General features: G+C 60.2%; 1 protein-coding gene across 1 annotated transcript; it reads left to right on the top strand.

The window, feature by feature from the left end:
- The first annotated feature begins 29,746 nt into the window (after positions 1-29,746).
- RAI1 (retinoic acid induced 1) lies at positions 29,747-68,425 on the top strand. The gene is given in 6 exon segments (XM_035563312.2): positions 29,747-29,794; positions 60,429-62,808; positions 62,810-66,004; positions 67,559-67,652; positions 67,919-67,986; positions 68,411-68,425. Coding segments are annotated over 5 exon segments (5,736 nt in total). The 5' UTR covers positions 29,747-29,794; positions 60,429-60,444.
- The last annotated feature ends 809 nt before the right edge of the window (positions 68,426-69,234 follow it).

Genomic DNA, 69,234 nt, shown 5'->3' with positions numbered 1-69,234 from the left:
TCTCTAGCTGGGGAACACAGAGCCTGGTGAGAGAGGGAGTGTGAGACTTTTATAAAAAGAACGAGTCGGGTTTTATTATCCCTTTGAGACGAGCAGGGAAAATCTATACTGAAGGCATGAAATAGCAATAAAAATGGACTTTTTGCCAAAGCAAAATTAATTGAGTGAATCTCAGTCCTCGAGCCTGAGCTCTGAGAGGCTTATGAGCTGGCTATGAACCACGCTGCCCCCTTCGAGGCTCTCCTCCCGCGAGGAAGGGAGGCAAAACCTCCCTCTGGTCCTCGGCACCGAACAGCCACGTGCGATGGGACCGACGCGCGGGAGCGAGGGACTTGTGCTTGGGACACGGCATCCCCACCCTGTCACGACGGCTGGCAAGGCTCGGGTCGCCTCCAGCCCTGATGGACCAAGGGCTTCCCCGGGTCTGTTGGCTTGGGGACCTGCTCTGAAGACGTGGCTCCGATGCTGGCGATCATTTTGGGGTCACTGCTCCGGCGTTTCTGCTCTCCGCGGTCACCGTGAGTCACGTCATCCCACCTGGATTGCAGATTTTGGGGAGTCCAACAAGGGACGGGATAAAGGATGGGAGCGGGCTCCTTGCAGCCAGCTCTGGAGTCAGGAGGGGAATCGTACCCCGGCCTGGGCTTGCTTTTGTTAACCATTTTCCTCCCTCGTCTCTGCATACCGCTCCTGCCCCACACAGGGGTCTGCTCTTTCAAGACTGCCATAGAAAAGGAAGCCCCCTCCTGGGTTTTGTTCCTCTGGACACTCACAAGCAGCAGCAGCAGCTCCGCTCTCCCTTTTTCTGGGGGAGGATGGCAGGAGGAGCCGCCGGACAGAGCGGCAGAAGGACAGACGGATTCTTTTCAGCAGATGGTGCAAAGAGGACGAAGCTGTGTAAACCTCCCGAGTCCACCAGAGACACGGAGATTAAATAGCGAGAGGGCCGAGAGGCAGCTCCGGGCAGGAGAAGGAGGGAGAAAAAAAGGAAAATGGGGGTGGAAATAGGATTGGAGAGTGGAAAGGGGGAGAGGAGTGCTGGTTTGAACAGGAATCTCCTCCCACTTGATGTCTCCCCTCCAATTCGGAGGGCCTAGATTCAGTGCCATAAAAATATAGCCCTTTTCAATCCCTTATCTTGCAGGAGCAGAAACAATTGGCCTGCAAAGAAGGAGAAAACAATCTGTTTGACTGACAAACAAAAACACATTTCTGCACAAAAGGAGGAGGAGGAAGAGGCAGCTGTCTGGCTGCTGCTTCGGCTTTTTTTCCTTTCCCCTCCCTCTCCTGTCCCCTCGCTGATGGTGTCGGCGCGGAGCTGCTCCCCTTGCCAGCAAAACGCCCGCCGTTCTGACTGGCTGGGTTCAATGTCAGGCTCCCGCAGCAAATGTCATTGTCCGCCCTGCTGCCACCACCACGGCGGAGCTGCGTGATCCTGGGGGCTGCGGGGGGGATGCTGGTTCCCCCAGCCTTGGTGGTGCTGAGCCCGGGGGCCGGAGACAGAAACTGGTGCTTGAGAGGAGGGCCAAAGGATGGAGGCTCGGGGAGGCCGAGCTGGGGATGCAAAGGGATCAGGAGGTGTCTCGGGGGGGGGTTTGGGGATGGTCAGTGGGTTGTGGGTGATGTGCTGGTGTCGCCTGGGGGGTGGCGTTGGAGCACCCAGCCTCGCGGATCTCCAGAGCCAGCTCTGTGCCTCGATTTCCCTGTCTGCAAAGTCAGCACGATAGCAGGCAAGTGCTGTAAGAGAGCCGGGCACAGAAGTGCCCTGGGCACCGTAAGTCGTCATCCCAACGAGCCGTCCCCAAAAGTAATTAAGGCAACCATCGTACCAGCCAAATCGGTGCTGGGGGGAGACCATCAGACAGGCAGGAGCAGAACCTGGGGGATCTCGGATGTTTCCCATCCTCCTCAAACTCCTCCATCCTCCAAACGCCTCACTCAGAGGCTTTTTTAGGAGAAGCTGGTTGTCCCTGCCTGGTTCCCTGACCAGCAGCAGCACTGTCCTGCTGGCACGGCTTTCCAAGGGCACCCTGCTCTCCCTGGACACACGAAGCAAACGCCCATGCTCTGAAAACTGCCCCGTAACACCCAGCAGCTGGACCTGGAAAAGCAGGAGTGGAGCCAGATGGGCTCTGCGGGGCTGGTTTGTGTTGTTCAACAGGGAATCCATGGTAAATCGAGGGGCACAAGATGAAAACCCCGAAGCCACCACGATGCTCTTAATTGCCGGTGATGCAGGATGCTGGTGACCCAGTAGAGCCCTCTGGAAAGACGATCCTGCATTGGGGGACAACTCTCTTCTTCCCATTTTTATTTTTAAGGAGCTGTTTCCCTCTGCAGGACAATAATGTGAGAAATCAGGGATTCCAGGTGAGCTAACAGCAGATAATGGCTCGGTTTATGAGCGGCTCTCCTGATGCCTCAGTCCGGGCGGCGAGCAGCAAGGCTTCCCTGCGGGGCTCGTCGCGAAGTTGGTGCGAGTTGGTACAAACATCCTGAATCCGAGCGAATTCAAGAGATCCAGCCTCCGCTTGCAGAGCCTTTGGGGAATATTTGGCCCAAAACATTTAAAAACTTCTTTTTTTTTTTTTTTTCTCTGATTCTTGCCCCCAAAATGCAGAGGTTTTTGGCATTTCCCTTCCCCTTCCATTTCAAAGGGAAACAAGAGGAACCGTCTCTCCCCGCAAGCCGAGCTGCGAGAAGGCGACGGCGCAAGAGGCAGCCGGACTCCTTTTACAACTTTTGCACTTGACTTTCCTCCCCAGAAGAGGAAGATGCCTCGTCAGCGTGTCTTGTGATCAGGCTGTAACCTCTCGTTACCCTGACCGACGTCAGCTGAGCGGGCTGGGATGTGCGCGGCTCCATCTCCAGCAGACCGTTGCTGCGCTGTGCTGCACACGATTTTCGGGCAGGAAGAGGCCCAGTGCCTCCCACGTGAGCGGCGTTTGCAGACTTTGCCCGGCTCAGGGGCAGCTGCAGGCTCTGCAGGCAGCGACTGCAAGGTTTCACCCCTCGCAGCAATCCCCTTGGGGTTTGCACCCGCCGTTCCCAGCACGGCGCCAGCTCCGCCGTGCCCTGCTGTGGTCCCCAGGGTCCTCCAGCACCTGTCCTCCAGGCTCTGCATGCCTTCTGCCATCAGCAGCTCTCCTCCCAGCTGAAAAGTGAGCCTGGTGCAGGTTTGGTCCCCGGGCTCAGTGTTGGAGATGCAATGCAAAGCTGCTTGTTGTAAATCTAACAAAGACGTGAAGTTTGGTGCCTGGGCACGGAGGACTTTTCAGGTTTAAGCAGAAATCACTTCTCCACTCTCCAGGTGTCCAAGGTGGCCGTGGGAGCTGCTCTCAGGGTGAAGCAAGAGTTTGGCTCAGCCCTGGTACGAGAAGGGATGGCCAAGACAGGGTGGGAGCTGCCGAAATCCAGACCCTGCACATACCTGGGTGCTCGTGGTCCCTGTGCTGCAGGACGGCATTTCCCAGCACAGAGCCAGGACCCGGTGAGCCAGGAGGAGCCGGCACTCCTGGAGGAGCCGGCATCTCCCACCCCTCGTGCCGGTCGCAGTCACACAGTCCAGAAGCTCACCCATAACAGTGCCCCATGCCTCTCGGGGTCTGGCACGTCAGGGTTACACGCCTGGCAGCTGCTCCCTGCTCGGCTCCATCACCCAGAGCATTTTTCCCTCCTGCTTCGCACGTCCCGCTGCCCGGGTTGTCTCAACCCCGATTTACAGCCGGTGCTGGGCGCGGGGTCCCTCACCTGCCTGCGGTAGCACAGCCTCTCCCATTAGGTGCATTTCCAGGCGTGACTTCCATCTATCTGTCAGCGGAGAGCTGGTTTCCGCAGCATTTACAGCCGTGCCGGGGCACCGCTCGTATGTCATAATCGCTGGTGGGGGAAGGACTCTGAGAAATGATTTATTCCGCGCTTTTCACCTCTTTTCTACTCGCAAATCGTTCGTGATTTTTTTTTTTGTAGTTGCATTAGGCATTCAAAGTGACTGCGATTTCCCCCGTCATATTCATTATTCAAAATTGTCCTCCAGATAATTTCTGCAAATAATTCGCGGTCTTTGCTCTTTTGTGAATACTCAGCCTCAAGAATTGGAGCCGTTTTAATTGGGATCTCACATCACATGATGGGTTTTGGCTTCCTGATTGGGCGGGCAAAATTTTTAGACTCGAGGTTTGGGGAGGGAACTGTTGCGATTAAGAATTTTAAATTCACTTTCTTCCAGTATCTTCAATCGCTGCTTAAAATTAACAGTCTGTCTTTTCCTTTTTTCTCTTCCTGGCCAAAAATCCTTGCTGGTAACTTGTTGGCAAGAAACGCTTGGAGAACATAAACAAAAAGGTGGCACAAAAACAGCTAAATTTAACGTTTTTAAGAAGTTGAGTGATGATTCATGGTGATTTCTTTTGTATTATTCTCCTAGCTCGGGTAGAAATAACGATCGAAATAATTTTAAATCGTAAAAAGTCACATTGCTGGGGGACTTTTATAGTGCTCGGTTTATAAAATCTTCTGTCTACGGCTCTCGGTGTGCCCGAGAGCATCCTGTGGGCTGGCCCAGGTGCGGCAGGGAGCTGGTACCCATGCCCTGCTGGGTACCTGAGGCTGCTCTCGCCTGGTCCCGAGGGGAGGAGAGCGCAAAGCGCCTGGCTCCCAATATTTCCTTGCTCTGCACCCGCAGCAGACGAGTCTCCGGCAGTGTCGCGCTGAGCTCGGCTCGAGGCAGAGTGACCGTAAGTGACTTGCCCAAGGTCGTCCTCCAGCTCCGTGGTTCGGCTGGAAATAGCTCCAAGGACTCCCGATGCCCCGAGAGCAGCCCCGTGCCGCTGGGAGACCAGTCCAGGAAGGTGCGGGGTCTGGGCGTTTTCTCTAACCCCCAAACTGGCTCCTACAACCCCTCATAAACCCTCCAGGCCCTATTTTCTGCCTTCCTCTGCCAGGCTGAGTCAAAACGGCCCCACTGATCCCCCCCTTCGCAGCGGGGGCCCCCGCAGTGTATTTATGCCTGCAAAGCGGAGCGCTGGGCTGGCGCTGCTGGTGGTGCAGCACCCGCGCGCCCCGGCTGCTCGCTTCCACCAGCTGCTGCTGCCGATTTCCCTTAAAAATAAAACCCCTCTAAAGGTACAGCAGGGACACCTTAAATGCAGAGCTGTGGCGTGCAGTTAATCATATCCTCTTAACGGGTTTATTCGCTCATTAAATATTTAAGACTCGTTTCTCTTTATCAATAGTGTGGAGGCGTGCAGGCCCGGTGCAAAGATTTATGCACACAATAGGATCGGTGCATTTAGATTTGTCTGAAGGGATCCGAGAGCCATTTAAAACTCAACCGAGGGGGACGGTGTCTGCTGGTGCCGTGTTCCTCCGGTGAGCTTTCTGCCTCCTGACTGCAGATTGAAGGTGGCGGGAGGGGAGGTCGGGTGGCACGGGCTCACGACTACCCCTGGTGCCCCCCCCTTGGTGCTTTGGAAATAACCGTGCCCCTACCGTGAGCACCCCGTGGCCGAGGATGGCCAGTGGGAAATGCCATGCTCAGAGGCAGGAGCTGGTGCTGGGAGCAGGTTGGTGGAAGCGGCGCTTTCATCCCCGCTCCCCGCTGCTGTCTGCGTGAGGAGCGTTGTCGTAGCGGCTCAGATGCCAATTCCAGCTCGTCTCGCGCTGCTCAGGAGCCGTCACGCAGGTGCAACGTCTGTTGGTCTGCTCTTACCTGGCCTCTGCTCTCCACGCAAGTGTAGGAGCGGTGCTGGCCTTTTTTAGGATGGGGCCCCCCAGCCCATGCCATCATCCCGCTCCTGCCTCCCCATCCACCCCCTGCCCTCCCCAGCTCACCAGCCTGGACCCCCACCCTGGGCACCCAGTTTTGAGCCAGTACCCCTATTTCCCTGTCCTTTACCAGCTCTCCAGCCCCTGTGCAGGGCTCCACAGCTGCCAGAGGTGTTGGTCCCAATGCAGGGAGGCAATTTTTGGTGCTCCCACCGGTGCAGCATCCCACTAGCACGCCCGTTCCCCAGTCTCTGATGGCCATGAGTTTGCAACCTGGTGCTGCAGTGATGGGGAGCCTGGGGTGGGCTGGGTTTCACAGCCTGACTGGGCGTCCAGTGCAGCTGCACAATGTCACCCGTACCCGTCCTTCCACCGGGCCGGAGCTTGCAGGGACAGCAGGTCCCAGCACGCAGGACTCTATCACCAGCTCAGCAGCCCCTGCTTACGTGGGGAGGGAGCATCTCGTGCCAAGACCTGTCCTCCCTGGGCTGCAGCTTGGAGTTGGTGATGGCAGCAGCTGACACACATTTTTTGGCTACCCGTGGCATCCCAGCGGGTTCCTCCAGCCCCTTCCCAAACCCCTCTCCAGGAGGTGCTGGGGAGGACAGGGAGGGCAAGCAGGTGCAGGGCAATGGGCAGGCGAAGGACCAGAGCTGATATTTTCCCCCCAGGGGGTCTGAGGAATACCCTGGCTGGATTATTGACAGTCCAGAGCCTGGGAAAAGGGTCCAGGCGTCAGATATTTCCCCAAACCTCTCCTGCTTTGCAACGTGCCCACCAAAAAAAAAAAAAAAAAAAAGGATCTGACAGCAGTAAAACTGTCGGGCGGCTGCTGCTGCGTTTTTTTAAAGTTCTATGATAGCTTCTCCCCCCTCTTTTTTTAATAGCTAATGCATCTGTCACTACTTTCCTAATGAGCTTTCCGAAAGGGCCTTGGGGACCTCTACCTATCCATGTGGGTTTGGATAGGAGCTTACTCAGGGGAGGCAGGGAGAATTCAGCTCCCGGTTTCACCCCCGTCTCCTCCCCGCCGCCCTCCCAAACTCCTCTCTCCGAGGGCAGGTTGTCCAGAGGGAGGGGAAGACAGCAATATCTCAGCACTCGGAGAGCTGGCGTGCACCCCCTGCAATCACAGCCAATAATGACAAAAAGACGGGGCTGCTGCCAGAGATAGAGAGCTGAGCTCCAAGCGTTACAGCAATGTCACAGCCTTGGGACTGCTGCTGGCTGCTACTGGAAAGAAATTTCCTCACAACAGGCAGAGTTATAGGAAGGAGCCATTGATTGCATTAAAAAAACACGCTCCCCACCTCTTTTTTTTGGCATGGATTTTCAAGGCTATTTTTTTTTTTTTCCTCCCCCCCCCCCCCCCTCCATTTGCCATTGAAGTTGCGTTCAATAAAACCCATCGCCCGAGAGCGTCTGTTCGCATGTTCTCAGCAGCACAATGGGCAGAGGACTGCAGTGTGCAGACGCTCAGCCAGCCTCATGCAGACAATGAGGGGGTGGGAGCGGGGCGGGGGGGGGGGGGGACCTTTTCGTTATGTTTTTTTTTCCACCTGCCGGCCCCCACTGCTAATTGTAATCACAAAAGGCAAATGGAAAGGGACCAGGGGAGCAGGGCTGTGGTTCACTGGGGTCATGGTCTCCATCAGTCATTCTCCCAGCCTGTTGCTGGGTAAAAGCCTGGCTCCCTCAGTTTATCAAAACGACGGCACAGTAAAAGCCTCTTAACCGCTACTCCCCCCTACTTCCAAAAAAAAAAAAAAAAAAAAAAGCTGTTTTAACTGACTCAAAAAGCGTGAACTTCCCACTGCAGTCCACGGGAGACTTTCCGTTGACTTCTTTGCGCACAGACGGGAAAACAGAGGGTTTGGTGACTCAGATGCAAACCTGGGATCTCTTCCTCTCTCTGACGCTGCTGGCAAATTGTTTAGGGCCCAATTCAGCGAAGATTCAGCAAGGGGACGAATGCCCCTGTCCGTGTGCCATTTAACAGGGCATGAGAAGATGTGCTGCTTGTCGGGACAGACTGCGCCGTGCCCGAGTTCCCCCCAGCTGTAAAACGTGACAGCGCTAACCCTGCGTTGCGTGGTGGTGGAGGAGCTAATGACTATTAATGCCAGGGAGATGCTTTCAGATCTCTAGATAAAAGGTGCTCAAGGAGGGAAAATTATTATCAACATGGGCCAAATGGCTACAGGGGATTCGAAATCTGTTTGTATTTGTAGGATGTAACCACTAAGGAGGGAGAGACTGGGACAATGGAGCATGCACAGCACTAATGGAATGAGCGTAGGAAAGAGGATATCTCTGGAGACCCTTAGAAACCATTTCCCAGTGGTAAGATCTGCTTGGGTTGTTTGTTCTTCTTCCCAGATGAGAGCTGCAGTTGTGGACGCTTTTATCACTTACGGACTGGACTAGACAGAGGGACAGAGCGCGTGCTGTAGGGACGAGCCTGCAGGGCTCTCTGGTGGGTGGGCTTACGCATCTAACTGGTCTCAGCTTCCATTTCTATCACTCAGAGCTGCGCTCTATAACAGAAGGATCTGGACTGGAAATTGTAGACCTGTTTTTCAAGCCTGGGATGCAGATTTGGCCTCTGGCAGAGGCACAAGGGCATGACTTTGGCATCTTGACTCTGCAGCTGCAGCAGAAAGGTTTTTTCGGAGCGTGCACATCCTCATCCCGTCTCGGGATGGAGCAAGGGGCTGAGGGTACGGTTTGGGTTGGGGTGTGGATTGAGAACAGCCCCGCGGCAGCGTGTGAGCGTGGCGGTTCCCCGAAGCCATTTCACTGGGAGATGCGCTTTTTCCAGCTGATTCATGCTCCCGGTGCAAGCCCGTTTCTTGTCGTGGCAGCAGCAAAGCCTGCCGAGGCTGCGCATACCAACGCGCAGTGGTCCAGCCTGGAGTCTCCCAACAGGCTCTGAGCCTGGTGGTGCCAGGTGCTGTACAAACACACGTTTTCCCTTTGAGATTAAAACCGAGTCAGACAAGCTGTTTATTATCTGAGGTCTGATAGTGCCTAGAGACCTGCGCGGTGCTGTGCAAAGCGCCGGGAAAGCGTGGAGGAGACGGGCAGCCTGGCTCCCAGGAGCGTGCATCCCTGCTTACCCACGCAGCCTTGCTGACGGTGGCACGCATGGCTCCGAAACCGCGACGTCGCCTTCCCTTTGCACCGTGCCCGTTGGCTGAGACAGCCCCATTTTGTGCTCCAGGGAGCTGCAGCCTTTCTCACTGAAGACCTGCAGCGCACCATGCTCTTTTTTTTTTTTTCTCTCCTGGACACTTTACTTAGGTTCTTTCTTCCCTCTCATTTTCTCTACCATCAAATGAAAGCCATTCAGACCAAAACGCTTCAGTCTGCTCTTTGTGTCTGGAAAACAGAACACCAAAGACAGCTGGACCTACCCGAGATGGCCACGGCCGTGGCAACAGTGGCTCTTTGTTAGCGCTGTTGTCTCTGCCCCTATCTCCAGCGTCTGGGGCCCTGTCTCTTTAAAGCTTTAGTGTGCTGTGTCAAAGCCAACAGAGAGTTCAGCTTATTAATGGATTCGCTAGGTTAATATCCCAACAGTTTTGTGGTGTGTTTTTTTTTTTCCTCTTTTTTTTTTTTCCACCGGCATAATTTAGAAAGGGGGGAGGGGGAGAGAAAGATAACCCAGTCCCATTTCTGGGGAGGAGGGCACGGCATGGCTCATTGCTTTGGAGAAATGGAGCTGGAATGGATGGTCGGGGCCACGAGGAGGTGGTGGCCCAGCCCTTCGCCTTCCTGTCTGTATGTACATCTCTCTCTATCTCCTTCTCCTGCGGGGTTCCCTGCATCAAAGCTTCTTCCAGTTCTTATGCTAATGAGGTGCATTAATGCTTAATGACTGTGAACAGGCTTGTTTAATTGCACCTATCTGAGCAGGAGGCACGTTGCTGTATAAGAGGGAACGACCATGTAAGCAGCTGCATGCCCTCCTGGACAGTCTTAATTACATGTAAAACTGATGTGATCTAAACCACCAGGCTGGTGATTAGTTTAGTGAGGCAGGTGGTACTTTGCAATTCAGTGCCTCAGAAACTCTAGAGCAAGTGAGATCAGATTCTTTCGTAGGCTATGGAGGATAAGGCAAGCCCTGATCATCCTTGAATTTGATGTTGGGTGGGGACAAGCACGGCATAGTAGATTAATTTAATTAATTTATTGCAGTTAGTTTGCAAAGACATTATCCGCAAGCGTCTGTGCAGAATACTGAGCAGTCCCATTAATGCAATGCTATTTTGCCTGTAAATCCTCTCCCCCCACCCCTTACAGGAGGAATGAGCTGCGATGGTCTCAGCTTTCTGCAGCGTTATCTTGCGCTGTTTGAATACAACTGATTGTCTGAACTACAAAGGGGCCCGGCGCTAATGCAAAGCCATCCCTATTGGCACTAGACCTAGATTAATGACTCTGCATGCATTGCCTTGGCTCTGAACTGGATTTCCCTAAAGCAGCTCACGGGCGCTGCTGTCTGCACTCCCGTATCCGTGCCTCTTGCCGGGCTGCAATTGTTCGGCTGGCGCAGGCGGCGGATCTGGGAGCACCTCCAAGTGCGAAGGCTGTTAAGTAGGGGTGCACAGGTACGAAGATACCTGTCATCGCAAGCCATCTGCTGCTAATTACCCATCCTCGCTTCTTGTGATTATTTGTTTTGCTTTTATTCACTGGAGGGGGACTTAAGAATTAAAAAAAAAATGATAACAAAAAATAAACACCTTTTTTTTTTAGGGATCAGTTTGGGCGGAGGAATAAACCGAGTGCAGCAGCACTTTGGAGCGGTCGGGCTCTCCTGGCCCGCCATGGCCCTGAGGCATGTCCCCCCTCCTCGTCCCCATACAGGACCCTTCCTCTTGGCCTCCTCTGCCCCGTCGCTTCCTCCCATCCCTGTCCCCGTCCCGTGAACTCTCTGATCTCTCCCTCTCCCTGCCCTCCGGGGCCCCTCAGGAGGCTCTTCCTGACGTTACTCCCACAACAACCACTTCCTTCCCCTCCCGGCAGCCCCTGGCTCTGCAACCGTCCCTGCCGGCCCCGGCTCGCCCAGCCCCTCGCTATCTCCCCCAGACCCCTCTCCCACTTCTCTCCTTCCAGCCGACGCTGTTTATTTTGTGAAAGGGCTTATCTCAGATGCAGAGGCTTTTTCCGCACAGGGTGAACCCGTGGCTGCAGGGCCACCGGGTAGGAGGGGAATCCTGGTCCTTCATGTCCCCGCTCCCGCTACTAAAGCCCTATCCTGATGTCCGCAAAGCCTGCAGGGTTTAGGGGTTAGAGAACCAACTCACCATGTTGGGTGCATTTCTCCCCAAATGCAGCCTCTCTCAAACCCAGTCTCCCCAAACTGTGTTGGTTTCTCCCCAAAATAAAGCATCCCCTTAACCCCACCACTCTTCAGGCTTGCTGGTGGGGATGGCGTCTGCCTGCTTGTGGTGGGATGTTGAGGTGGGAGCTGGGAAAGAAGTGGGTCAGGAGAGTGGTGGGGGAACAAGAGTGGCACATCTTCCTCAGCATCTTCATTGGTGTCTTCCTCAGTGTCTTCCTCCCAGCCAGTGCATTTCATGACAGGAGAAGACACCATGTCAGGGGCGGCAGCGGGAGGATCGCAGCTGAGGAGAGGGGCTGGCAGGGGGAGGCACAAGATGGCGGCCGCTCTGAGGGGAGAAGGGGGCCATGTTGGGTTTGGGATGGGAGCTCTCCTTCCAGAAGGGCGAGCCCTGCTCCGAGGGGCTGTGGCAGCCTGGCTCTCCATAGGAGAAGATGGAGGCCCTGCTGCGTGACTTCTCCTCACCCATCCCTCAGCTCTGTTCCCCAGCTTGTCCCACTGAGTCACGTTTTGTGTCACCTTTGGCCTTGCTGATGGCAGACTTCAGGTGGAAAGCGAGACTTTTCCTCTCCAAAAAGCCACCCTACACACAGCCCTGTGGTGGCCCCACTGAGGTGGCCCTGAGCATTGTGGCATCGCCTCTCACAAGCGCTCTGCCCCAGCCTAACACCAGCCTGAGAAGCCTTGCAGCTGTGGCGGACATGGCTGCTGCGGTGCCATCCCCTCACCTGGGCTGAGCGCCCAGTGAGGCACCATGGTGTTTTGCAGCAAGATGCCACAAAACCAGCCCTGCTGCCATGACATCGGGGCCGGGGGGGCTCAGCCCAGCGTTGTCTGGGGGCGAAACACCCTCGCGCCCAGCCCCAGCCCAAGCGAAACCTTTTTTTAGCGCTCCCCTGTTTGCCAGGCGCACTTCCTTTCTTTTGATTCTTACCACCTACATACAGTCTGACTGCAACGGCAAAAAAAAAAAGAGAGAATTGCAACATTCAGTAGAAGGCTTTTCTGTCTAATGATGTTAAATTTATTAACCAAAACTCCAGCTGCACCAGGCTGGGATCTAATAATATTCAGGCTATGGAGACATCAAGTAGAAAGAAGCTTAAAGCCCTTTTTATTTCACAGTAAAACTGTCAGTAAATAACTGGATTGTCTTGAGACTGAGAAAATGGGGATTTATCTTCCTGAACATGAAAAGTGTGCTTATTTTTTTTTATCAGCTTCAAAAAGCCCCAGCAACCTTGATTTTCCTTCCACACCGTTCTCAGCAGCTCTGCCAAGCCCCAAAACCACACAAATCAAGAGACAGGCTCTAAAGATATTTTTAATTAAATTAATTCCTTTTCCTTCCTTCCCCATTTCTCCCTTGTCCCCTCCTCCATCCTCTCTTTCTCTCTCCCTGTGTCCCCAGCTAATGACTTCTAAGCACTGTGACATTTCAGCGCTGGCTGTCACTAACACCACACCTCCGTGCTGGTTATAAATTGGGCACAGAGACATAAAATTCCCTGCAGAAGGTCCCCGTTTGATGATATTCTCCGAGGTAAATCTCCAATAGCTCCCTGTTTTCTTTAATAACGCTAATAGGCATAGATTAATTAAACTGTTATATTACTTCCTTCTTTCTACCAGCACCAGTTAGAAATCTTATTACCTGCTCCTCTCCGCTTGCCTTTTCCCCAAGGTGGTTCTATTCCAACCAGTTACCAAGGTTTCTCAGAGGCTGTAGCACAAGGTGAAGCTGCAGATGCTGGCTCCGCGAGGTCGGATCCTGCCTCCAGCCCTTCGTGCCGAAACCCCGCCAACCCCAACGGAGCGGCGCGGGCGGACGCGGGGTCGGGATTGAGCCCGGTCTGTCTGAAGAGGTTCTGTCTTGAAAGCAACAGCGGGGCTATTGTTGAGTCTGGATGCCCCCTCTAAAAGGGACCACAGCTGTAGGAAAGGGAATTGTATATATCCATCAACTCCTCCAGGGCCCCAGGATGTATTAGTTAAGATTGCGGGATAGCATGTCTCGGCTCTGCTGAAGGGCTCCTTTGAATGACACGTTGGATATACTGTTGCACATCTGGCCGCTGTATTATTGAATTGCTCTACAGTTGCATTTTCCAGACCGCGGGAATGTGTCAGTCCTTGGGGGGCGCAGGGGACAACATGTGGGAAAATGAGAGGGACGCATCCTGCAGGGTGGGGTGGCTTTGGAAGGAGCCCGGTGGCAGCGGTGGGGAGGCTGGGGGGGGGGAGCCATGCAATGCTTTCACACAAAATGCCGTGTTGCCATTTGAAATCCGCTCCAGAGCTTCCTGCTCTAATTAAATTTGTCACCATCGTTACTATAATGCCTGCCATTCCTCCAGTGCTTTTTTGTTCTCAGGGATCCCAAAACACGACAGAGGCGAGGGCAGAATCGCCAGGTCCTCCCTCCATGCTTCCTCTGCAGGAGCTTTTTCGCAGGAAACCCAGGAAAATGCTGGTGCAGGAGCCGCTCTGAGGCAGAAGAGCAGCAGCTTGGTTTGGGGACACAGGTTTCTGAGCAGGGGATGTAGAGGCTGGACGGTCTGCACAGCTCTTGCCCTTACACATAAGGTCTCTCCTGGGACCGCTAATTTGCGGTGGCACTGGAGATCAACCCGGTTGCAGGCCTGCTGTCACTTGGCTCGTCCTGCCCTCAGCCCCCTCTGCACTGGAGCCCCGAGCCCCCTCTGTGTTGGCCCCGATGTGGCCAGCCAGCCCTGCCAGCCTGCGGCTGCTCTGCGCCACGCTGGGGCGGGAGGATCCGCTAATTACTGGCGGCTCTTAATATGGCCCCTGCACGCTGCCAGAGCGGCGTGAAGGGCTCAGAGCAGGAGACACAACCTGCTCCATCGTGTCTTCTGTGTCAGCCTGCGACGAACTGAATGCAAAAAGGCTGTCTGAGCTGCAAACAGCGGAGTCCTTGGAATTTTAAAGGTGCAGGGCTCAGAAAACAAAGGCGCGGCGATTGCGCTGCTGAATATTCATCCCAGCGCCTGATCCCACCAGGAGCAAAAGCCCCCACAGCGCCCGTGGAAGCGTATGGGAGGGACCTGGGTCTGAACCCTGTCTTGGGCTCCAGCCCAAATCTGAGGGGGGAGGGCAAATTAGTCCTTAATGCACATGTATCTTAGGCTAAAACCTGATAAGGGAACTCTCCTATGTTAATTTACCTGAGTTATTTACTATACTGATTGCTGAAGGTACTCTGATTAGCGCATGAAGTATTTCTATACCTTTGGTCTGATTAACCCATATCTGCAAAATAAATATTTGTCTCATTATAGTTATGCGATCGTGCAATCAAAGACCCCGTCGTAATGGAAAAGGGAGAGAGTATCCATGTGGGAAAGGTGGGGAATGGTGACACGGAGTGGGCTCGAGAGCAGGACGCTGAGAAACGCTGGTGGAGCTTAGGGGGGAGGCTTCATGGTCACAGCCCCAGTTGGAGGGTTTGAGATGCCGGGGAGGGCATGGTCCTCCTCCCCTTTCACTGTGCTAACTGGGACTCGTTCCATTTGACTCAGCAGCCTCGCGCCAGTCCCAGCAAGAGGAGGGTCAGGCCTCGGGAATCACAGGGGTGAGCCCCAGCAGGATCCCAGCCTCCAGCTTTCAGAAACAGAAGCAGGGAGTTCCCGGCAGCGCGGTGCGTGTGCCAGGCTCCCAGACGATCTCCTAAAATAGCCCAGCGCACCAGGCGGTGGCACCGGGGGAGAGCGCGGAGGATGAAGTGTTCAGTCTTCCTGGCCCAGATCCGGGCAAGGGGGGGTTGGCAGCTCCCTGCCCGAGGCAGAGATGGCTGCAAGCGTGGTCTGGGCAGGAGGGCAGCCAGCACCGGGCAGCAGGGAGCAAATTTGGGGCAGCCGCCGGTGCCGGCATCGCCGTGCGTGCTGGACATCCCCCCCTGTGCAAGGGGAGCTGTAAGTCATCTGTAGGAGAGGCTCCCCCGCTCTCCCTTTACAGCACTCTTTTGCATATGCTCGGTTAGGAAAGGAGAGGAGTTTTATGGTGGCTGTGCAGAAGAGCTAAGTCAAGAGGTTGCTTTATGGCTGGCGGGTCCCGGCGTGGAGAGGAAGGCGTCCCAGATGCAGCATATAGCAAGGCTGGCAGCGCCATGCAGCACTGCTGTATCGCAGAGCGGCTGCGAGCACCGCTCTGCAAAAGAGCTGAAGTCATTTTTCTTCTAAGGGCAGGGGGTACTGGGGAGGAAATATGAAGGCAGCCCTGTTGCTAAGGAAATCTGCTCTTTGTATGGTCGTACATTTAGGTAATGCTAATGAAAGGCCATATAGTAGCGAGGTGCAGATGTCAGCACTGTGCACTCCTGGATATTTGATTAGCATTTCTTTGACTTTGCCTCCTCTAACAGAAATACCTGGGTATGCTGGATATTGGGAAAATAAAACCCCCCTTCTCCTCTGCCAGCCCAACAGCACACGTACGCAGGGAGAGGAAAAGCCTCACCAAAATAAGACGCCCCATAATGAATGTGTTTTTCCCCACACACACACCCTGGAGAGGATGAGAGCAAACATGTGATGAGAACAGAAATAGTCCCATCACTTAATGCATTGCTGGACGGTGCCCAGCCGGCACAGCGATGAACCTGGCGTAAAGACCCGATAGCAGCAAACCAGCATAGCATCCTATTTAATGGCTGGTGGCCCACAAATGTTTTAAACCTCGGGACTGCAGCTCTCAGAGGTTTCCCTCCCGCCTCTAGCATCAGCGGGCTGCTTTTGGAAGCAAAAGCTGCGGATGCTCTATCCAGGGACCCGGCGCATCCGCGGATTAGCTGTTGCGTGCGTACGTGTGTGGTGTCTGAGCCCGGATCCGGGGATCTGGCTTGCAAAGCGCGGGGAGGACCCGTGCTGCTGCTCCAGAGCGCCGTGTCCTGCTCTCGAGCATCGCTGGAAGAATGAGTCAGCCGTTTTCCTTTGCGCGGGGGGTCGAGTGGATGCCCCTGCCTGAGTGTCACTAATAAAAGCACCCAGAAATGGAACCGCTCTGCGCTCGCATGTCGTGCTTGCGACTGTCTTAGAGACCAGCTGCTCTGCGTGAGACTTCCAGAGAGTGAGAGCGCTTGAATGAAGCCCTTATCTCTGCCTCTCGCTGTCTGTGCCGCACAGCGCACCGTGGGCTCTGCTCCTCTGTTCCTCTCCTTTTGCTCTTGCTCCCTGGGGCAGCCAGGAGGGAGTCCCCCGGGAGCGCTCCAGCTCCTGCGAGGAACGGCCCCTCCGGGGCTAAATCCAGGTGCTGGAGACGTCCCTGTGCCGCGTGGAGCCGCTCTCCTGGGGGGCAGCAGGGGGGCTCGCCTGCCTTTGGGTGCTGCAGGCTGGGGCCGGCTCCCTCCCTGCCTGCCCCGCCGGCACCTGCCCCTCCCTCCCTCCCTCCCTCCGGTTGTGCAACATCCCAAGGGCAATTACAGCAGTGCTTACGTGGAGCCGTGATATTGGGAAAGTATTTAGTCATTTTAAACTGTTCTGCTGGTGGCTCCCCTCCCTTAAGGTGGTTCCTGTTTCTTCTTCGCCCTCTCGCAGCGCATTGTGTCGCAGCAGCCACCGGCCCAGCATCTTTGGGTACCAAGGGCGAGGGGGAGCTCACCCTCCCACGGAGGAGCCACATTGCCATCAGAGGGCTCTTCCTTTCCTTTCCCCAGCCCTCTCTGCTTACTACAGTGATTTTAAAGCTTCCTTGCCTTTGCTCTCAGTGACAGCGATGTTGGGGGCGGGTGGGTTTTGAAAGCAAAAGTAAGGGGAAGGAGGATGCGGCGCTTTGATTGCTCTCAGCAGCTTCTGGGTGCTTCTCCATGCCCGTCCCCGGTGTGGTTCTCCCTGGACGCGGTGTGAGCAGGGCGATCCATTAGAGCACTTTGAGCGTGCTCCACAAGCCCCCTGTGGGCTCTCCACTCTCCCTCTCCTCCTGCCATGGGACTGCATGGAGAGCATCAGCATCGTGCGGGGTTATCAGGTGCTCGCCTGCAGGCAGGAGCCACCACCGAGGCACAAGTAGCGTGGTGCTCAGCAGGAAACCTCGACCAAGAGCCGCGCTCAGGCCTGCAGCTGCCCTGCCACCACACTGCATGGCTTGCCCCAGCTCCAGAGGCTCAGTTTCAAAACTGAGGAGCGTTCAGGGAAGTCTGGGGACAGATGCATGCCCGAGGACAGACATTGAAAAGTCTGGGTGTTGTATACTCCAGAAAGATGGTGAAAGGATGAGGCTGCGGTAGAAGAAGATACGCTCACGTGTGCACAAGAACAACACTAAAAAATACATGGTTAGGGTCACAAAGTCAGGTGCTGAGCACGTAAGAAACCCCAGTATTAAAGACACCTGAGTGGCTTACGGCAGGCGAAGCAGTGTGCATTCATTAGGGCACTGACTTAATTTTGTGGCCACAGGGAGCGTGCAGGACGGGTGGGGCTCAGTTAAACACAGCTCAGTGTCCCCTGTTGGCTGTCCCCCACTGTTCTGTGCCCAACCCCAGCGCGTGTGTGCTGTGCATCGTGCGGATCCTGCTTGGAGGATGAAAATTGTTCCTCCTGGACCCTCCTCAGGTGCCAAACACCAGGCTCGCTCTCTCCTCTTGCTTTCCCTTTTCTCCCTGTGTCCCTTCCACCTCCAGGCTCCTTGGCAGGGCAGGGGGGGTAGAGGGACCCTCTGGGACCCCGCAGCAGGAGGGATACACCGCAGCTCCAGGAGAGCTGCTGCAAGTGCAACCCATATGCTTCACCCTGCCAGCATTTCGTTCTCCATCTGTTTTTTGTTTTGGCTCAGCTAAACGCAGAGGGAAGAGGTGGGTTTCGGTGGGAACCTTCTGTCTGTCTGCCTGCAGCGTGCGGGACAAAGGAGGCATGGAGCAGAAAGCCCCAGAAGCACCCAGCAGCCGGCTGGGGGACTTGAGCAGGCTGCCTTCCTCCTGAAGCCCTGTGAGAAGCGTTCACGGAGGAGAAGCAGCCTTGCAGCCTGCTGCGTGCATGCACCGAGGGCTGAGCCAGCCAGGGCCTGAAGGGGACAGATGGAGGAATTAAGGACACCTCAGCTGGTCAGGGGGACCAAGGGAGGCGTGCAGGGGAGCTGGCTCCCGTACCTGGACCGCCTTGGAGACGGGGCTGGGAGTTATCACGGCTTTTCTTAGCAAGAGAGCCCTCCACCGGAGTAACGTGCCGTGGACATAAAAGGAGATCTGGAGTGGGAATGCTTTCGCCCTGGCTGCTGCTGAGGAGCTTGCAGTTAGCTGCTAGCAGTCTGCTCGAAGCTGGTTTTCTGTCCCAGGAAAGAGAAATTCTCAGGGTAGATTCTTCGCTGGCTTTGCTGGGGAAAACCAACGTGCTCCCAGCGAGAACCTCCCAGAAACGCAGGGCACGGGCACAGCGCGTGTCAGCCCCTCACCGCTTCGGAGGGAGCAGCTGAGGAGACCCCTCGGGTACCCCCAGGGCTGTTTGCCATCGATGGGACCCCCCTGAACGTCTGGGGAAGGATGGAGACCTGGCTGTCCTCCCGGGCCGGGCAGGGGCCGGTTACACCCGTGTACAGCCACCAAAAAGGGGCTGATGAAGAGACGGGGTGGGGGTACGTGCGTGGCAGAGCACCACACGCAAAAGCCATGCTGAAACTTGGCGTTCAGGTGTCTGTACCAGCAGCCGGGGAGCTTTCCGGGAGGACCGACAGATTTCCTGCCTCACAGCGTTTGCTTAGAAAGTGTTCATAAATATCCCAGCCACTGCTAACCATCATTTTCTGCTGGGAATTGCCATTAGCAGCTAAATTCGGCATTTTACATATAAAAAAGCGCCGAGGCTTAATTCTGCACGATGCTTCCTTCAAAGTCCTCGTGAAGAGACGACTCCGGGCTGGATTCCAGCGGGAGGTGTTGGGAAGGGGACACCGTGCCGCTGCTCAGCACCTGCCCTCAGCACCTGCTGGGTGCGTGCAACGCGCTGGAGACGAGCTGCGGCGGTGGGAGCACGCTCCCCGAATACAGACCCGTCAGCCCCGCGAGCTGCTGCAAATTGAAGTCATCTCCATCGAGCACGCGCCAGCGATGCTCCGTCAGAGCCCCAAAACAGCCAGGTTTTTGCATCCCTGACGCTAATCGCCCCCCATCACGCTTCAGGTCCCTGCCGCAGAGCACAGGGCGTGCGAGCAGCTCAGCCGTTTCCTGGACGTGCAGGGAGATTTCTGCCTCCTCGGCAGCTTTCTCAGAAGCGCCCGGACTTCCCCAGCTCGCAGCCGTGCAGAAGCGAGCTTGCAGCGAAGGGTCCGTCCACGCGGAGCTGCTGGTTTGGAAAAGAGATGGTGTCTGGTGCGCCGGTCTGCGGAGGAGTTTCCAAACGGGGAGTTGGGATGGGGATTGGGATTATCCTGGTTCTCCCTTCTCCGAGCACATTCCTTCTTCTGGAGCCGCACAGCACAAGCTCTGACCGAGCCCGGAGGGCCGAGGTGGCTGAGGAGGCTCCTTCTGAGCCCATTTTGGGAGGGATCCCGCATTCCTGGTGGGCTCAGGGCGCAGGGCAGCGGGCAGGGAGCTGCAGCACAGAGCGGGGAGACAGCAGGGGACAGCGGCTGCAAACGGAGGTGGGAAGGGCTGGAGGAGAGGACACGGCACAGGAGGTCCCCGCAGCTCTGGTCTCGAAAGCAGAGAGGTGTTGGCACAGAGCAGGAGGGTGTGACTCAGGGAAGTGTTGGTGTTTCCATGAAGATGCAGTTACCTGAGGACAGGAAGGAGGAGGGGACTGCAAAAGGGGCGGGGGGGGCGAGAGCTGGAAGAAAAAGTCCCACTTGTGTAGGAATTGCCAGCCCGCTCAGGAGCACAAGGCTGTTTGCTTTGGAGCCGGTGGGTCGGTTGTTTGCTGTGAGCTGCTGGCTGTGTGCAGAGCAGGAGGTGGTTTGTGTGCTTGTTGCTTCAGGGCACAAAAAAAAAAAAAAAAAAGGAAAGGAAAGGAAAGGGAAAGCTGCTTTTCGTGGAGGCCTGTGCTGCGGAGACGTCTTTAGAAGAGAAAAGGGAAATTTCCTCCCTGCTGCTGGGCAAAGGGGCAAATCCCAACCCGTGCAGCTGGGGAGGAGTCAAGCACAGCCCGGGACCTTCCCGCGGGGCACCGGCCACGGCGGGGCTGAGGTTTGTAACGGGGAGGAAAGGGAGAAAATGGGCTGTACTCACACAGCCACGCCAGGGGATGGTGGATGTGGCTTATGCCTGCCCTGCACCGGGGAGAGCGAGCGCGTCTTCCCTCAAACTTCCCCTCCGTCAGCCCCTGGGTGATTGCAGCTCGCAGAAGCCTTAGACGCAGCCGTAGGACCAGCTCTAATTTTTATCCCGCAGGCAAAAATCACTGGAAATAATGCTTCATCACTCTGAAGGTCCTGACACCACCCTTAACCACCACATCACGAACCTCCTGTCGCAATTGTGATCTGCGTATGTGTCAAATCTTGCCTCGCAGATAAAAGCTGCTCCGCAGGCACCTTTTGTACGAAAATATGGAGCCTTTAAAATGTGAAAGAAACAACAAAATGTAGGACGCCACACAAAGCTGACCCACTGGGGACTCGGGGGGGAAAAAAAACCGCAAGAAGGAGGGCTTGACACACAAAAATTGTTTTGTTAACAAAGCATCATTGTTCCACTCTGAATTGGTTTGACTGGAGTGGTAGAAACACCCCATCTGGAGACAGATGGAGAGGTTTCTGGCTAAAGGGGCGGCGGGAGGAGGGCCGGCTGAACGGCCCGGCAGATAGCATTGTCTGTGCTACCTTGGCAATGGCAGGAGAGGGGCGGCTGGCAGATGAGGCGTCCCCCTTGCCACCCGCCTGCTCCTTCTGGACGCTCGCCGCCGGCCCCGTGCCGCGCTGCCCGGGTGCTCGCGGTGGTGCCGGGGCTGCACGCCGTGCCCGTGGTGCCCAGCGCCATGAGATGTGGGTGCTGTGCTGGGCTCGCTCTGGCTCTCACCTGAGCATGGATTTTGGCTTGGGCAGGGCACAACTGAGGTGTCGGGAGGGTGCTGAGCGCAGCCAGGGCTGCGGGGAGCTGGGGACAGCAAAAAGAGTTGACGCAACCTCGAAGCGCATCGGGAAGGGGTGCTGGAGGCAGGTCTGTGGGACGCCGGGGGAGCAGCACCCTGCGTAGGCTTGGCCGCCTTGCTGAGGCTGGAAATGAGTGAGGGGAAATCTCTGCTCAACCGCCCGGGGCCTCTCAGCCCCAGCACACGCTGAAGGCGAGGTGGTTTGTGGCAGCAGGCTCTGCTGGCATGGTGTATGTGCAAGGACAGCTCACCAACAGCCCCTGCTCCCTCTGCTGCCTTCCCTGCCTGATGGGGATCTCCGGGCTGGGTTCTGCTCCTGCCAGCGCTTTGAGGGATCGTATCCTGCCCACCACATCTGAATTCCTGATTACTTGCTAATTGCTTGACACACTCTACTTGCAATGCAAGAGACAGGCTCACGTCATCCTCTGTGGTTTGCCAGGGGAGAGTGTGAACCTCTTTTTGACTCGCCTTGAAATAGATGAAAAAGAATAGAGCTTGATATGATTAATGTGAAAACTTCAGCTCGGTTTCCTGCCTGGGTGTCTTGGCATTACCATGCCTTGTTTTCCAAGGGCTGGGTGTGCACGGCTAGCAGTGGCGCGCCTGTCTGCGGGGTCCCCGGGAGCCTCTTCTGCCTGTAATCCCCCGCCGCCGGAGACATTTCGGGTTTGTGCAGCAGGCCGGCGAGTCATGGAAGGATTCAGGTGGTTGCCTCGAGGCACTGCTGAGATAATACCTCAAGGGCTCCTATTCAAACCCACTGGGGCCTTTACATTTGCATGGTGGAAATCTATTCAGAAGCCCCGGGAGCCGAGAGGAACCCGCTCCAGCTGCGGGCAGGCGGTCACCCGTGCACAGGGGATCAGGGGAGCGGCACGGCTTAAACACAGCCCTGCAAAGCACGAGGGCGGTGAAGGGAAAGGTGGTTTTAGGTCTGAGCCTCGGTGCTGCAGGCAGCAGTGGCCAGGGTTGTTCTGCCCATGCCCTGTTGTCCCCTTGGTGCTGCAGCTCACAGAGGCATGGAGAGGGCTCGGGGAGGCATTGGCCTTGCTGCCTGGCTCACCAGCTCTTGCCTCCTGCATGACCTGCTCCAGGCCGGGTCCTGCTTGGGCTGAGTGGTGCTGAGCCAACCTAGATGGCCACAGCGTGGGGAGGAGTGTGAGGAGCATCTGCGTCACGTCGCGCTGCTCAGCCCGTGATGTCCCAAAGCGTTCCCATCACCGCAGCCATCGCAGAAATGCGGGTGACTTCGGGGTGAAACGCGGCCCCAGGGAGGAGGAAGGAGGGATGCTGAATGCGTCTGAACGGGCGGGATGGATTAAAGTAGGTTGGTTGTGTTTTCCTGAGCTCTTCTGCAGGGTGTCGCGGTTGCCCTAGAGAGAAGGGAGCCGGACTTGTGCCAAGCAGGAGGCTCGGGCATCCGATTCCCCCTTTTGAAGGACTTTTGCCTGCCCCAGGTTGTTGGGAACCCAATCGCCACAGCCTGCCCCAAAAAAGCATCATTTTGCTGTCTCCGATTTCAGGCCTGCTGCAGGCAGGGGCCGCCAGACTTGTGCACTCAGGCAGAGGCACAGCACCTGATGCACGGCGCTGGCAGGAGGGCGGAGGTGAGGCTCAGCAGGCAGGTTCGCGGCGTGCCCACGGCCGCCACGTCGCAGTGCCCCTGGTGTGGCTTTGGGGGCCGGGGTGCCACCGGGGTGCACACCCCATTGCTCTGACACAAGGCAGCCAGCTCCTCTTGGAAAGCCAAGCAATCCCCCGGGCACAGCCACCTGCCTCACCTCCCGCACCTCGCTCCCTCCCCGCAGCCACTGAACCTGGGGACGTCCCCGTCCCCACCGCGGTGTCCCAGCTGCTCGCTGCGTTGTCCCGGGCACGTCATGTAAATCCTTTAACCTGGCTTTTCCCCATGCCGAATGGGGATAAAACCAGCGGGCTCGATCTCTGGGGGCATGAATTACTGTTTCTGAGAGCCGCTGGGTAAGAGGTGCTAGGCAAAGCGCAGAGCAGATTAATCTGCAGCGTCTTTGCGTCGCGGTGTTGGCGCTAATCACCAGTGTGAAAGCGCCCGGGGAGGCCGGGAGCACGCGGGCGGCACGGTGTGGAGGCAGCAGCCTCAGCTGGGGCTCCTCGCCTGCCTCCCCAGTGCTGCCCGTGCTGGGCTCCATGAATCAGCATTTCTGCAGCCCAAACGAGGCACCAGGGAAAGGCAGGAGCCTGTCGGGGCACGGGGGGGGGCCCTGCAGGGAGGAGAACGGGGGCACCTCGTTAAAAAGGGGCAGCCTGTGAGCTGGGGGTGGTCTCGTGACGTGGATTTGCAATCTGCTCCCTCTCGGCTTCTGCTCATTACCGCCGTGCGCCCCTCGTGCGCGGCTGCGAGGTAAACAAGCGCCGTGAGCAGCGCTGCCCCTCGCGCGTCCCCTCCCTGCCGCCGGCGGGGGAATGTGACAACCTGGCACCGGGAGCAGGCATGAAAAGCGATGGGATCCGCTGCGCCGAGACCCGGGGAGATCCAGTTACAGGAACGGGGCTAGAACAAAAGAGATTTAGCCTCCAGGATCAATTCCTCTCCATTTTCCCAGCTGTGCACGTGCGTGTGCGTGCACGCGCGTAAAAGCCTCCGTCCCCACCGGTGAGCGCTGCCGAGCACCAGCTGGGCTCTCCTCGGAAGAGCTGCGGTGCTCAGAAACGCTTGTTTTTCCCAAAACGGGGAGAGCAGGGTGATCCCCTGGGACGAATCTAGAAATAGCGAGGCCAGGCCGGGCTTTGCAACGCTTGAACACCAGCAGCAGAGCCAGGTGGCTGCTGGTTGCAGGAGCTGCAGCCCTTCCCCTGCTAAGAGCGCTGAGTCCGGATTGTTCCCCACGGATGCTGACACCTCCGCCCCTCCATCACGGCCAGAAAAAACCCAACCCTTGAAAAGCATTTTCTGCGACATCCCGGCTGTGCCAACGTCACAGGAACCAGGACCCCTCCAACCCACAGCCGTGGGGCCAGGAATTAGCGGGGTGCCACACGCTGGGATGCTCGTCGCTCCTTTAGGGGGGAACTGGGCTCGTTTGCGGGGTGTTTTTTGGCATGGCGCCTTCTCCCAAATGCCGCCGGGGAGGAGACGTGGAGAGCACAGATGTGCATCCCGAGCATACCGCAACAAGGTTCCTGATTTAAGGGCTGTGATTAACCTCTTTCCGACGGTTGCTAACCAGGTGCAGGATCGTAACGGGAAGAGGAGGAAGCTCAGCGAAAGCAGCCAGCTTTCCCCCGTCACCTGGAGCTGCACATGGATGCCATTTTCTGCCTGGAAATTTGAGTTGAGGATTCGTGAACAGCGCAAAGGCACCCCTGTGTGTAGCCGTGCTGCCCCGTAGCTGCTTTCCGGAGCCCGTCTCCTCCTTCCCAGCTCGGGATCCTGCAGACAAGGCATCGCCGCGGCCCGAATATGGCACGAGGCTGCGGGGCACCCAGCTTGGGCTGTGCGTGCAGGGGGGCCAAAGGGAAATGGGACAGAAAATCAGCCCGATTCCCCCTCGCTTGGGCAGCATCCGCCAGGCAGGCAGGGTGCCCAGGGCTCCTGCCTGCAGCTTTCTTCAGGACCTTGCTCTTTCAGGGGTGCGGGGAGGAGAGGAGCAGTTTTCTGTGGTTAGGCATTAAAAGCGGGCACGTTGCGGCTTGTGTTTCGTCGTCAAAGGTCAAACTGTCCTCAAAGGTTAAACCCGGAGCTGGCAAACTGGCTAATTTTTAGGAGACCTGACACATTCAGGGCACACATTCAGGGCATGGTGTTGCTTGCACTGCTTTCAGCTCCTCTGCCCCGGTGCCGCCTTCCTGGCTCCGTTTTTGTGTGCGCCACCAGCGCCATATTTCACCCTTTCCCCCAAAATACCGCCCTGGCATCACATTTGGGTTTTGATCCCCTTCAAAGCTGGCCACTGGCCGGCCAAATCCTGCACTGTTTCTCCCGGGGAACCTGCACATGTGGGTGGGTGCTGCAGAGCTGGAGTCAGCCTCTGTGTGTTGCTGGGGGGCTCAGCACCGCCTGTCCCCCCACGTGTGGCACATCCATGTCAACTTGCACAGCAGCTGAAGTCTGCCCCCCATTTTTAGGACATGCAAAGTGGTCAGAGCAGGGTGAGCCCGGCTCCTCCTCCCCTTGCCACCTCCCCAGCTCCTCCCCGCAGCCAAGACCTGGATTTTCCGCTGGGTCTCCCCAGGCAGGGAGTGGTGGTTGTTGTGCTCCCAACACTTTGTAGAGTCAAGAGCTGTCGAGGCCCTCGGAGCAGGGCAAGAGCAAGGAGAAAACGGGCCAGGGGAAAGGCAAAGAGGGCAACCGCCACGGTGGCGAGGCTACGGGCTTGGGAAATGGGAGGAGACAGGGAAATTTATTAAAAACAATTAATAGCTGCTACAACCAAGGGTTTAAACTGAAACCAAAGCCTTAGGGAAAGAGGAAATGAAGTGGCTTAAGATTGTTATTTTATTGCTTAATATATTTTTTTAAATATGATATGTTAAATGCAAATAAGCATTCTTACAGAGCAGGAGAGGGAGGGAATGGAAGACATGCCGGGAAAAGTGAGTGGGATCTAGGTTTTGCATCGTTCGCTGAATTACTGGCAGGTCTTTTGTAACATCTGTTAAAAATAAAACAAACATTCATTTCCATTTCTCACTGCCTGAGATGGCTTCTGCAAAAAATTTCAACCTGTCCAGGAATTTGTCTTGAATGTTGCCCTCCCTCTCCTCACGCCTCCTCTTCTCCAGGGGAGATTTCCTTCCTGCACTTCCCAGGGGCTCCATTAGCCCCACATTAAAGCCTTTTTACTTTGCTCTAAAACTCTCCATCGAAGTAAAAGGAATTCTAATAAACCGCTGGGAAGACTCGGCTATTCACTCTTTCCATGGAAACACGGCGCTGCCTCGGAGCAGAGCTCCTCTCCACGGAGCCTGGGTCACGGCGGGAGGAGGCCGAGGAGGGATGGAGAGATGGTTTCCATTATAAGAGACCTTTTGAGGGAAATAATCGCCGCTCTCCCACCATGGAAAGCCTTCGAGATGAGGGATTTCGGCACGCCGAGGGAGCACAACGGTGTTGGAGTGGTCGTGGCGTGCAGCAGCGATGTGCTGGGCACCCAGAAACTCATTAAAACACCAGAGGAGCAGAAAGCCAAGCTCCTGATGCAGGACAAGCTTGGGGGCGGACAAAACTGCTGGGAGGTTTGGGATGGGGACATGGAGACAGCAAGGGGATGGTGTGGCTGGGGGGACACTGGCAGACTTGGTGGCTCCTTGACTAGGGCGATGCTGCTGCACACTGGCGAACATCATGGCAGTGCAGGCACCAGGACAATGTGTTTTTCCAGGCCCCAAAAGCCTGAGTGTAATGGGAGCAGCTCGGGAGGGAGGGAAAAGGGTCTCATGGCTTCATCCCAAGCACCAGGCCGTGCCAGTGTGCAGAGCAAGGTGCCGTTGCACCCCTGAGTGACCACGATTTGATGGAGCTGGAGCATCCTTGTAGGTGCAACCGTCCCGAGAGCTACCACGCTGCGAGATGAAGGGTTTTTTTTTCGAAACGCTGGGAAGCTCATTAGAAATAGCCCGAAGGGCGAAGTTAGGAGATGGAAATCCATCGGATCTGCTCGGAGCTGGTGCGTGGCGCTGGGTGAGAGCTGGAGGAGGGGACGCGGGGTCCCCGCGCACCAGGAGCCAAGAGCTGGGGGCGCAGGGCACAGTCCCAGCACCGGGTGGTGGGAACCAAGAGCTGGCTGCAGGGGCTCGGATGGTGGAGAGCAACCAAACGCATCCCACGTGGGAACCACGGAGCTGCAGGGCCAACGGAGCCCAGCAGGGCCAGGGCTGGGACTCATTTTTCCTACCGGGAGGAGGAGGAGGAGCAGGAGGAAGCCTTATCTTTGTAGGTCGCCGTGGCGAGACACCGCCGGAGCCGGAGCGCCTTTGTTTTAGCAGCTCCAGAAATGACATGGCAATGAGTCATTATTTTTTAGCCCCCGGCAGGGGGGTTGCTTCCAGGGAAGCCTCCGACTTTTCTTGGCAAGGTGAGCCCTGCCCTCCGCACGTGCGGGCAGGCGCCAGGGAGAGGCTTTTCCGCGCCGCTCGTGCCGGCTCTGCAGGGCGAGATTTGCTCCTCGGAGGCAGGCGCCAGATGCGAGGGGCACGAGGGCCATACCTGGCGCTCACGGCACGGGCTTTGTGCCGGATTTTGTCAAAAAGAAACTTTCCCTTCGGCACAACCGCGCAACGGCATCCTCCAGGAGCTCGGAGGGTTTAACGAGCGGCATTAATTGCTCTGGTAGGCGATGGTCGGGCGCGGCAGGGTCAGGCCGAGGCAGACGCAGCGTGTCACGCACGTGAACAGGGACGACACTGGCACCGCCACCTCGGAAGGGCTGAGAAATCCCGAAATCGGCCTTTGTGAAACCGTCCGTTGCAGCTGCGGAGCTCCAGAGCTGCCGGAAAAATCACAGCGTGTAGCGCACAAAGCGTTCGGTGGCGATTTCATTTGCATACGGGGCTCGTGGGGGCTTACGGTTTCCACCTCACTCCTTGACATGGCGAAGCCAGGGTTTCAGAAACGTGAGGCTGAGATTTTCCCGAAACCACGGGATTCCAGTAGCCGGGGATTTCAAACGTGACCCGGCTGCACCGGCTCGCTGAATTGGCGGGACTGTGGTGTACAACTTCCAAATCCTTCGGTCTCCTCTCCATCCCACAGGAGCAGCTGGGGCTGCTGCCTGTTGGGTACATCCCACCCTGGCTTTACTGGGTTTTACTGGGTTGTGCTGGGTTTTACTGGGTTTTACTGGGCTGGCAGGGTTGCGGTTGCAGCCCACAGTGCCGAATGGTGGCGGTGCAATTCCCTGTGATGGCTTTGGGGTTGGTGGTTCTGGCGATAAGCACCCAGTCCCCGGAGAGCCACGAGGTCCCAGCTTGCGTTCCCATCCTGCGGAGAGGCACGCGTGGGCAGGCCGGGGTGGCCTCGAGCACGCTGTGGGGTTTGAGCTTTGGGGCTGGGGCTGGGGAGACGAGAGCAAGCGGTCTGCTTCGTCAGCCACAGGGTCCCCTTAGGAGGATTTCGGTCTATTTTGCAGCTTGATCCACGGTATCTCGAGTAATTAACAGGGAAAAGAGAGGGCCTGGTTATCCATCCTTCAAGAGCAAGGGGTTGAACGGGAAGGCAGCACCTTGGAAGCGGATCAAATAGCTCTCCAGCCCCCCGCGTGCCGCGCTGCGCTATCAAGGTGAACGGCTGTGCCTCAATTAGAGCAGCGCAGCCCAGAGCAGGGCTGAGCGTTCGCACCCTTTTAGCCAGAGCAGGAGCACGCGGGGCTGCACCCAGGGGTGCTGGGGCCACCCACGCCGTGCTTACCCCCACCTGGGGTCCGTCCCCCTCCTCGCATCTGCTCCGGGTTTTACTTCCCCTTTGGAAATAAAGCAGCGTGTGGGGAAGGACGGCTCTTTGTTACGCTCTCCCTTTCCTCCCCAGCCTAAAAGCACCCCAAAAAAAGCAGTCCTGCCCAGCGACGAGCTGCCACCGACCCCAAATCGGCCGGGCAGCGCGCACCTAAATCCCCGCAGATGCGCGGCGCCGGCAGCCTGTATTTTTCCTGTCGGTCGGCTGCAGCTGGCTGTGCTGCGCCGAGAGCTGCAGGTGTGATTTGTTCATTTGCCTCCACCCCCCGCGCTGCCTCCCCCCCCTTTTCTCCCCATCCCCGCTGCCGTGCGAGCCCACCTAGCCCAGCATCGCCCCGCTGCGGGGCCGGGGAGAGGTGGGGGGGGACACGTAGGGGAAGGGGGGGGGGTTAATCTGATCCTGCGAGGCTGGAAGAGGAAAAAATCAAAACTATAAAGGAGGCAGCAGCCTCCTCCTTTTCGCTCTGCCCCGCTCCAGAGGATTAAGCCTCCAAAAAAAAAAAAAAAGAGGGAAAAAAAAAAAAAATGTCTGCAGCTTTCTGTTGACCCTGCATGATGGCATTTTTGCGCTCTGTGTGCTGCCTCTGCTGATTGCTATTCCTGGCACAAACACACACACACACGCACGCACACACACGCGCACACAGACCCAGCGCAGCTCGCACGGGCACGGCAAGCCGGCGACCCGCTCCAAAAAAAAAAAAAAAAAAAAAAAGAAAAAAGAAAAAGATAATAATAAAAAAAAATCCCCCGGACCCAAACAAACCCCTCGGCGTCCCTGGCCACCCTGCCCGCCGCCGGCCGCGTCTCTGCGGGGCCAGCCAGCGGCACGGTGGCCGCTCGCCCTCTCCTCCGCCCCACTTCTCACCTCGTCCCTAGCTCCACCGAGCACTTTCTCCTGTCTGCTGGAGCCGCCCGCAGCCAGAGCCCTCCACCACTCCTACCGCTGGCATTACATTTTCAGGCTGGATGCTATAGGGCCGTTTCTAATTACCTTATATCCCCTAGTGGTCTATGAATAATGGTTAGTGAAGGAGCTCAGAAGGGCTGCTGAGAAGGGAAGCGAAAAAAAAAAAAAAAAAAAGGAAAAAAAGAGAATTGTGCTATTTCTCACATTTTTTTTTCTAAGGATCTAATCTGGCTACTGTGTTCTGGAAGAGGAGGAGAGAGAGACAGCAGGAGAGAGAGGAGAGAGCAAGGAACATCGCAGGTATTGTTGCAAGCTACATCTTTGTGCTTTTTGCCTTTTTCTGTCTTTTTATCGAAGCTGCAGCAGGATTGGAGGGCGGGGGGGGGGGGGGGGGGTTTGCGGACGGGGCTTTCTCCGGGGTTTATTTTTCCCTTGTGCAACTCGTGTGCCGCGGCGACCGAATGGATGCACGGCGCTGGCACCGCGGAGTTTGCGGGGGGTGTCCGTGTGCGTGTGCGTGTGTGTGTGTGTCCTGCCTGCGGCGCCCGCAGGGGAGGGGGCTGCTTTGCTTTGCTGGAAGTAATAAAGAAATTTGCAACCGGTCCAGAAACCCCACTGACTTGCCGACGGATGGGTGTCGGAACAAAGCTAGGGGCTGAGGCTCGGGATGTTTGTGCCTTTGCGCGGGGAAGGAGATGGATGCGTTTTGCTCGTCCTGCCTCCGACTTTTCCTGAAGTTAAAATAAAAACGGGGCAGGGGGAGGCTTTGAGGGGAGGGCTGCTTTTCCTGCGGGAGCTGGCGGCGTGCACGCCGCTAGACTTCCAAAAGTTGCGGTGCCACCGCGGCCAGGCGCCTGGCTGCCCCCGCCGTTGTCTGCACGTGAGAACTTGATCTATTTTCTTTCTTTTCTTCGGTGGGCAGCGGGCTGGCGGGGCAGGAGCAATGGATCTAGCAGATAGGCGAGCGATCACGGGGCTCGCACATCTGGCTGTGCGTTTGGAAAGCCCCGCAGCGGGACTTCCACATCCCCTCCCGCTCCCTTTCTCCCACGGCAAATTTATACCAAAATCATCCGCTGACATTAATAAACAAACAAACCAGCCAAGGACTGACAAGCCCGGGGAGAGGGCTCGCTTCTCCGAACCGGAGCGTGCCGGCGGGGGGGGGGGGGGCATGTGCGCTTTTGTTTTAAATACCGAAATGGCAATGATTGAAAACATATGAATAGGATGCAATGCAGAGCGTGTGTGTTGCAGGGGGCGGGGGGAGCTGGAAAACTGCTTATACGACAGAAGCGGAGCTTGAATGACTGTGTCGTAGATGAAAGCCGAGGGGTCTGTCCCTCGCCCGCTCGCCGGCTGCGTGTGTGCGTGCGTCTGCGGGCTGGGGAGGCGGGGGGGAGGCTTGAGAAGGCGAAGAAATGATCCTGCGAGCGTGCCACCCGCGGGGGGAAAAACCCGGAGCGAAGCGCGTGGTTATAGCCGGGGGAAGTTTGCTTTAATGGAGCCGGCTGAGCGTACGGGAAAAGAATAAAACGAGATGAAAACGCGCCCGTGCGTGCGCGTGGGGGGAGATGGGGCGCGTGGGGACGGGGAGAGCAAGCGGGTGCTGGCACCTCCCGGCCACCCGAAGGCGTCGGCGGTGCTGGTGGGGTCGGGGAGGTAGCGGAGCGTGGCCGGGGGTTCTCCGGGAGGGTGTTTATTTGTGCGGAAACGGAGATGGAGATGGAGATGGAAGTGACCTCCCGGGGAGCGCTGCGGTCCCCGGGGAGAGGCTCTGGACCCGCGCCGGGGGTGCCCTTCGGTGGCTGCCCTTCGCTGCTCGCCCTGCGTGGCCTCGCTTTTGTGTTTGTTTGCATCCGAGGGGGAGAAGGGAGCCGGGGGGGGGGGGGGGGGGGGGGCGAAGGCGGGGAGAAGCCGTGAGGGCGGAGAGCCGATTTAAATTGGACTTAATGGATTCCCAGGGCAGCTCTTTTAGATGAAAGTCAAAATAAGAGCCAAAGTGAATCTCGGCAGACCTGTCTGTTGCATTAGAGATGCAGCCTTCCTCTCCCTCCCTCCCTTTTTTCTTTAAAAGAGAGGGGAAAAAAAAAAAGTGTTAGCCGCACAGAAGACAGAGTGGAGTTTCTCGTTCCTATAATGAGAGCTCTAATTGAAGAACTTACAGCCTCTTGGGAGAGCCTTTACTGATCGCTGCTTTTGTTATTCATGCCGCGCGCTGTTTTCTTGCTTTGGGGGGGCCGGCATGCGGCTGGCTGCGCTGGGGCTGGGTGCGATGCCGTCCCTCTGTCACCCCCCCATGGCTCTGGGCAGGTAAGGACCCCTGGCCCCCCCCATGCCGGGCTCCCCAGGGTGGGCTTGATGGCTGCTGATGGATGCGCTGTGCCCAAGGAAGCGATGAGACCCCCCCCACCGGAGCCGGCGTGGGGGGAGCGCTGCAGCCTGGCTGCGGGTGGCTGTCATCTGCGCAGGACCCCCGGGCTGCGGGACGGATCCTGCTGGGGCCTGAGGCAATAGTGGGGAGCCCCAGGGGGGGTTAGGGATCGGGGGGTTGGGTTGTGAGCCTGCTTCGTGCAGAGGGTGCGATGCAGCCCCGCCGCGTGGCCCATGGGGACCCAAGGGTGCTGTCTGCAGCCCCATTGTCACCCGGAGGGGACAGGCGTCGTGCCGAAGCCACGCGGTCCCTCTGCATGCCCGGGGTGCCAGGTGGGAGAGGTGAGAGTCCCCCCTCCTCCTGCCATTTCCATCGCCCAGCAATTTGGGATGGGGACCGGCTGGGGGCCCTGCAGATGGGGCTGCCCTGTGGTGGGGTCTCATCACCCCCGGCTCCCTGTGCTGGGTCCCGTTGGGTGGCAGCATCTTTGTGACCGCAGGGCGGTGGGGGCTGTCCCGAGGTTTTAGCAGAAAGCTGCTGGGGACAGGTCCTTACTGCACCCCCGTCCCCCTCCCAGGCCTGGAAACCTTTTGCAGCTGTGTTGGGATTTCCATGGAGGAAAAGGGGAGCAGTGAGCACTGGGGATGCTCTCTGGCGGGGGACACGTGGGGAGGCCAAGCAGTTCCCCTGGGCAGCTGATCTCCCCAGGAGCCGTGCGCTGCCCCTGGCAGCGATGCACCAGGAGCTGCAGGCTCTCCATCATCAGTCCCAGTCCTCCCATCGCCAGGTGTCGACACCAACAGCTTTAATTTTAGGCCTCTGGTTCTGTTGCGTCGCGCTTAGCGGTGATCCCGAGATGCCACCAGGCTTTGCAACACCCTCCGTGGGCAGGTCACCGTCCCCATTTTGTAATGGGGTGGCTGGCCAAGCAAGGGACGGGGGATGGGGGGCCCGAGGTGGCATCCAACCTTCAGCGGAGGACCTGGGAGGGCACCTGGAGCTGCTGCTTTGCCCGTCTTTGCCAGGAAAGCCCCTGCTCTGGTCCCTCCGTGCCCTCCGTGCCAACAGCAGCGGATGCACCCGGTCTTTCTGCAGCTTTTGCCCGAGCAAGTCCCATCCATTAATTCCGAGCCCGCGCGGTGCCAGGGCCAAAACCTGCTCCGGTGCCAGAGCTCCTATTGCTTTTGATGACTTCGGAGGTTTACCAGCGTGTGCGGGCAGGGAGCTCGGTGCCTGTGGCTGCTGTCCCCGTCCTTGCCTCGCCGAGTGACCTCGGCCGTCCCAGACACCTCTCGCCCTCCCGAGACGGGCACTGTGATGCGGCGATCATCCCGGGCACCTTCATTTTGGGCAGGCAGACCCCGCTGTCATGGCTCACGGCTTCTCCTCCAGCCCAGCATCCGAGATCCAGGCTGAGGCTGTTAAAGCCGCCGGTGGCTCAAGAGCATCTCACTGGAGGAGGGAGCAGGGGGGGCTCCTTTCTGGATTTGGGAGATCACCGAGCTCCAGCAGCTGGAGCAGCGCGCTCCCGCTCCCCCTGCAAGGCAGCGTGAGCAGCCACGGGCAGTGGATATCTTGACACCCTGTCAATCCGAGCCTTTTACAGCAGCAGTCTCTGAAGGCTGGCACTCTGCTGCACATAAGAAAACAAGTGAGAAGAGGGGGGGAGGCGAGAGCAAGCCTTCGCAGCCGACAATCGATAATTGTAGTGTCACTCACCGCCTGTGAAGTTCCTGCATCGCACTTGCACTTGGAAGGGGGGAGCAAGGGGGGGGGGGGGGGGGCTCTGCCCCGGCCCCCGCGCAGCCGCCGCGGGCTGGGGAGCAATTGCAGGGGGCGAGAGCCTGGCCCCGAGCAGCGCGCGGGAGCCTTCCGCTGCATTACTCACCGCTTGATGTAGCTTGAACCTTTCAACTCCCTCCCCTTGGGGATGGAGCGGGCTGGGCAGGAGGTGTCGACAGAGCAGGGAGAAATGCTCTGTGGTCTTTGGTTTGAGGGATTTTTATTTTTTTTTCACCCCCCGCCTCTTCCTATTTTTTTTTTTTTCCTTTTTTTCTTTTTTTTTTTTCCCTTCCTTTTCCCACCCCTCTCTGTGTGCGTTTTGGGGGAGGAGGTCTAGTGTTCTCCAAAAAAAACCAGAAAGAAATCCTTAAAAAACAAAACCAAAACAACAAAAAAAAAACACTAAGCCAGCTCCCCCTCATGTGCCTTAGCAAAAGGCAAGGCAAAAGATCAAGGAATTCTTCCTTTTGTGCAGCTCTCAAGACCAAAGATCCGCTGGTGAAAAGGGGAGGCTTAGAGTACCAGGCACACACAAGTCTTAAAGGAGTCTTCCCTTTTGTCTCCAAGGCGATCAGCCGGTGAAGGGATCCACCAATTAATTAAAAATTGCGCTGTCTTGATTGAGTTATTCCTGCTCGCATCCCCACCTGCCTATCAAAAGGCTGGGAAGGGCAGAAGGAAATTCCTGCTTCCTTCCAGACCCACCAGCCACCGCCTCGCTCGCGTTTTATCCCAGGCAGCGAAGGAAATAAAAATGGGAACGGCTGGCGCGGTACCCACGGAGATCCCTCCCGAAGGATGCGTCCCTCTCCTGCGCTAACAAACGTGGCCATCGTTGGACTGTTTGGGAGAAGAATGAACAGATTTACATCGCAGGAATGGGCCAAATTGTGGTCGTAACTCCGCGAAGTTGATGGAGATCCGTCGGAGATTAATTTGGCCCAAAGTCTTGCTCTGGCTCTGTGGGGAATTCGCTGGATCCCTGCCTTGGTTGAAACAAGAGGCGTTCGGATGGGTTTGTTGCGGCTGCATTACACCCAAGTGGTGGATCAGAGCAAAAAATCACCACTGGTTGTATCCCTGGTGCCAAAGCACCGTAAATACGCGTAGATCTGTCAAGTCGTTCACGATTTCTATCACATTTACCACTGAGAACATTTCAGCGGGGTAGATTTATCTGCAGGGGCCGTGCAGAAGGCTCTGCGTGTACTTTGCCAAAGAGGCTTGAGCTCTGTCCTGGCATCTTGATGCAGGGAAGCCTTTCTCCCCTTCCCTGGGGCATTTACGGGATTTCCACCCAAACGGAGCCCACGCTAGAAGTGCAAAGCCAAGCCTGGCCAGTGCAAGCCTGGCTGCACGGCTCCGGCTTGTTTTGGGGGGGAACGTCCTTGGTAAATCCCTTTGAACCCGATCCGGGGTTCGGTTTGTTGCCTTGCAGTCAGACCTTGCTTCCTCCTCTTCATTGTCATCTCCTCTTAGTCACCGCTCGATGCCTCACCAGGGGACACCACTCCTGCCGCATTAATGGCAGCGACGAAAATTTGCACTCAGGGCTCGTGCTGCGGTGGGGAGGGACATTTAGTGTCAGGGAGCCTCTTCCCATTCCCAGTCTTCGCCAACGTGCAGGTTTTGCGGAGGGCAGGTCGGGCACCGCACGTGTCCTGTGTGCCGGGGACGCTCCCTGGCATCCCCGGGTCCCATCCAAGCTGGGCCACCTCGGCTCCCACCATCCAGGCTCCCAGGTGGAGAGGGTGAATGGAAATGAAGTGCTAAATGCAGGAGGAAAGATTAATTTAAAATGTCTATGGCCGCTGGCTGGCGAGCACACGGGCACCCCGTGGTCTGTCCCCCAGCTTGCTGCGAGGCGCGGCCGTCCCCCTGCGCCGCGTCCTTCGTGCCTAAACCCCAGCACCAGCTAGTCCTGTACCAGCGTGTCCTTCACCATGACCAGTGCTGTAGGATCTACAGCTCCTGCTAATACCGCCACCTTTCACCAGCCCGGCGACTGTAGTCTCCGGAGGAGAGCGTAGTCCTATCATAGCATGTCCTTCACCGTGACTGCTGCTGCGCGAGCGGCGCGGCGCGGGGCTCTAATACCCTGTAATTCACTGTGACTGCTGTGGCAGGACCTGCGCCGCGGTGCGCTGCGGCACGGCCCCGCTGCCTTCGCCTCCTGCCTCTCCTGCTCGCTGCCTGGCCCCGCAGCCGGGGCTGGGACACAGGGCACGGGTGGCAGCAGCGGTGACGGGGACGTCGGAGCCGCTCCAAGGGTGCCGAGCCCCCGGCCACGTCCTGTCTCCAGCGTCACCCCCGGGGTGAGGTCCCAAAGGGGATGGGGGCACGGGGATGGAGCAGCCCCACGGCAGGCGGCTGGCACGGGGTGCAGCCTGGTAAGAGCACACCAGGGTGAGAAGCGGCCCTGAGATGAGAGAAAGGCATGGTTCCTGCGGGTGGCTCTCCGGCGGCATAATAAATGTCAAAAGCCCTGCGCACACAAAGGAGAAGGGGACATTTGGCTACCGAGAGCGTTTGTTCCAGGAGCTGATTTACTTTGAAGACTTAAAGCGTTCTCTGATGCCTCCCTCTCCACTGGTTAACCCCGTTACTTTGCCAGTTAAATAGAAATGCAGCCGTCGTCAATAAAGCCCTTCTGGAGGCTTGGCTGTATAAATTCGCCAAGCCTTTCTCTTCCCAAGCACTTCCGAGCAGAGGTGCTGTGCCGGGCATTGCGCCCGCTTCTTCCCAGCCGGCTCAGCCTCTCCTCGACAGCAGGTCCCAGTCCCCGCAGCTTTTATAATGGGTTGAACTGGGAGTCCCACAAGGGACAAGGGCTGAAGGCGTGACGTTGTTTGGAAAGCCCAGGGTTGGCATCTCTGCTTTGACACCCCTGCAGACCAGGAGTGCCACTGCTGGTTCTGCATCGGCTGGGTAAAAACCGAATTTGGCTCTTTGGCTCTCCTCCCCCCCTCTCCCTGCTGCTTCCCCCAGCAGCGCGTGCTACGTATCTGCAAGCAGCCCTGAGGAGAGCAGGGATCATTAGCTGGAAGGATCAGATGAGATAGTTTCTTAAAAGGATTGTCTGATTTCTCTATTGATCAGCCTGATTTAAAAGGGGGAGCTGGGTCAGGGGGCATAAATTATCATTGAAGGAGGGGTGAAGGCCTCGGAGGCTGCGCTGCACTTAGCTGCAGTGCTGAGGAATGTGTCTAGCTGGAGGGACACGAAGAGCTGAGCGCCGTGGCTGCCGGCCAATTCAGGTCTCCTCCACGCCGAGCTGGGAATCGAGTCAAGGGAAGTGCACCGAAACTCGCTCGGGGCCTCGCCGCCGCTTCCCGCAGCGTGGCAGCCCCTCAGCAATCACCGGGCTCGTGTGGATGTGGGACGAGGGGGCTGAACGCGTGGCCCCCGCTTTCCGTCCAGGTTGTGGCCGTGCTGGGGTCCCCTGGGGGCTCCGGGCACCGCAGACCTGTCCCCGTGTGGTGGTGGTGGCTGCGGGCTCCCTGTGTGGTCTCCAGCAAGATGCTGAGCCCCTGGAGGTTCCTGCCTCCGCGTCTGCAGCACGAGGTTAATCTGCAGCCTGAGGTTGCTGCTTTCCTCTCTTGTGATCGCTGCCCGGGGCTCCTGCGGCTCCTGCCTCGGGGGTCACGGGGCTCCCAGCCCTCGCCTTTGTCCCTGCTCCAGCCTCAGGCTTAGGGGAAGAGGAGCGTGGGGACCTGCAGGGGACGTGCCCCCGTCCCCGTTGGTCACAGAGGATAAACCACTGGGTCTCTGCGGTGCTGGCACAGATCACCACGAAGGGTGGGTCCCGTTCGGGGGGCACCAACACCACCACCCCAGCTCGTTATGCAGTTAATCCTTGCAGCACGCGCTCAGCTCCTTGGACAGCCGGTGCTGCCGGAGCATAATTACTATTCACTCAAGGTACGGCTACCGGAGCACATGATAGCACAAGCAGATTACCGCCGAGCCGCTGGGCAGTGGCGTGTTTGTATCTGTCTGGGTGTGGGGAGCACCCGTTTCCCCAGCACCTCTGCCCGCTGAGCACCCCCTGCGCTGGGCTCAGCACCCGCCAGGCCGTGCTTCCTGCTGCTCTGTGCCCGGGGGGCATTTGGGCTGGAGCAGGAGGGGCTCGAGGCCAGGGGTGCTGCACGTGGGATGGGAACCGCTGCCCTTCGAGGTGCATACAGCCTCAGGCCCCTGCTTTCATCATCGGTGATGGTGGAGCCTCCTGTGCATCGGCCGGCATCTGTCTCTGCTTAGGGTTCGCATTTGCATCTCGGGCTGTGCTGGCCGGGGCTGGACCGGGGGATGTGCAATGGGGTTGTGCCTTGGATTTGGGGCTACCCCAGCCATTATGGGCTGGCTGACGAAGAGGAACACTTGTGGGATGCTGCAGCCTCCCCGAAAGGGCTTTGTGCCCTTTACAACCCCACTGGGGTTTGTTCCTGTTGAGCCTCGCTCCCCTTTTATTTCTGCCTGCGCCACAATAAAACGACACAAGAAATGGGGTGGCTGGGCCATTACCGGGGTAAATCAAAACAGAGCTGGGGGCGGGGGGAGCCTGAGGTGCCCCCCACGGGCCCATGGACTCAGACCCTGTGTCAGTGGCCACCAGCAAGCGGCCGCTGGCCGGCATTATCCTGAAAATGTCACCGGGATGCCAGCCCGCCGCTCCGCGCCAGGACGCGGCGGGAGGCGATGACTCGGCTTGCTGGCATTGGCTACCATTTTAGAGGAAATGTGGAGCGGCGGGTAATTATTTCTCCTTCTTAATTGAAATTTCAGCCTCAGTGGTTTGCTAGAACGTGCAGGAGAAGGAGCACAGGCGAGCGTGACACACGCGGCGGGCTCGCCACGGGCCAAGGGGGAGAGCGGGCGCAGGGAGCCCGCGGGCTGGCAAAGCATCGTGTGGGGACCGGCACCATGGGGAGAGGATTTCCACAGCCCCCCGCATCCCCTTCCTGCCCCTCCATTTGCAACGGGAAAACAACCCTAAAAATGCAGCGGTTTTAATGTTTTTTAGAGGGGGGGGGGGTGTTTGCTTTATTGTTTCTTTATTCCTCTATTTTGCTTGGGATGGAGGGCCAATTAAATGAAATTACGCGCTGCAGTCTGGCACCCCGCGCCGGCTCGGAGCAATCAGGTGTAACGCAGCATGGCTGATGAGAGCCAATCAAGATGTATAAATGAGGTGTTGACATTCAAACAGCAGGTACCCGCGCCGCCGAGCGCCAGCCGCCCTCGCTGGCTGTTGGGACCGCGCGACGGAGCCAGGCGTGAGGCTGCGGCACGCAGCACGAGGGCCGCGGCCTGGCGGGGCACCCGGGCTCCTCTCCAGCTCCGGATCCTTTCCTACGAAGCAGGGCAGTGGGAGCAGGGGGCTGGGTGCCCGCAGACCCCCGTGCCCGGTGCCGCCACGTCCCCGCGTCCCACCGGATCGGTGGCACCGCTCCTGGGGTCTCTTTGGGGAAACTGAGGCACGAAGCAAGATGGGGGCACTCAGGTCAGCAACGCCTGCCTGGCTTTATGGGGAGAGCGAAAGGTTAGGGGTTGCGGGGTTGGTGGGGTTGGAGGACAGGAGGAGGGTTTTTGGGGCCACGGGGCTGCCGGTGCAGGATGCGGCCCCGCAGCGGGGCGAGCGCGGGGCCGGTGCCGCTGCACCGAGCGGATCGAAGGCGCTCGGGGGCCGTCCGGGGAGGAGAAAGCAGCTCCGTGGCGATCAACCTCATCAGCATTTCCTGTCTCACGATGGAGAAATGGCATGTGGTGAGAGGCTCTAAAAATAGGCTCAGCAAACTTTTAACCGCATTTGCAGATGTTAAAGGTAAAACCGGAGCGAGCCGGCGAGAAAACACGCCCTGGCCGTGCCTCGGCGGCGTTCACCCAGGGCCATCCGGGGTGGGAAGCAGCCGCCCCCGGGGTGGGGGGCAGCGGGACCGAGCCGCCGTCTGGCCGCCCCGCTCTGCTCTGCGTCCCCGTTAGGCGCGCTGGGGAAGGCATTAGGAGCAGGAGCACGTAGAGGCAGGCTCTGTCTAACAGCGCTGCCGGCTGACCCTGATTTGTAGCAGGGCTGAGCGCGGAGGCTCGCTGTAGCGTTACAGCTCTTCCTGTGGTAATCGCCGGCACGCGGTCGCACGCACGGCGCTGCCGGCGGCGCGGGGAGGGGACGGGGAGCAAAGGAGAAGCTGCTGCGGCACGAGGGGTGAGGGTGCCACTTGGAGGGGGCACGCCGGGACGCACGCTGCCGCGGCGCGAGCAGTGTGGGCACCGGTGCTGCTCGGCCTGTCCCCATCCCTGTGTCACCCCAGTGTCCCCGCGGAGTCATTTGGGGACAGCGGCCAGGAGTGCCAGCTCTGCTCCCAGCTGACGTTGGGGACCTTCCCGTGTATTCACCAGGACAAGGTGACAAACGGCGGGGGGGTGCCAACCTGCGCCCGTCGGCACGGTGGTGACGGCGAGGTCCCCGTGCGCCAGCCCAGGGCCGCGGCCGTCTCCACGCGTTCATCCCTGGGGACTTGCGTAGGGAAAAGCCCTGGGTGGAGACGCAAAGCCCGAGCATGGAGCCAGGCTCTGGCACTGCCGGCCGTGCCCGCGGCGGGCTGTCGAGGCACGCTTTGCCCTGGCGAGATGGAGCCAGGAGCTCTGCCACCGCCCCGGAACTGCCGCGCTCGTGGGCGCACCCTGGGCACCGCTGTGCTTGGGAACCTGCTAGGTTGGCCTGGACCCTGGGAACGATGAAAGACGATGAGGGAGAAACATGAAAGGGAAGAAAATGAGATTCCTCGGGTTACCTTAGTGACCCAGCTTCTGTGTCTCGCTGTCCGACATTGCCTCTCATTACCTGCCCTCCTGCCTGTAATTAGTGCATCGTCATGGCTGCGCTTGGGGTGACGGTTTGGGGGAGCCTTCACCAGCCTTTACCTGCAGCCCTGGAGGGGATAAACCGCCCATCAGAGTTTTATTTGGCTTAAAAAATTGAAAACTGACCCTCAAGCAGGCACAAGCTAGGTGGTTGTCTCGCAACCGGGGTGCCGGGGGCAGCGCTGGTCCCCAGGGGGCTCCGCTCAGTGCTCCTGCAGCAGCAGGGGGCAGGCGGCCAGGGTAGGGTCAGTTTTTTGGCAAAAGGCTTCACCTCACCGGGCAGAATAACAGCGGGGAGCGGGAGGGGGCCGGGGCAGGCAGACAAGGAAATCCGTTTTATCAGACGCCGCATATTTTATGAAAGCACATTTCAGCTCTTCAGCCTTGGAAAGCTTTTCATACCCTTTAATTTTCTAATAAAAAGGAATTACGTTTGCTGAAAAGCCAGTAACAAGATTCACTGTCATTGTCTTTTGTACAGACCATAATTCCTGTCTTGGGCGCCTGCCTGCAGCCCGGGTGTGTGGCCCGAGGTGTGGGCCCTGCAGGAGCTCCCCGGGGTGCTGGGGGTGAAGGGGCACATCCACGTGCCCAGCGTGCTCCGAGCTCGCACACGTGCCAGGCTTCACACCGGCTGGATGGGAGCGGGGTTGGGTGCTCAGCACCACTGGACATCACCCATCTGCCCCAAACCCGCCGGCACCCCAACCTACAGCACCATTCCCCACCCTGGCAAAGCGTTTTGCGATGCTTGCACAGGATCAGGATTTGGGAGGGTTCCAGGGATGGGTTCATTGGGGAGCGGTGCTCACTGCACCCCATACAGCAGCAGGACCCGCTGCTGCACCATCCCGATGGTTTCGCACCGCCAGGCACTGCGGGTTCCCCGTCCCCATCAGGGAGGAGCGCAGCAGGTCCCGCGCCACCCCACCCACCGCATCTCCGATTCGGGGTTTTATTGCAGGTGATTTATGTTTTTCCTGATGGGGAAGCGTTGCGGCGCCGTCCGGCACTGATCCATGCTTTGTGCGTGGGAAGGGAATCTGCGTGTGTAGGGAGGGGAACGTTCGTCACACGCTGCCTGCATCACACGGGCTGAGGCTGGAGCGGCGACTGCCCGGCACCCGGGGGGATCTCCACGGTGCCTCCGGCAGAGCCCAGGTGTGCAGGAGCCACCAGCTCCCGTGCCCTGGCCCTGCGGGGACGTCCCTCCCCAGCACTGTTTGATGCAGGGGGGCCGTCCCCATCCCGTCCCCCACAGGTCCCCAGAACATCAGAAGAGCCGGTGGCAGCCCAGGAGCTCTGCGGCGCGGCCTCGCTTCCTCCAGCTCCTCTTTTGGAGGCTGCAGCCTCTTGAACCAAGCAGCAAAATGGGGAATTTGTTGCTAAATTAGTACTTGAGAGCGGTGCAATGCCCAGGCTGGGATAACGGCTGGTTTCTGAGGGAGACTTTTTAAGGTCTTTGGGATGGATGGCCCAGGTCGCGCTTACACAAAAGTCAGAGCAAGCAGATGTCTCTGTGGCCACCGAGGCCAGCACACGAGCTTGCACGGAGGCTCAGCCCGGTGATCCTGGTGGTTCCCATCCTTCCCAGGCTGGGTGCCAGCCCTGCACCTCCCGCAGGCTTTTATCCCCCTTGCAGGGTGCAGGACCCGGCGTGCAGCCCCCGGCGGCGCGGCGTGCCCAGGTGGGGAGGAGGCGGCGGGCAGCGTGCTGCGCCGGCCGGCCCCGCTCCGTCAATGCCCCATTCACAGCCACCATCAAAGGGCGTTTGTGCGGGGAGACGGGGGATTCATTACTCACTCCTCACCATTTGTTCGGCTGCTGCTCGGAAAGGAAAAGCAGAAAACGCTCGAGCCGGCCCTGTTGGGAAGCAGATGCGCTGCAGCGGGGCCGGGGATGGCACCGGGGGACACCAAGCCCCCGGCGCATCCCGGCCACGCTGGCGGCGGTGGGAGCACTCCGCGGGCTCTCTTGCTGCTCGATGCCCTCCCGGTGCTCTGACCGTGGCCGTGCTGGTGCCGTGCGAGCCCCCGGCGCGCTGCCACGTGGCGCTGGAGCCGCGATGGCGCTGCCACCGGCGCTGCTGCTCCCTCCGCGATGCTCATTTGAAGTTCCAGCTCGCAGGCTGGGTTCACGCATGGGGGGATGCAGAACCAGCCCGCAAACAGAAATAAATATCTTTCACTCCCCCCCCCCCTTCCGTTTCTCATTTCCATTCTTACTTCCCAGCTGGTTTTGAGGGGGGTTCGGGTTTTCAAAGCTTTCCGTAAACGTGTATAACAATAGGAAGCGTTGCCTTTTAGCCTGCGGCCGGCACAGTTTTAAATGAGGTCCCAGGTAGTCATGGTTACCTCTCCTCTTCAGTAAGAGATGACTTTTATTTCCTGCCTTTTGTATTTGCACATCTCAGATATACATTCTCCCAAACCATAATTGGTATTCACAGATAGACAGGGCCGTGGGAGCACGCCACCGGCAGAGGGGACGAGCCAGATGGACACGGGCGGCAAGGTCTCCGAGCCCCCAGACGTCAGGAAATCTTCATTTCCCCTCGTTTTTCCTCCCCGGGAAGGGCAGGGGGGGCAGACCTACCTGCCTGCCTGCTGCCCCGGGGCTCATCCTGATCCCACCTCCCTCGCGTTATCCCACGTCAGGGGTGCTGCCCGGCACCGTTGGGTTCCTCCCATCCCCATCCATGGGGCTGCGGGGGTCCTGCCCGTGCCGGGGGGCTCCGTCCCCCCCCTCCTGCCCTTTTATTTTTGGGGTGGCGGGAGGGAACGCGGAGCTGCAGGAGCGTGCTCCAGCAGCGGGCACGGCGCGTGTGCGAGGGAGGGAGACGCGCTCGGCGGTGATTGATGAAAGATCATAGCCTCATTCCACAGGATCATTGCTCAGAGTGCGGGCAAAGCTGCGCGTCCCAGGGGGACCATCGCCGGGATGCGTGCGAGCCTGTGTTTCAGGGCAGAGGGGATGGAAAGCCACATATTTCATGCCTCTTTTTTTTTTTTTTTTTTCCCCTTTCTCTCTAAAGCACCAGGAAAACAAAAAAACCCGAGCTGTCTAATCAGAGACAAGCAGATTCCACCCACTTCCTTGGAAAACTTGCATTTGCTAGGAAATCATCTAGCTGCATTTACAGCAAGCAGAGTGCCCCAGCGGTAGCTCGTGCCTTTCTGGCAGGATGATAACCAGTGCTGAACAATTACTGCGATGTAACGGTAGCAGCAGACATATTGGCTTTTCTCAGCCAGCAGGAAAGAATTTGCAAAACTAAGCAGGCGGCTGGAGCAGCTCGCGCTCGCAGCTCTGGGTGCGCGGTGCCGGGGATTCGCAGCTCACCATATTTGCTGGTGGCAGCATATCAGTGACTCGCACGCCGCATGCACCTGGGCTCCTATTTACATTTTTTGCAGGGGAAGGGCCCAGCTCTGCTCCCTGGAAAATGCCTCCGGTTGGCAGCTTCCCCGCTCCCCTCGCACGCACGCAGCCCTCCAGGTGTGCGCGCGCTCGGCCGGTGGGGAGAAGCTGTTTGCCTTCTTTTTTTTTTTTTTTTTTTTTTTTCCCTTTTCCTAATGAGAAAAATGTGTTCTTGTCAAGGAGGCTGTCCTTAAAAAATACAGGGCTGGGAAGAAAGGCGGCCGGCTCCGTGACATTTACCTCTGCGGGGCTGTTTGATGTGCAGTGCCCGGGAGCCTGCCCCGTGCCAGCCCGGCTTCCCGGAGCAGCGCGGGGAGAAGGATGAGTGCCGGTGCTCCCAGCACAGAAACCACCGTGGGCACAGCCCCAAATTCCTCCTTGGGGCAAAGCTCATTTGCTGGCTTTGACTCCTGCCCAATTCCCCTCTCAGGTGGGGATGTGGGGGATTGCTGGAGCGACTCCCGTCGTGCAGAGGCTTTGATCCTTCCTGGGCAAAACTCTCCCCAGCTGCAGGTCGTGCGAGCACCCTTGGCTCCTGAGCGCAGGAGAGGTGGAGAAGTCACTTCTCTATCCTCACCGCAGGTTTTGGCCAGATTGGGTTTGGAGCTGGGGTCTGCTCACATTCCCCGCTTCTGCGTGCTCGCAGCAATCCCCTTCCCATCCAGAGCATTCCTGCGAGCGATGCTCCGAGGCGGAGAAGTGGCAGGGTTTGGGCGAGGATTCGCACCCTGCTCCGCGTGGGCAAGCCGGGGCTGGAGCCAAAGCCCCGGGGCAGCAGCGTGCCCGGCGGACCCGTGGCTGGAGCATCCCCAGCACCTTCGTGCGGGGCAAGGCCAGCCGGGCAGAGCCGTGCCCGGGCTGCGCTCACCGGCCCCGCTCGGGATGCAAACTGCACATCAGTTGCACCAGCAGCTGATGGAGACTCCAGTATATTAGCAGCATTAATTAAGTTACAAAAATTATGCATGTTATCAGTTATGAGACGACCTTTCATAAACTCAGTTATTAAAGCAATAAAGCATGACCCGCTGGTCCTAACCAGTTTAATGGCTGGCTAAGAGTGCGGTTTTTCACATAATACTTTTAGCAGGTCATTAGCTGAGCAATAAGATAACATGGAGAGCCTAAGTGATGCGCTTGAGCAGCAGCAGAGATGGACACGCGCTCGATGGGGGGGGACGGGGGCTGGGGTCACCCGTCCTCCCGCGCCGCTTGCCAGACGGGACCGGTGCCGATGCGCTCGGAGGCTGCAGTTTGTGCTTGGGGAGGGCGACCCACGGCTGCTGCCGGGGCTGTGCAGTGCCAAAATCCCGACATCGTGGCCAAACCCATCCCTGGGGCTGCTCCGGGGCAGTTACGGGGTGGCGTTGGTCCTTTTGGAGCCCTGGTATTGCTGCTGAAGTGCTCTGTGCAGAAGGGACACGGGGTGTCATGATGTGGCCACCCCAGAGCTGTGGCTGTGGCTGTTGGAGGATGGAAGACCCTGTCCCTGTGTGGGGTTAGGATGGATGGCAGAGCCTGGGTTCCCCTGATCTTATTTAATGAATGGTGCTGGTCTCACCGGGCTGAAATGCCCCCTTTTGGGGATGCCCAGCATGGTCCCTGTGTCCCCGCCGTGCCACTGCAGCACCCGCTGGAGACACACCACGTGTCCAGGGCCACCAGGAGACAGCCACCGAGCCCAGGCCACCAGGTCCTGCCCCCTCCACGTGCCGTCGCTGTCACTGAGCACGTCCTAGCCGGATGCAGTGCCCGTCCTACCCGCAGCCACAGCACGGCACCTGGAGAGCCGCTGCACACCGCCAGCCCCCCCAGTGCCCCCAGAGCGCCTTTCCCTGTCCCCATCAGACATTTCCAAGCACTGACCCTCTCCATAAACAAAGGAGAGGGAGAGGGAGGGTGGCTGGCATGTTAATATACTCTCCCCCCCTCTTTTCCTCCCTTCATCCCTCTGGGAAAGGCCTTTGCAGATATAAGCAAACCTTGATTAAAAGCTGCCTGACAGGCAACGGCAGCAGCAAGCAGCAGGCAAGGAAGCTCTCCAAGTCCAAAGGGAGCTGCTTCTGCTGCTGCCGCTGCTGCCTCCATTCTCAGATGTCCCTGATCCTTTAATCAATCACAGCCGCGGAAGAGAAGAGCAAACACACATGCTGAGGCAGAGGTATGTGCATGCATTCATTCCAGCCGGAGCCCAGGCACCAGGGCGGACGCACGCGTTTGGCTGCGGGCGCGGGGCCGATCCCACGCAAGGAGCTGGCCCCCGCTCCCCCAGGGCCACCAGGGCCGTGTCCCCATCCCTGATGGCCACGTGGGACCCAGTCAGGGGCACGCTGTGAGTGGGACGGGCACCGGGGTGGCTGCAGTGCCCAAGACATCTCCCAGGAGGGGATGCTCCCCGGTCCTGAGCAGCAAGGAGAGGGGCTGAGCGAGGGGAACACGATGGGTTTTGGGGAGCTGCAGGGACGGGGACGGCTGCGGGACACGGATCAGCCCCTTGCTGCCCGTCGCACCTCGCCGCCCAGTACCCAAATCCATCCGTCCTTCGACGGTCGGGCACGTGGTGGCCGGGGGTCTCTTCGCCTCCAGCCCCGCGGCCTCGTCCCCCAGCACCACCTCGAGGAGAAAAACGCCTCCCGGGAGGATTCGTCACCGTTCCCCCGCCACGGCTGCGGGCTTTGCTCCTCGGCACGGCTCGAGACGGGGGCGGAGGGAGGGGAAAACGCGTCGCTTCGATCAAACCCAGCCGAAGCCGCTCTCCTCCGCCGCGCGTCCCCAGCCGAGGCTGCGCAGCGGCGGCGGGGGCTCTGCCGCCAGGGGTAGGCAGGGACTGCGATTTCCTTGGTTATTTTTGCCGGTGCTTATTTTTAGCGCCGCGGCTTAATACCTTGTGACAGTGCCCTGGGATGCTCCGCGCCTCCCCTCGAGCGAGGAGGTGGCCGGGGCAGAGCCGCAAACGAGTCGCGGCCACGCGGGGGCTAACGAGGCACCGTCCCCTAACGGGGGTCCCGGGGGCTGGGGGGGTGGCAGGGCTGGATCCGTGCACTGAATTTCTTGGGGCTCGGCAGGGAAGGACTCACAGCGGCCCTGTGAAGCTCCCTGGCAGGAATCTGGTTTTTTTTTAAGGCCTTTTCTGCGTTTTAAAAATATCACCGTGGTAGTGACTGGCCCCAGCTGCTCCCCAGGGGCTGTTTGCGAAGCAGGGCTGGGGGTGTTGGTATTTTCGGTGCTTTGGGCAGGGACCACGCGGGCACCAGGGGATGCTGGAGCGGCACTGGCCTGAAACTGCCCTCCTGGAGCTGGCGACGCTGCCTTTTGGCATGGGTCGGGCAGTTTTTCCATGTGCTGGGCTTTGGGTTACCGCTCTCATTGAGACCCATGAGGGTTTCTTCCTGGCAAAGCAGGGGCAGGCAGGAGAGGCGCGGGGATGCGAGATCGGGCAGGGAGCCAGAGGCAGCACCACGCTGCAGTGCCAAGAAACCATTGGGAACCCCCAAAATCTGTCCCTGGCAGGGGGAGCGGGGCAGGCCGAGCCCTCCCAGCCCAGCCAGGGGGTCACTGGGACCCCGGCTGGGTTCTGGCTGCGGTCGTGGCAGGCGTCTGCTCGCGGCTCAAGCCCATTAGTAACGGATCTTTGTGGAATATCCCCCTCATTAAGGCGAGCTACCCTACGTGTCAAAGAAGCTTTATAAAGAAATTATACTCCGCTCCTTACAGGCTGTGCATATGTAAATGGCGCGATACACAATCCCTAATTGAGACATCATGGGGCCGCTCAGCCCCGGGACCCGTGGGAATCCCAAACCTTGCGGGGAAGCCGCAGCGGGGGCAGCGGGGAGCTCAGGGGGCACCGGGGGACGCGTCCCTGACACCCCCGTGTCTGGCAGCCCCGTGTCCGTGCGGGGAGCGGGTGGGAGCCACAGAGATTTTTAGGGCATGGGAAATGTCCGGGGCATCGGGGTGAGGGGACGGGGTTTCTGCCCTCCCTGCCGTCTGTAGGGATCGGATGCTGGGAGTGCCAGCGAGTCCCCGAGCTTTCAATCAACGCCGGCTCACGCCAGACGGCTGCACAATTGGCCGTCTCGCTAATGGCAGCGTCCCCAAGCGTGGCTCCCAGCGGCCGAGGCTGCCAGGCGGTTTTCATCCTGCTTTAGCTCAGCAGCGGGACGGAGCGGGGATGGCCGCGGGGCCCCAGCTCGCCTCCTGCTCCCCGTGGCCACGGTCGAGCCAGGACGGTGCCACAGCTGGGGGATGGCAGCGGTGCCACCGACGCACGGCTCTGCTCCTGCCGGCGGTGCCAGGGCACGAAGCTCGGCCACGTGGAGCCACGTCACAGCGCCTGTGGATCCTCCGAGTCCTCCGCACTGCTCCGTGTCTCGCCCGGGGGAAAACCCCGCTTATCCTCCTCCCCGATTTCATCGGGACTTTGCCATGTTATCTGCCCGGTGGAGGTCCCGGGCGCTCACCTTCTCCTGCTTATTCTTTTTTATGTGAAGACTCGCTGTACCTTCGGGGATTGAATCTGCCAAGTAACATTCCGTTTTTCAAGGCTGGGTTGGGGTGCTCCGGGATTTGGGAGAAGCTGGAGCAAGGCGCTGGAAAGCTGTGAGCCTCAGCATCCTGGTGTTGGATGGCCTTGGAGCTCATCGCAGGACACCAAGGGGCACCAAGGGACCACCGAGAGACACTGAGGGACACCAAGGGACACCCAGGGTCACCAGAGGACACGGAGGGACAGCGAGGGTCACCAAGGGACACCGAGGGACACCAAGGGCCATGGCAATCCCATGCACAGTGCTGGCACCTGTGCTTGCCTCTCCTTTCCAGGAAGGAGAGCGTAGGCCTGCTCCGGACACCCCCTTTTGGACATTTTAGTGTCTTTTTCTCCAGCAGAGCCCCTCCAGCATCCCCCCACCCAAAGACCTCAGCAGGATCCGGGGCATCGGCGTGTCCTCCCGCAAACACAGCGGTGGTGCGGAGGGGGAACAAGCCCCTTATGTATTTTTTTTTGGCACCGCATTCCTAATCAGCACGACCCACCGGCACGCCGCCGCGGGCGCGCGGCTCGCTGCTATTTACGGCGACTACTTGAGATACACCTGCGAGAGGGAAGAGCAGCGCCAGCAAGTCAATAACCCAGCAGCCCTCCAGAACGAAAACACCCGCGGGGGCGCGCCTGCGGAATGAGGAGAGATGCGGAGGTTTGAGGGAAGGGGAAAAAAAAAAAAAATAGGAAAAGAAACGCAATCCGGAGGCTGGGTCAGTCCCAGTTGTGCCCCGCTTTCCCATGGGGATGCTGCCTGTGATTCGGGGGGGGGGAACCCTATGGAAAGCCGTGTTGGGGTCTCACCCATGGTCCCGTGTGGGCAGAGGAGGCTGCCCCGGCCATCTCCCCACTCACCGTGTTTACCACACGCCGCCGTTCGGCTCCTGCCTTCCCCCCCCCCCCCCGCCCCGGCTCTTTCCCCTCCTTTTCTGAAACATTATAAATCAAACGGCTTAAAATGTAAAGCATCAAAAATTCTAAAACCTTCATCTATTATTAACTGTGACAGTAAATTCCACCTCTGAATGTTTCGCATAGCAACTGTTACCAGGACTCTGCAGCCGAAGCTGATGTTCCAGCAACTTTCCAACGCGCCGCCTGCTCCAGCAGCACGGGGGGACGCCGGGGCAGGGCCAGCCAGGCACCGGGCTGGGAAACCAGTGGAGAAATTCATCCCGGGTCTGGCAGACTCGTGGAGGAGCTTGGCGTGTGTGTGTCGGGGTGCAGGAGCTGTTGGAGGGGATTTGGGCACGGCACGGGGTGGGAATGGGACCTTGGCGCGCCGCATCCTGGGGGCTGCATGGGTCCCGTCGCTGCGTCCCCGCTCTGATACGGGCACAGAAATCCCCGAAGTGCATTGATTTCACCAGGTCCACGCCAGCACGTTGCAGAGCACTGTGAATAGTGCAGGATGGGGTGGCAGAGTTAAAACACGCGGACAAAGGGCTGTTCTCATGCCGGAGGCCCTTTGCTTCTTATCGCCGCGCTGCTGCCGGTGGCTTTGCCCTTTGGGTGGTGCTTCCCCTGCCCAGGCTGTGCCGTGGGGCTGCCTGCTCCCTGCGGCCATCGCCAGGGCTTTCCTGGGGCGTGTGACTATGGCACGGCACGGCACGGCATGACATGGCACTGCACGACACGGCATGGCACTGCACGACGTGGCCTGGCACGGCACGGCATGGCACAACGTGGCATAGCACAGCGTGGTGCGACATGGCACGGAATGGCACAACATGGCATGGCGTGGCATGGAACAGCGTGGCATGGAACAGTGTGGCATGGCACAAGGTGTCACGGCACACCACGGCACGGCACACCAACCCACCGCACCACCAGGACCAGGGGTGACCACAGCCCTTCACCTTCCCTTGCGGCATCGCCCCCCTCTTTGTTCTGCCTCCCCCCATGGTCCCACCACCGGCATCGCCACGGGGAGGGTCTCAGCCCCCCGGCACCCCCGGGGAAAGCCCCGGCGAGGCCGTGCCCTGTGCCCGGGTGCGGGTTTCCCCGGCTCGCCGCCTCCTCCTCCTCGGCTGCGCCGCGTTTCCATGAATCCCCCCGGCTGCCTCCGCGCCGCCGTGATTTATTCATTCATAAGGAGGGCAGCACTGGCGGTGCGCGCGGCTCCGCCGCCTCCCCCCTGCCTCCCCGGGGACAGGCAGCAATTTTCCTGCTCTGAAGAAGCTTGTGAAGGTTTGAGTGAATCTGGGAAGCAAATCTAATTGGCAACCTAGTAATTCCTCGGGGGGACATGTACTTTGGTCATATCTAAGTACATTCCAGCCAGTGTTTAAGACACACTGAATCCAAACTTGGACAGTAAAATACCAGCAGCTCTAAGCTCCTTATCTATTTCAGGCAGATTAACTCCTTAATCATCCCTTTTGGAAGTTCCCTGCCCCAAATTCCTCTCCCCTCCCCCTTCCACCCCCCCCTCTTTTTTTTTTTTTTCAGCAGGAACAAAAGGAACAGGCAGATTTTGCAGGGTGCTAAAGGTTAGGATCTCGCCCGAGATGATTGACAGAGTCAATAATAGGGAAATAGAAGAAGGCCCTTTGAAATCTGCTTTCCTGGTTAACCTGCCCGCGTATTTGTCTTCGGGATTTGGAGACGGGGAATGTATAATACCGAAATAATTTATCACACAACATCAAACGTCGATTTATTCTTTTTTTTTCCTCCCTTTTTCTCTCTTTTTTTGTCCTCTGGATCCCCGCTCAGCACCCTGTAAAAGGGGTGAAGCCAAGGGGGCCACCCCCTTGGCAGCCTGGGGGGACCCTGGGCAGGACCACGGGGTCGCCGGCTCCTTCTGCCCCTTCTCCCCCCTCCAGAGCAAGGCGAAAGGCGGCGGGGCTGGGCACGGGGGGACGCAGCCGGCGCTGGTCCCTGTCACTCAGGGGGGTGTCAGAGCATCACGCTCCATTTCCGAGCTGTCTTTTGCCTGCAGGAGATGGCTCGCAGGGCACAGCCTGGCAGCGGCGCATCCGAACCGGGCTCCGGCGGGCAGACGGTGCTGGGACCCCCGTGCCACCGGTGCTGGGGGGCTGGGGTGGGAGCAGGGCCACCGAGAGCCACCGGGGCTGGGCTGCAGCAGGAGGTGGCCGGATCCTGCACTCACCGAGCGAGAGCGGTGATTTCAGCCCATGGCCTTGTAGTAATAATAGGGAAGGGGGTTTCAGCAGGGCCAGGCGGCGGCTAAAATTGATTGAAATAAGGCGGAAAGGACACAGAGGGGAAATGGAGAGCGTTCAGAGGTAAATCCATTTATGCCCAAAGGGCGATGGTATAACAGCGAGCAATAAATACGCTCGGGGGTGGCCTGCTCTCCCACTGGAGCCGGGTGGGGAAGATTTAATAGCGCGCTTCTGAACGATGGACGTGAGTCCTCCCGCCTGCCTGCCGGCACAAGGGGGTGGTGGGACCCATGGGTGCGTGTCTGGTGCAAGGGGGTGGGTGCTGGGGTCCGGCCTCTGCCCATCGTGCTGCAGCCCAGCACCTTCTGGCTTTGCAGAAGGTTTTTCCCGGAGCATGGTGGAAAAGCATGCCGTGGCCAAGGGCAGAGCCTGACCCATTCAAGGTGGATGGGGCGGGGAGAGTTCGCTATGCCTTGGGGTGGCTGTGATGGACATCCACGGTCCCCCGGATGGAGGCACACCTTGGCACCGAGGTCCGGGCTCCCTTTCACGGGGCTGGGGCACGAGCCCACTCCGTCCCCATGCTCCTGGTGCCAGTGGCATATTGTAGGGTCAGCCCCTTGTACCTGTGCACGTGGCGCTGTGCAAACACCGCGCACAAACCCGGCGATGGGGAAACTGAGGCATGGCTGCTGAGGGGTCCCTGGGCCCCTGCACAGGGTCTGGGCAAGCTCTGAGCTGTTTTTGTCCAGGCTGGAGGCCTCGGGGGGCACCGGTGAACTGGGACAGCGTGGGGACCGCTGCCCACCGCTGTCCTGCGTCCCCACTGCGTTCCCAGGGGAGCGCATCCTCGTGCATCTGCCAGCGACACCCTGAGCACGTGGCTCCGTGCCCGTGCCCACCGGGGGGTCTCACCCTGCAGCGGCGAACCAGGGTGCAGCAGGGTTACCCCACTTCAGAACACCCCCCGCCCTGCTCTGGGGGGGGGGGGTCTCTGGGTGCTGGCATCTGCTTTCCTCCTGCCCAGGCCCCGCTAACGAGCCAGCACCTCGTTTGTATGGTTTTTTCGGGTCAGCCTGTCCGATGGCCGTGCCAACGAGCGAGCATTTCGGCGCTGTCTCCGCAGGGGTCTCGCGCTGTCAGGAGAGCCCTGCAGCCTGGCACGGAGCTGGTTTTGCTCCTGCCTTGGGGGGGGAAACTGAGGCACTGGGCAGGGCTGGGACTCGCCCTGGGTGTCTGTCCCCCAGGCGGGGTGAGGTTGCACCTTCCGGACGGGTTGTGGGGTCTTGTGGTTACTGAAAGCTGGGGGCTGCTCCCGGGGTGAATGTGGCTGTCCCCCCCCCCCCCCCAAAAAATCTGGGCAATAGGGTCAGTTAAAGGGTCACCAGTTAATAGGGTCACCAAAATAAATGGTGTGGGATGGGGACAGCACCCGTGACAGAGGGGAGACCGGGCAGAAGCGGTCCGCCTGGGGGGCCAAGGGTGTGCCGTGCGTTTTGGTGTTGGTGGCCCTACAAATTACGAGACCGGTTAATTATTATTGGGATCAAAGTGAGCCAGCCCGATAGCGGGCTGGAAGGAAGAAAGGGAGGAAGGGAGGGAGGGAGGAAGGAAGATCCCAACCATCAGGCAGAAAATGAGTGAAGAAGAAAAGCAGAAGCGTGCCGGACGCCGGGACACGCCGCCGCCAGCCCACGCGGGTCATTTGTTTGGGGGCTGGAGGGTTGCTGAAGGTCACCGTGGCGGTGGGCGACCTCTCCTGCCGTATGTCCCCCCCCCCCCCCGAGACTGTGCAGGGCGGGGGGCACGCTGGGCCTACAACCCCCGGCACGGCTCCTTTTGGCCGTCCTTGCTTTTGTCTGCCCGCGGCGGGAGCTCCGGGCAGGTCTGCAGCGAGATTTAGGTGGGGAGGCTGGGCGAGCCGAGTCCCTCTTTAACCTCGGTCATATTTCCTGCGCAATGATCGACTTGTTTGCCTCTCTCCCGTGAGCGCCTCAAGGTTGATGTCAATCCAGTTGTTGGGGGAAGCGATAAACACGCGGCCGCCCAGCTATGAATTCTGCTCCGGAGCGCGCTCGCCTGCTGGAGGGAGGCTTTGCCCAGGGAAGCTCAGGTTGAGCAGCTGCTTTGCAGCGCGGCTCCTGGCTGCTTGTATTTTTATTTTATTTATTTTCTTTTTTAATCCCCTTCTTTCCCAAAAACCTTCCTTGCCAGCTGGCGTTTCGCAGGGGCAAGAAGAGACACGGCGACTCGCTCTGGGTTTCCGAGCCTCCCTCCGGCTGCAAGGATAAACCCCACGGAAAAAAAAATAATAATAATAATAAAATAAATAAAAATAAAGGAAAAGGGACAGGAAGAGGGGATGGAGGAAGGTGGGGGCAGGGGCCGAGCCGGATTTCCAGGCGAGGGGCTGAGGCTGGGGAGGCCGCGGGCTTCCCCTGGCAGGCGGCGGAGGAGCGGAGGCCAGCAGAAACGTTGAGTCATGAGCGCGCCTCGCAGGCGATGTTTTCCCGAGCAAAATTCCTCGCTGGGGAGGAGCAGAGCAAAGGAGCGGGGTGGGGGGGGGGGACGGGACACGGGACTGGAGAGGATCGAGGCCTTCGTGCCCCAAATGGGGGCACCGCACGGTGGCGAAGGCTCTGCCCCACCGCAATGGGAATTCCTTGGGTGGCCCCCATCTCTCCAAACCACCCCTCACCCCCCCCCCCAAAAAAAAATATATATGTAATTAAAAAAAAAAAGGACCTGCCTAGGGAATTCCCCAGCAGCCGGATGGGAGGAGCAGCTGGTCCGGGGGTGGGGGGGGGAGCAGGGGGGGGGGGTGGGGGGGGCTGCGCACCCCATCCCTCCTCCTGGCTGCCCGCATCCGCCCACCCCCGCGCACTGGGCGGCGCAGCCCCAGCTCCATTTATCATCATCTGCGGGCAAGTGGAGTGTGCAGGGAGCAGCTGCTGCGCTCGGCTGCGCGCCGGGGGGGCCACTCGTTGGGGGGGGGGGGGAGAGAGCCGGGGGCCGGGGTCTGCCCTCTGCATCCGCCACCCCCCCCGCAGGCACCCCGGTTTGTGGGGTGCTTTGGAAGGGGGGGGCATTGGGGAAGGGGTGTGACGGGGGGGGGGGGGGTGTTGGAGGGGGTTAGAAAGGGGGGGGGTGTTGGAGAGGGTTAAAAAGGGGGGGTGTTGGAGGGGGGGGGGTGCATTAATGGGGTGCGCTGGGCACGAGGTGCGTTGAAGGGTTGCGTTTGGGAGGGTGCATAAAGGGGTGCACTGCAAAAAGGGTGCGTGGAGGGGTACAGTGGGGAGGGCGCCTTACTGGGAAGTGTTGCAGAGAGGGTGTGTTAATGGGGTACGTGGGAATGAGGGTGCGTTAGGGGGTGCATTGGGCAGAGAATTAACGGGGTGCACTGGAGAGGGTGCAGTGAAGCGGGGTGCACCCAAAAGGGGTGCCCGACCCCGGCGAGATGGGCGACCTCCCCTTGTGCTGTGGGGGCACCATCTGGGGCAAAGGGGGGGGGGTGAAGCACGGAGGCAGCCCCCGAAAGGCCTGGACGCTTTGATCCTGCCCCCAGGGAAACCCCAGGGATCCCTCCTGTCCCTCTGGCCGTTGCATTCCTGGGGGTGTCCGCTTGTCCCCCCAGCTCCTTGGGGCCGTTTCTCGGGGCTGCTACACACACACACACACATCCCCGATCCCACTGCCGGCTGCCCCCCCCCCCCCCCCCGCCTTCCCTCTCTCCCCTTTTCTCTCCTCCCTTAATAATAAAATTATACGAAGCAGTTTGCGGTGTGGCAGCCTGCCAGAAAGTGTTTCTTTAAACTCCACCAGCTCGCAATTAAGCAAATCCGGGGCTGACACTCCTTGATAGGCGCTTTTCTCCCCCGAGAGCTGCGGAGGGGGCCGGGGTTGGGACCGAGGTGGGGGGGGGGGGGGGGGCAGCGACCGCTGCCCCCTCCCCAGCAGGGCTGAGCCCCCCCCCCCCCCCAGTTCCAGGGCTGGTGGGGAGGGGGTTCTGGTGCATGGCAGGGGGGCTTCGCGGCGGGGATTTGGGAGGAGGGAGCGGGGAGGGCCGCGGAGCAGGAGGGGGGGGGTCCGCGGTGACAGCGCTGCTGCTGGTGCCGAGCGTCACCCTGCGAGAGCGCGCCGCTATTTTTAGTCGGCGAGTCCTTGGCGGTGGCGCATTGGAAAAGCCTGAGAAACGGCCTGCCCGGGGAGCACGGCCCCAGCCCCGCGCTGGATGAGGCCCTGCGGGGAGAGCGGCAGCTGGGAAGTGGGGCTGGGGGCGAAGGGGGGCCCCTGGGCGAGCTTACCCAGCTCCCGGGCTGCCTTCGGAGGGCTCCGGATCCGGCCCTTTGCGGCACATCGCTGCCTTTTCCCTGCCAGCCATCAGGGAGAGGGGAGGAAAGGAGAAGGAAGGAGAGGAAGGAGGGAAGGGGGGGGCAAAATCGAGCCAAGCCCAGGCAACGCATCGCAAATCCGAGCGGGAGGCAGGCTGCGAGCAGCGGCGCAGGTGGGCACCTGCGGCGGCCGGGGGGGCACGGCGCTGTGCCCTGCTCCTGGCACCGTGTCAGCCCCGTGCCCTGCAGCATCAGCCCCGGGCACCAGTGCATGGCCCCAGGTCACGCACCAGCCCTGGGAGGTCCCACGGGTCCTGCGTGTCCCCAGAGGGTGACACCAGGGCTGTGCTGGGAGCTGTGGGGCCGTGCGGGCTGTCCAGGGGGGCCACTTCTCCCTGGGGACCGAGGGGACGGGATGCTCCAGGGTGGCCGTAGCCTGACGCGAGCACGGCTCCTTGCGTGGCGGGACAGGGTCGTGCTGGCTCTGGGCACCGTGATGTCCCCATGGCCCCGTCTCCTCCGGCGGATGGAGCCCCTCCTGGGGTCACCCTTTGGGCACCCACGGAGCCCCACGTGGGGCTGCGGTGGCTTTGTGGGGCCGCTGAGCGCAGGTGCTGGGCTGCAGCCATGCCCCCACGGCCCCGTCGTGTCGATTCCCATCCCAGGGCTGGGAGCCGGGCTGGAAACTTCCTCGGGGGCTGGGCGAGCACGTCCGCCGGGGCTGTGGCAGGGGGGCGCGTGCACGCAGCCCCAGGGACGCGGCCGCTTCCTCCTCCCCCTCCTGGAAAGGGACTTAACCTTGCTGCTGTCGACAGCTTGATTTGATGCCATTAAAGCGTTTGCTCGGAAACAGCCTACATCAGGAGGCAACATCTGTTAGGTCCCTCCGCCAGCAGAGCTGCGGCAGAGCCCAGGGCAGAGCTGGCCGCCGGCTCCTCGGACGGGGCTGGGTGCTGCTGGCAGAGAGCGTGTCCCCCCCCCACGGCCCCAGCTCCCGGCTCAGCACCTTGCTCGGAGCAGGCTTTCAGCTCATCTCGGATGGGGAATCATCCGGCAGCCCCGTCCGCACCTCCTGCCTGGCTGGCCTCATCCAGGCCCCGATATTTTGGCCCCCGTAAGGAGGTCCCAGAGGGTGCAGGGTGAGCCCAGACCTTGCCACGCGCTGGGACATGGCCGAGGCTGGTGGTCCCCAGCTGGGCGTTGGCCTGCGGGCACTGTCTTGGCCCAATCCTGCCCGGGGGCTTCCACGCGTGCACATCCTGCTTGTGTGCACAGTGTTGCACACCCTGCATGCATGTACACTCTGCATGCGTGCACACCCTGCATGATTCACGTGCATGCACACCCTGCAATTTGCACACCCTGCACGTGTGCACACCCCTCACGTATAGGCACCCATGCTCCCCCCACGCCCTCAGCCCATGCACGCCCACCACAGCCCCACCGTGCCCCCTGCGTGCGTCCCCCCGTGCGCGCCGGTGTGCGGCACGTCCCCTCACGCCGGGTGCTTTTTGCTCAGCTTGGCATTGCCCCAGCTGTTTGGGAAAGTAATAATAATTAATAATAAAAGAGAAGGGGGGGGGGGGGGGAAGCGCCCCTTAAAGCAACAGACCGGGGTTTTCTCGAGCTGATTCCATTTTTCAAACCTGCTTCCACGTGGAGCTGTAGGGGCCCTTTTCTCCCTTTAATTTTCTCGCCGCCACTCCGGGCTGCCCCAGAGGCCTGGCTTTGATTTTGCTCCCTTTGTTCTCGCAGCCCCCGCGCCCCCCCCAGCCTCCCAAGCAGGACGGGGCAGCCCCCACACCACTTCGGCATGAGGGGCGTTAGCACCGGGCTCGCCGGATTTTAATTGACCTGTCTTTTTCCCCGAGATATATGCCTTAACCGCATCCAGCTGCCCGTGTGGCCTGCGAGATGCAGCTGCAGGACGGAGGGGAGATGCAGAAAGAGACCAAAAAGGGGCTGTGGGGGTGGAATGTGGGCATGGCACCGTGGTTTTGGGGTGCTGGGCTGGTCTGGGCAGCACCGAGCCATGCTCTAGGGGTGCTGGGGGTGCTGCAGCATCGGTGCAGTGAGAGGCAGGGCGTCCCTGAGAGCATTGCTGCTGCCGCCGGCAGCACTTAAATAAATAAATGCCCGCCTGTGTGCAGAACCCCCGAAAAGGCGCTGAAATGTGAACGGTATCCACGGGATGCCCCGCAGGAAATGAGGCCAGGCCGGGACTAATAAAAGCAGCGATGCGATCTGTGCGGGTGCGCAGGAGCTGTGGACAAAGGGGCCGGCCGGAGACACGCCAAGTTTCGCACGTTTCGGACGCGCGGCGCTTTGGGGAGCTCAGCACCGCATGCCGGCAGCTCTGCCGGCAGGTGCTGGGTGCGGTGCGTTAGGAGCTGGCGGCCTCCCCTCGTTAAACTCATCGCCTTAATGAAGGCGGAGGGGATGGCGTGGGCTGCACCGGGGTCACCGCTGCGGCACGGGCAAGGGAGCGGCGTCAGGGAAGTCCCTGGGGGCTGCAGAAGGGGGGACCCCGCGTCTCCGACCCGCTGGGGACGGGCAGGATGCGTCCCCACCGCTACCCAGCCCTTCGTTAGCGCACGGGGTCCCCGCTCGCCCCGCAAGCTGCTCCGCTGCCTCCAAGATCAAACCGGTGACCCAGGTGCTTCCCCGCACTGAACGCGAGCAGGGAGAGGAAATGGGGACATTTAATGACGACTGTGCCAAGGCGCTCGGCTAATAGACGTCTGCTGGCGGGAGCAGACAGCTTCCAGATGGTATCGCACCGATGCAGGGGTTATTGGCTGGGGACGGGGCGGGGGGGCTGTGGAAGGCGGCAGCAGGCACAGACGGGCAGACCCAGGAAGTTGAAATGACTTTTTTTGCAGCAGAGCCTGCGTTTCTGTCCCTCCGCGCTGCTGCCTCCAGTAATTATCCCAATAATTACAAATAATGGCAATAAGCGGGGTGTTTGGAGGAGCTCACAGGATCCTGGCATCCCCAGGGAGGGCACGCAAGGAGGGGTTACTGGTTAAGTGATTTCCAGAGCGGGGAGCAGCGGGTGCATGAAACAGTGCACTGGGGGACCCCAGCACAGGGTGGTGGGGTCATTGCGTGCTGCGGGCCAGGCAGGGCGGTGGGGGGATCACCCTGCAACCTGAGGCAGGCGGCAGGAATGGGAGAGGCTGCCACCAGCACCGGCAGGGCACACTGCAGGGCGAGAGGAGGCAGCAGGCCCCCAGATGTCCCCCAGCTCTCAGGCGTGGTGCTGCAGAGCAGGGCGACGCAGCGTGGGGCAATGCAGCATGGGGCGATGTGATGCAGGGCGATGCGATGCAGGGCGATGCGATGCAGGGAGACACGCTGGGAGCTGATGCAGGGCGATGCAAGGCGAGGCGCTGCAACGCCGAGCGATGTGATGTGAGGCGACACGGTGCGATGCGATGCAGGGCAATGTGAAGTGGTGCAAAGCCAGCTGCTGCAATGCAGGGCGATGCGATGCGAGGTGATGAGATGCGATGCAAGGTGAGGCAATGCAAGGTGAGGCAATGCAGGGTGATGCAGGGTGGTTCAAGGCAAGGCAAGGCAATGCAGGGCACTGCAAAGTGGTGCAAGGCAAGGCAACGCGATGCAGGGTGATGCAAAACAATGCAAGGCAAGGCGAGGTGATGCACAGTGATGCAATGCGAGGTGATGAGGTGCGATGCAAAGCGATGCAAGGCAAGGCGAGGCGATGCAGGGCGGTGCAAGGCGAGGTGATGAGATGCGATGCAAAGCGATGCAAGGCAAGGCGAGGCGATGCAGGGCGGTGCAAGGCGAGGTGATGAGGTGCGATGCAAAGCGATGCAAGGCAAGGCGAGGCGATGCAGGGCGGTGCAAGGCGAGGTGATGAGATGCGATGCAAAGCGATGCAAGGCAAGGCGAGGCGATGCAGGGCGGTGCAAGGCGAGGTGATGAGGTGCGATGCAAAGCGATGCAAGGCAAGGCGAGGCGATGCAGGGCGGTGCAAGGCGAGGTGATGAGATGCGATGCAAAGACGTGCGAGGCAAGGCGAGGAGATGTAAGGTGATGCAAAGTGGTGCAAGGCAAGGCACCGTGATTCAGGGCAATGCAAAGCAGTGCAAGGCAAGGCAATGCAGGGCGATGCAAAAACGCTGCAAGGCAAGGCGAGGCGATGCAGGGCGATGCAATGCAAGGTGATGAGACATGATGCAAAGCGATGCAATGCAAGGTGAGGCAACGCAGGGCGATGCAAGGCAATGCAAGGCGATGCAACGCAGGGCGATGCGATGCAGGGTGATGCGAGGCGAGGCGATGCAGCGCCAGGTGCCGCGATCCAGGGCCACGCGAGGTGACGCAGTGCCAGCGAGGTGCTGCCCCGGCAGGCGAGGCGATGCCCGCGGTGCCCGCGGCGCGGCCCCCTGCGTGCGCGGCCGTGCTCCCCGGCCCGCCGCGGCGGCGGTGCTTCATTTGAATTCTCGCCTCTCTCTCTTCGCAGATAACAAGCCCGCGCCATGCAGTCCTTTCGAGAAAGGTGTGGTTTCCATGGCAACCAGCAGAGCTACCAGCCGACTTCACAAGATACATCACGCCTGGAGAATTACAGGCATCAAAGTCAGGCAGGGCCGAACTGCGAGCGGCAGAGGCTGGTGGCGAAGGAGTACTACAGTCAGCAGCAACTGCCGTACTCGGGCTACGAGAACAGCGCCGTGGAGAAATACCACCGGGGAAACAAGCAATTAGCGGGGCAGCAGCTGCAAGGCAGGCCGGCCTTTTCCAATTACGCCGTGCAGGAGAACAGCCCCTACCCGGCCCGCTATTCGGGGGATGAGAGCCTGCAGGCGTGGGGCAGCCAGCCGCAAGCGCTGCCCGGCGGCGTGGCCAAGTATGAGGACAGCCTGATGAAGAAGACGGCGGCGCCGGCGGGCGGGCGGCCCTACCACGAGCCAGCGGCGGCGACCCCGCTGCCCTTCCGGACTCACTTCCAGCAGCAGCAGCAGCAGCAGCCGCCCGCGCTCCCCTACCCCAAGCTGCAGCGGCAGAAGCTGCCCAACGACGTCTCCTCGCCCATGCCCTTCCCGCAGAGCCCCCATTTCGGGCAGCACTCGCAGTCCTTCCCCGCCTCCTCCACCTACTCCTCGGTGCCGGGGGGCAGCCAGCCGGCGCACTCCTACAAGAGCTGCACGGCGCCCTCGGGGCAGCCGCCGCTGGAGCGGCCCCTGGGCAGCGCCGCCAGCCTGGCCCCCGGCCCCCGCGTGCCCAACCTGCACGGCTACCAGCCCAACCGCATCGGCTACGAGCAGCCCCCGCAGCCGCCGCCGCAGCCCCCGCAGCCCCCGCCGCCGCCGCAGCCCCCGCAGCCTCCCCAGCCCCAGCCTCAGCCCTTGCAGGGGAGGCATCACGCCCCAGAGACCCTCCACTACCAAAACCTGGCCAAGTACCAGCATTACAACCAGCCGGGGCAGACCTACTGCCAGGGCGACGCGCCGCCCGTCCGGACGCCGGAGCAGTACTACCAGACCTTCAGCCCCAGCGCCAGCCACTCGCCGGCACGCTCCGTCGGCCGGTCGCCGTCCTACAGCTCCACGCCGTCCCCGCTGATGCCCAACCTGGAGAACTTCCAGTACAGCCAGCAGCCGCTGAGCGCCGGCGCCTTCCCGGCCGGTATCGCCGACCACAGCCATTTCATGCCGCTGCTGAACCCCTCTCCCACCGACGGGACGAGCCCGGATGCTCAGTCCGGGAACTGCAAGAACCTGCCGAAGGAGAAGCTGCCCGAAAACCTGCTGTCGGACCTGAGCCTGCAGAGCCTGACGGCGCTCACCTCCCAGGTGGAGAACATCTCCAACACCGTCCAGCAGCTGCTGCTCTCCAAATCGGCTGTGCCCCAGAAAAAAGGCATCAAGACCCCGGCGAGGACCCCCGAGCAGCTCAAAGGGCAGCACTGCAGTCCCGAGAGCAGCACGTACTCTGCTGAGCAGGTCGGGACGCCCCTGTCCGACCCGCTCAGCACCCCGCAGTCCGTCCACGCCGAGACGCAGGACGCCGACTATCTCAGCGGCTCGGAGGACCAGCTGGAGAGGAGCTTCCTGTACTGCAACCAGAACCGCAGCCCTGCCCGCGTCAACAGCAACTCTAAGGCGAAGCCCGAGTCTGTGTCCACCTGCTCCGTGACCTCCCCGGACGACATGTCCACCAAATCGGACGATTCCTTCCAGAGCATCCACGCCAGCCTGCCCCTGGAGACCTTCACCAAGTACGTGACCAACGAGCGGGACTGTCCCCGGCTGCTCCTCAGCGCGCTGTCCCAGGAGGAGCTGGCCTCCGAGATCATCGTCCTGCAGGACGCCATCAGCGAGAAGGGGGACAAAGCCTGGGCCAACTCGCCCCTGTTGAGCAAGGAGGCCACCAAGTCCCCCTTCCAGCTGGAGAACCACCGGCCGTGCCTGGACTCCATGGTGAAGGGCACGTGGCCCAGCCAGGGTGACTCCAGCACCCTCACTGAGCCCCTCAAGCTGGACAAGGCTTCGGGGGGCAGCGTGGGGAAGGACTTTGGTGAGGAGGTGTACGAGGGTCCCCAGGTAGAGTTTGCGGCCACCGAGACCAAGGACTCGCTCAAGGATGCGGCCCCGCTGGCATTCAATTCCAAGCCCAGCATCCCAGCTGCAACTTCCAGTGCAGGGGCCTCCAGCTTCAGCTGCTACTCGAACACCACGGCCAACTCAGTGGACTCTGAAAACGCCATGGAGCACTTCGAGTGGCCGGAGGAGAGCCTGGGCGAGGCGTGCCTCAGGTGGAAGGAGCTGGGGTCGGGCCTGCAAGCCTCCGACCTCCCCAAGGGCTTGTTCCCCAGCAAAATGGTGGGGTCATGCAAGGAGAAAAAAAAATGCCTGCAGCTTGGATCTGTGCGACGGCGAGCAGCCGGCCAAGAGCGAGCCGGCCCGGGACTTTGCCCAGCAGGCGATGGAGGAAGAAGAGGAGGAGACGCTGACCTACGATGAGGCCACGAAGGCAGACAGTGAGAGGTGGCTGCAGGACACCCGGCACTGCTGCTCGGCCGGGGACTTTGGTGAGATCCCCATGATCTCGTCGCCGGAGCTGAAGGAGTCGGACCTGGAGGCGGAGGAGTACTCCTCGCTCTGCGAGCTGGCGGGTGCGGAGCAGAAGTCGGTGCCCTACAACGCCTCGCCGCCCAAGCCCCCGGAGATGCCCGCCGTGCTGTCTGCCAGCGAGGTGCCCGTGTCCGCCGAGGAGACCGTCAGCACGGTGGAGAAGGAGGGCTCAGCACCCTCGGCACGGCTCTCCGGCCAGTCCGTCATCCTGCTGGGACCTGCGGTGGGCACGGAGACCAAGGTGAAGAGCTGGTTCAAGTCCTCCCTGCCCCACATCCAGCCCGAGGAGAGTGACGGAGGGGAGAAGCCTCACCCGGAGGTGGCAGACTCCGAACCCTTGAAGAAGCAGCTGGTGCCCGAAACCATGCTGGGGAAGATGGAGCCTGTCTCACGGGGCAAGAGCCTCCGCAACAAGAGGGTCCACTGCCGGCTGCCAGAGGGGGACAGTGCTGGCAGCGTGGTGCCGAGCCCCTTCGATGAGCTGCCGGTGGCGTGCATCAGGCCGGACGGGCAGGTGGAGATGCCGAGCAAGAACGCCCACAGCCAGACGCCGAGGTTTGCAGCGGAGGGCTTGCCAGCACGCATGTGCACCCGCTCCTTCACCGCCCTCGCCGAGCCCCGCACCCCGGCCCCGCTGGAGGGGCTGAAGGTGCCGGTGCACCAGGAGAAGCTGGGGAAGAAGCCGGCCTGTGGGGTGAAGCAGCGGGTGGCTTTCAAAGCCAGGAAGCGCAGTGGCCGGCCAGCCCCTAAAGTGGTCCAAAACACCGGCGGCGATGCCACCCTCCTGGTGCCCAGCTTGGTGCCGGCTGAGGAGGCAGCGGGGCCGACGCCGCCGGAGGGGGATGCGGTGGATGTTGGGGAGAGGGACCAGCGGTCGATGATCCTGCGCTCCCGGACGAAGACGCAAGAGGTTTTCTACACCAAGAGGCGGCGGGGCAAGCGGGCGGCGGATGTGCGGCTGAAGAACTGCAAGGCACCCAAAAAGCTCATCTCCAACAACCACCTCCCGCCCGCCTTCAAGCTGGCCCCCCCGGGCAGTCCCCACAAGGAGGGCAAGGTGGGTGCCCGGATGAAGCTGCCCAAAGCGGGGCCGGGAGTGGGCGGCAAGATGTCCGAGCGGCCCCTGCACTCGCTGAAGAGGAAGTCCACCTTCATCTCCCCCATCCCCGCCAAGAAGAGGAACCTGGTTCTGCGGAGCAACAGCGGCGGCGTGAAGGAGGAGAAGCCCGAGGGTCCCCCCAGCCTCTTCAAGAAGATGCCTGTGGCCAAGAAGGTGAAAGCTAAGCTGCCCCCCAAGAGCCCCGGTGAAGCCATCCCGAAACCCCCCCTGCCAAAGGAGGCCCCTGACGTCTGCATCAAGATCACCTCCCGGGCGGCCTTCCAGGAGGCCACCAAGACCAAAGTGCTGCCTCCCCGCAAGGGCCGCGGCCTCAAGCTGGAGGCCATCGTGCAGAAGATCACCTCGCCCAACCTGAAGAAGTTCGCCTGCAAGCCGGCAGCCACGGCAGCAGCGGCAGCGGTGGCAGCGACGGCAGCAGCCACTTACGGCACCTCCCTGAGCCCAGCGGGGGCAGACCGGGAGCGAGCGGTGAAGCACGGCGGCGTGGCCCTGGCGGTGGGCGACGCGCGGTTGCCCAAACCGGCAGCAGCGCAGAAAGCACCCACAGCACCATCAGCTGAGCAGTTCTGCCGAAACCCCCACGGTAGAGCGCTGAAGGGGAAGCCAGGGAGCGGGAAGAAACTCTCCGCCAACGGCTTCCAGGGTGAGACCTGTGTGCCGGCCATGGTGGCACAGCCCGGCTCGGCGGTGGTGGCCAAGAACATGGCGCTGCTGCCCAAGAAGAGGAACCGCAAGGGCAAAGCGGCAGCGCTGGGCATGGCCAAGGCACCCCTGGGCCCCACGCTGCCACTGCCGCCCCGCGAGCGGGCAGCCGGGCCGGGCGGCGGGGACGAGGCACCGCGGGAGGGCAAGAAACCAAAGAGCGAGGAGAAGGAGGCGGGGGGTGGCGAGGGCCTCGAGGGACGTGCGGCAGGCGGGCCGGCACGAGGGCCGAAGCCGCGGGCCAACCACGCCAACTACAACGGCTACTCCAAGCGGCAGCGGAAGCGTCTGGCCCACGGCAAGGCCAAGGCGGTGCCGTCGCGGTGCAAGAGCCGGGGCAAGCGGCGGCGGCAAGCCCAGCAAGTGCCACTGCTGCACCCCGCCGAGCCCGAGATCCGCCTCAAGTACATCTCCTGCAAGCGGCTGCGGGCCGACAGCCGGGCCCCCCCCTTCGCGCCCTACGTCCGCGTGGAGCGGCACGGCGAGTTCACCACCGCCTGCACCGTCGTCAACTCGCCCGGTGACGAGGCCCGGCTGCAGCGGGGGCCCGCCAGCACGGCGCCGCGGCCGCGGGCGGCACTGCCTGCCTCGTCCACCATGCACCTGGGGCCCGTGGTGTCAAAGGCGCTGAGCGCCGCCTGCCTGGTCTGCTGCCTGTGCCGAAACCCCGCCAACTACAAGGACTTGGGGGACCTGTGCGGGCCCTACTACCCCGAGGACTGCCTGCCCAAGAAGAAGTCGCGTCTGAAGGAGAAGGCGCGGGCGGAGGGCGAGGAGGCCGGCGTGGCGGAGCGCGGGCCAAAAGGGACGGAGAGCAGCTGGGCGGCCGGCGGCAAGCCGCCAAGGCCGGAGGGTGCCGCCGAGGCCGCCAAGCAGAGCTCGCTCCGCTCCAGCCCCCGGGGCATGTTTCGCAGGCTGCAGAGCTGCTACTGCTGTGACGAGAGGACAGAGGGCGAGGAGGCGGCCGAAAAGCCCCGGAGGCACGAATGTAACAAAGCTGAGTCCCCGCCGCAGGAGCCGGCGGGCGACACGCAGGAGCACTGGCTGCACGAGGCCTGTGCCATATGGACCGCTGGGGTTTTCCTGGTGGCGGGGAAGCTCTACGGGCTGCAGGAGGCCATCAAGGTGGCTGCCGACGTGGTAAGAGCTCGGCCGCCCGCCCAGCACAGCACCCCGGGGTGGCGGGGTGAGCCCTCCCACCCGTAGAGGAGAGGCCGTGGGGGGACAGATGGGATGGAAGGTGTCAGCTCCTCTAAACGGGTCACGCAGTGCTCCTGCTCTGTGAGCAGCACCGTGTGGCATGGCCGGAGCAAATGGAGGCTGCGGTGCTGCTTTCGGCCCACCCCAAGATGGTGGCGGCCGAGCCAGCCCCGTGTGCTGCTGGCAGCCAGCCCGCCAAGCAGAGTCGGGCTGGTCCTGGAGCCGGGTGCTGCCCGCATGCCCCGTGCCTGTCCTCCCGGTCCCAGCAGGGCCTGGGGCTCAGCCCTGCCAAGCTCTCTGCTGGAGGCGCTTGGGCTCTCCCCATGGGCTCGGAGGTGGCACAGTTAGGGAGGCCGAGGCAGATGAGCCCCAGGGCCCTTTTCACAGCGGGTAGCTGTGCCGAGCGCTCCCTGCTCTGAGCTGGCTGCAGGGCTCGGGGTGTCCCCAGACAACAGCAGAGGCAGGAATAAGCAGGAGCAGCCTCCCCCATCGTGTTCTTGTAGGGCTGAAAGCCATTCCCACGGCTGCTCCTTTGGCCGGGGCCCTATTCCCAGCCATACCCCACTGGCAGCACACTGCGCAGTGTGGTCACCAGCGCCACGGGGTGACCCCAGCACCACAGCCCCAGCACCCTGACTCGCATGCATAGCAAACCGAGGGGTAATGGTGTGTTACTGCCTGGGAGCAGGGGAATCCCCCAGGATACATGGCTGCAGGGGGGCAGAAGTAATAGGGTTGGTCAGCAAGCTGCCGGGCATTACAAGTCATCCTGGGAGACTGGGGCTGGTGTTCAGATGTGATGAACCCAGCTGGCTTCCCAGGAGATTTGTGCTGCTGCCTCCCTGATAACACCTAAAATCTTCCCTTTTAGCCTTAGAAGTGGTTTTATGCTTCATGCTGTGCGGCGGCTCAAAGAGGGTCGGACACAGCCCTGCCCTGCTCCTTGTTCAGACCACAAGGAGCATGGGGACACTGGGAGAGCAAAATAGGGAGGACACTGCTGGGACACTGCCACGGGGACATGGGGTCTTTGTGCCCAGCAGAGGCTGGGCAGGGACCTCCAGCAAGCCCCTCGTTACCAGATATGGGGCTGGACAAACCTAATCCATCGTCCCCATGGCATGGCTGTCCTTGGGCTGCCACCCTCCCTGCCTGTGCCAGCAACAGGGACGGGGCAGGAGTGGGGACCACCAGGGTCTTCTGCTCCCGCTGCCCCCGAGCCATGGCACGGTCACGTCCCTTCACCTCCACACCTCCTGCCCTGTCTCTGCTTTCAGTATTTTCCAACCAAAAGGGGGTGGCTGCGGCTCATGGCGTGGGACGGGCTGCGGTGAATAGGTGCCGGAGGGAGGATGCTGCCAGGGGGCAACTCGGGGCAGCAGCAGGGACACCAGTGCCTTCGGGGCTTCTCACCTTGGCGCTGGGCTCTGATGAGGTCTCTCTGTCTCTCTGCCTCTCTCCCTCCCCGCTCCAAATTCCCGGCTGCGTGTAAAGAAGTGCTCGAGCTGCCAGCAAGCGGGCGCCACGGTGGGCTGCTGCCAGAAGGGGTGTCCCCACACCTACCACTACGCGTGTGCCATTGACACAGGTGAGCCCTGCAGCGGGGACAGGGGCGTGGGGACCCCGCCAGCTCCCTCTGACCCAGCTGAAGTCGGAGCCAGGGTGGGCTGGTGGCTCCCCACGGCGGATGGCGATGTGCTGCTGCGTGGTGTGTGTCCTGAATTTGGCCAGTCTCAACCAAAACCTTTGTGCAAATGGTGCGGCTCCTCTGGACGGTGGCGAGGAGGGGGCTGCGTCCCTGCTGCTCCTTGGGGACAGCTGGCAGCCCCCTGACACGGCTTTCTCTCCTCGCAGGTTGCTTACTAACCGAAGAGAGCTTCTCTCTGCGATGTCCCAAACATAAGGTAAGCCCGGAGCCCTTGGTGCACCCCCAGACGTTTCGCAGCCCCTGGGGAAGGCAGAGCTGCTTTCATGCCATGTCCCCACCCACGGGGATGCCCCGCTCCCTGGCACAGCCCCACGGGGCATCACAGGGTCATCGCTTCCTTGGGGACAGCAGGACCCCCATGGGACCCTCAGTGCAGGGGCTGCGCCCCCCCCAGACTGGCTCCGGGGTTTTTATGGGGTTTTGTCTGCCTGCCCTTAACCCTGAGTTTTGGGGGTGACAATTTAAAACCTCTGCTAAAAGCCCGTCCTCCAGGCTCAGTGCTTTTTGCAGAGGGGGGAGCAGGGCTGCATCCCGATGGGGCCATCCCCGCCAGCCTGGGGACAAGAAGGACACGTCCCCCGCCATGTGCCATGTGTCCCCCCCAGCCCCATTAACCCCCTGTCCCCTTGTCCCCGCAGAGGCAGCCCGTGTAGCGGCGCGGGAGGCGCAACGGCCCCCGCCACCAGCGAGGGACCCGCGGGGGTGGCAGCGCCACCGTCCCCAGCACGGAGCCGTTGGGGGCCGCCGGAGGAGCGTGGCCCCCGAGGTGGGCACAGCGCTGCCGGCCGCCCCCTGCCTCTCTCCCCGGGGCCCCCCATTCGGGCGGGCAGAGCCCCCGGGGTGGAAGAGCGGGGCCGGGGGCACGGAGCCCCCCCGGGGTGGCGTGGCAGGGTCACCAGCCCCGGTGACATCTGTATGGCGAACACAGAGACTGCTCCAGGACTACGTGAGCTGCACAGGGGTGGGATGGGGTGGGGGGGGGTGGGGAGGGTTGGTGGGGAGGGGGCAGGGGGGGCCGTGTACGAGGGGGTCCCGGCGATGTTGTCTTACTTCGGGGCCGCCGGACCCTGCGTGGGTCCCGGGTCTCCGTATCTCACACTGATCTGATCTGAGATGTTGCCTTCAGCAAACCTCATGGTGTCTGTCTGTATATATGTGCGCGACGGAGAAAAGAAAAAAAAAAAAAGAAAAAAAAAAAAGGAAAAAAACAGAAAAAAGACCAAAAAAAAAAAGAAAAGAAAACAACAACGGCCTGCTGTTTGAAACACCACTTTGCTTTTTCCGTTTCGTTCTTCCATCTCCTGCCTGCCCTCTCCCCACCCTGCCAGGCACGGCTTCCCCAGGACGGGGACAGCGCTGTGCCAGCCCTGTGCCAGCGGCCGTGTCCCCACCGGGGCTGCCCCAGCCCCGATTCCTCCCTCCGCTTGCACCCGCCCTCCTCCTGCCCTGCGGGGTGCTGGCG

Source organism: Cygnus atratus, chromosome 15 (assembly GCF_013377495.2).
Source record: "Cygnus atratus isolate AKBS03 ecotype Queensland, Australia chromosome 15, CAtr_DNAZoo_HiC_assembly, whole genome shotgun sequence".
NCBI classification, from domain to species: Eukaryota; Metazoa; Chordata; class Aves; order Anseriformes; family Anatidae; genus Cygnus; species Cygnus atratus.
The sequence above is the reverse complement of the archived record's forward strand: the minus strand, read 5'-3'. Positions and strand labels throughout refer to the sequence as shown.